The 60,178-nt window shown below is 50.9% G+C and overlaps 1 protein-coding gene and 1 long non-coding RNA gene across 3 annotated transcripts; both read right to left on the bottom strand.

Annotated features, from left to right (window-relative positions):
* Positions 1 to 13,016: 13,016 nt before the first annotated feature.
* Positions 13,017 to 17,513, bottom strand: LOC123358508. 2 transcript variants are annotated; one of them, XR_006575741.1, is made up of 3 exons: positions 17,484 to 17,513; positions 13,441 to 13,557; positions 13,017 to 13,077 (listed from the first exon to the last, which is right to left on the bottom strand). It is a non-coding gene; the product is annotated as an uncharacterized LOC123358508 (long non-coding RNA). The 2 variants fall into 2 exon arrangements; XR_006575742.1 differs by lacking the exon at positions 17,484 to 17,513 and adding an exon at positions 14,134 to 14,159.
* A 4,191-nt stretch (positions 17,514 to 21,704) lies between these two features.
* LOC123358503 (zinc finger protein 707-like) lies at positions 21,705 to 53,273 on the bottom strand. Its single transcript, XM_045000951.1, has 4 exons — positions 53,123 to 53,273; positions 48,456 to 48,582; positions 45,697 to 45,748; positions 21,705 to 21,708 (listed from the first exon to the last, which is right to left on the bottom strand). The coding sequence occupies exons 1-4, from the start codon at positions 53,186 to 53,188 to the stop codon at positions 21,705 to 21,707; spliced, it is 249 nt and encodes an 82-aa protein (XP_044856886.1). The 5' UTR covers positions 53,189 to 53,273.
* Between the last annotated feature and the right edge of the window lie 6,905 nt (positions 53,274 to 60,178).

Raw genomic sequence — 60,178 nt, 5'->3', positions numbered from 1 at the left:
GAAAAGAGACAAATTCATATTACAACTAAGGCACAAAGATTCAACAGCGAGGATGATTGACCACAGGAACAAACTACCAAGGAAAGTGGTGGATTCTCCATCTCCTGATGTCATTTCATGAAGACTAGATGCCTTTCTGGAATGTGTTAGCTTCACAAAGTAGCTCTTGTGTCCTACAGGGGGCCTGTGATATGCAGGGGGTCAGATTAGATGCTCTAATGGTCTCTTCTGGCCATAAAGTCGACTCATTTCTGAAAAACCGAGTGTAGCATTGGGAGCAGCGTCTGATGTTTCCCTGTCTAGCCGGCTTGCTGCATAGAACGAACGCTCCTTGAGTGGGGTGATCCACAGGGAGTAGCTCAAACCTGCAAAGTGCCTGGCCAGGGGCAGGACATTAGCCCAGCAAGGGAGGGGCGTGGCAGTGACATCACAAAGGCCTTTTGCAGGACCTCAGCCTATTGGTCCAAGGTGGTGGGGAGGTGGTGACCTCACAGAGAGATGCTGACATCAGCCAGGCAGGACAGGGGCGAGGGGCCAGGGAAACCTCAGAGACCCCTGTGGCTTTGCTTCAGCAAGTCTCCTTCTCCAGGTCTCTCTCTGAGGACTGAGGGAGTATTCGGGTTCACGGACGTGAGCGCCAGGAGGAACCTCTTCCGAGTTTTCTCCTTCCCTTTCAGTGATTTTACTAGAAAACAGCCGTCCCTGTTTAGAAGGTAAGAGCCTCCTGGAGGTTTGAAACCTGTTCAGTCTGATCCATCTGGTGACAGTTGAATTCTGGGCATGGAAAACTCGAGCTTAAGGAGGCAGAATTTTATTGCACACCTAGGATTCTGTCCCTTAGAATCACTGGGGACATTGGGGTTTGTCCTTTGTGTTTAACTTTTCCTCCATCCATCCCTCCCTCCTTTCTCTTCGTCTCTTGCTTCTTTTGTCCTTTCTCCTGTTCCCCTCCCACTACCACCTGTGTGTGTGTGTGTGTGTTGCGGGGGAGTGCTCTGCAGCTCCCACTGTGGGAGGTCCACACAAAAATGTGGGGTTGAAATAGTGCTCGGGCAGTGATCCCCACTAGTGACCTGGGCCATCCTTTGGGCTCTCTGGTGAGAACCCTCAGCCTCCCGTCCTCAGTCTCTACCCTGATTGGCTGAGCAGGGGGTTATTGACAGGGAGGAGACTCAGGTCCTTGTTGGTCTCTTTTAAGACCAAGGAAATAAGTCAGAACCAGTTCTATGTTTGATGAATTTTGCTGCTTCTCGGCATTAATGGTCTCTGAGCAGTTCATGATTCTCTCTAACATTGCAGTTCTCCTCAAATACTTGCTGAATAATTACTGTCACTGTTGTTGGTCTGGAGCTCATCTGAGAGCATTTTATTCAGGTCATTCAGTGTATGGAATTCAAGATCCGAAGGTTAGTTTGAAAATCAGGGCTCTTGGGTCCTATTCCCAACTCTGCCACTGACTGGCTGTGTGACCTCAGACAAGTCAATTCTCCTTTCTCAGCCTCAGCTTCTCCCTCTTTCAAGTAGGGATAATAATGATCTGCTCCTACCTAGCTCAACACACTCACTCTTCCCCAGCACACACACTGTCTCTCCCCCCACACAAAGAGTCTCTACCCTTCCACGCACACTGCAGTTGAAAAGCAGCTGGTAATCTAGTAAGATGCCCATGGAACGGTGGGATAGAGAAACTGCATTATGTGATGCTGTACCAGCCCGTGAGGCATTGCAAACCCTTCCCAAAACACCCTGCAGCTAGTTGCACAGTGGGATAGTTACCCACAGTGCACTGCTCTCTCTTGCCATCCAAGAACTGCTAGCATGGATGTGCTCTGGTGACACAAGGGGCATAGGGAGGACATTCAATAGCTGTTTAGTTAAAACACTTTAACTAAAGCAGCAATGCCAGGGGGTTGGTGGCTCCTTTCTTTCCTCACCCTGGAGTAAACTCATCTTTTTATTCCCTTCTTGATGTTTCATGGAATAACAACAGACGACCGAAGAAAGACATGGACAGGGTGGGTCTCAGGGGAGGGGCAGAGAGGTGGGGGTGGTGGGCAGGGTGGGTTGCAGGGACGGGTCAGAGAGGTGGCGGTGGCAGTTGGTGGGCAGACCTTGTGGTAGGGGGTGTAGAGGCACGAGCAGGAGGCAGGAAGGCCTTGGGGGAGGAGAGGAGCGAGCGAAAGGTGGCTCAGCTGTCCTCAGCCAAAGAGGAAGAGCGGGGGGTGGGAAGTGGCCAAACAGAAGCATGGGGGGAGCACAGGTGGGGCCTCAGAGAGAGGAGAAGGGTGGGGGGCAGTGCCATGGTCTGGGCACCAATGGGCCCCCCACTTCTAGGGAGCTTCCAGAGCTCACACCCAGCCTCCCCAAATGAGCCCACGTCAGATGGTCCAGGCCAGCCATGCTGCCATCTTTATCCCAGGAGAGATGGACTCTAAGGGTACGTCTCCATTGCAATGTCAGCCCAGGGGTGGCACGCTGTGCTCAAAGCAGCACCCTGGAAGCCCCATATTCACCACTCCCCTATAATGATGATACGGTTTGTACAAAGTCTGCCTGGTGAGGTATCATTTCAAAAGTCTTGGTCTGTTGAACATTAATATTGTGTTGGATTGTGTGTGTAGCATTGGCTGGGAAGTTTTGCTCTGTGTGTGTGACTGAGATGAGGTTGGGAAATGCCCACCACCAGCCTTTCAGGTGTGACAATGGAGGAGCCAGACTCGCTGCTGGCCCATTAAAGGGATCCCAAGGACTATCCCAGGCAGGAACCGTGTACAATGCAGACTTCTCCGAGATAGCACAGCGACAATGGACACTGCTTGCTCACATCCTAGCAAAGGGACTTCCTAGCCAGTTGGAAGAAACTATGACAGGTGGGGTAGAGACATTATAAATTGGCCTCTCTCCCCCACAACTCAACAGCTGGAAATACACCTGGATGACAAAACTGATTCAGAAATCAGAAGAGAATAATAATAATACATTCAAACCAAAGTCCCCAAACAGACTAGTAGTGGTTTCTCAGCAGAAAATTTTCAGTTTGGGGAATTTTGTTTTCCCAGTCAGACTTTGCCAAGGGAAGCAGAGAGAAAATGGTTGAGTTGTCTCCTTCAGAACAGCTTGGCCTAGACACTGGCTTTGGTTCACTGTTGTGGCCTTGCTCAGGTTGGGGGTATTTTAATTATTTGGGGAGGTCCCAGGGTGTTTGGGGGAGATTATGAGGCTGTTCCCTTTGAGATAAAAACTAAGAAATGCAGGACTAGAGAATTTTTCTAGAAATCTGGGATTTAGACATTTTATTTGAAGCAAGGGGGGGAGGCAGCTGAGATTCTGAGAAGGTTTTTGTTTGCAAGAAACCTCATTGTTTGATCTGTCATTATACCAAGTGGGGAGATGGTTGTCTATAAAGGAGAGTGAAGACTAAATGCAGCCCATGAGGATGGGATTTGCACCCTGCACGCAGAGCACAATGGATTAACAGCATCACCTTAACCACTCGGCCACCTCATCTGAGCTGCTAAGATAAGGACAGGAGGAAAAATCTAAGGCCGGCAGAGATAGGGCCACTAAGGAGTTTTTAAATACTAAGCGTAAGCAGGAGCTGAATGAGCTCCCCCCTCACAGCTAGTGAGGAGCTGGGGGAAGGCTTCAGGAACAGGCCGTGTTTGCATAGACACCCCTACTCTGCCTAGCTATGCAGCATGATGGGGCCGCTTCCCCAAAATGACCAGTTTGGGATGGTGGTGGGTAACAAATCACTTTAGGATTGAGTGGAATGAAATGTTATTCTCCTTCCTGTACGAGTGAAGGGAGCGGAACGTACCTAGGCCGTCCTGACGTAGGGGTGGGTGGGGGAGGAATCGCTTTCATTGGACGGCAGAGAAGTGATTGAGGACGTCACCCTGACCCAGTGGTCCCCAAACATTTCACACTGCGCCCTCGTATCCATGGCTGTGGCCCCTCGGAAGCCGCGGTCGAGAACCAGGGCTGGGAGTGGGGCCATTGCTTGCTGGGGAGAGGGGTGCGGACAGGGGCAAGGGGGTCGAGGCCGGGCTGGGAGCCAGGGGCCCAGGCTGAGGGTGGGGTTGGGGAAGAGCTGGGACAGAGTGGGGCTGAGTGGGGCTCCCTCCCTGCCCTCCATGGGGGCTGGCTCAGGCCCTGAGGTGCCCCCATCAATCTTCCTCTGTGTCCCCCTAGGAGTCACGCCCCACATTTTGGGGACCACTGACCCCTACTCGCTCAGCAGGGGCTAGTGATGCCAAAGCCCAGGGAAAGGGAGAACAAGTGCGGGGGCCCCAGCACCGGAACCATGACCCCCCCCACACACTTCTGTGTGTGGCTCCGCCCCCTTCCACACCTTCCACCCACGGCCCCACCCACTGTCACCTCTGTTCCACCCCTTCCCCCACTGGCCCCACCCTGTCACTCCTTTACCCCGGCCCCGCTGCGGCCCCGAGACCAGAGAAGCTCTGTGCCCCTGCTGCAGCCCCCGGGCCGTAGCAGGGAGTGGGAGCTCCTCCACTGGGGACACCGTGGGGCAGATTTTTCCAGGGGGGCCTAATTTGGCCAGGGCCCCTAGTCATGGGCCCCACTGTCCCCTTGGCAACGCAAGGTTTGGGGAGGCTGAGCCCCCCCGAGCCTCCATTACGAGCCGCCCAGGCTACCTCTGGCTCAGTGGGTGGCCAGTCTCCCTTTGTCTCTGCTGCTCGTGCTGGGGAGCCTGGCCGGCTTTAGGGGTGGGGCCCCCGGCAGCCGCCCAGGGCTCCAGGGGGTCAAAGGGCACCATGTGGCTGTGCAAAGGTGCTCACTGCTCTCCCCTGCCCCAATGCTCCTCCGTGGCCCCACAGAGGGTGGGGGGAGCGAGGAACAACACTATGTGCTCCCTGCGTCCTGGTCACTGTCCCCACCTGGGCTGGGCTGTGAGGGGAGCATCAGAAGCTGCTCCTTTCTGCCCTCCCCTGATGCAGCCCGGCTGAGGAAAGTGACCTGGATGCAGAGAGCTCGGATAATGTCCCTTCTCCCCCCCTCCCGTCCCCCAGCCCCTAGGGGTGCCCGGAGGAGCAACGTCCCAGGGAGGAGCAATGCCACCTGCTCCATGCACACAGGTCAGTGTCCCCACGTGGTGCAGGAGGGTGCACAGGGGTTAGGGGTGAAGGGGGTGCAGGAGAGGCGCAGTTCCTGGTGGCACAGGAGGGGGCGCAGGGGTTAGGGTGAAGGGGGGCAGGAGAGGGGCAGTGGCTGGTGGCACAGGAGGGGGCGCAGGGGTTAGGGGTGAAGGGGGTGCCGGAGAGGTGCAGTGGCTGGTGGCAGAGGAGGGGGCGCAGGGGTTAGGGGTGAAGGGGGTGCCGGAGAGGTGCAGTGGCTAGGGGCACAGGAGGGGGCGCAGGGTTTAGGGGTGAAGGGGGTGCAGGAGAGGGGCAGTGGCTGGGGGCACAGGAGGGGGTGCAGGGGGTAGGGGTGAAGGGGGTGCAGGAGAGGGGCAATGGCTGGTGGCACAGGAGGGGGTGCAGGGTTTGGGGTGAAGGGGGTCCAGGAGAGGGGCAGTGGCTGGTGGCACAGGAGGGGGCGCAGGGGTTAGGGTGAAGGGGGTGCAGGAGAGGGGCAGTGGCTGGGGGCTCAGGAGGGGGTGCAGGGGTTGGGGTGAAGGGGGGCAGGAGAGGGGCAGAGGCTTGTGGCACAGGAGGGGGTGCAGGGGTTAGGGGTGAAGGGGGGCAGGAGAGGGGCAGTGGCTGGGGGCACAGGAGGGGGCGCAGGGGTTAGGGGTGAAGGGGGTGCAGGAGAGGGGCAGTGGCTGGTGGCACAGGAGGGGGTGCAGGGGTTGGGGTGAAGGGGGTGCAGGAGAGGGGCAGTGGCTGGTGGCACAGGAGAGGGTGCAAGGGTTGGGTTGAAGGGGGTGCAGGAGAGGGGCAGTGGCTGGTGGCACAGGAGGGGGTGCAGGGGTTGGGGTGAAGGGGGTGCAGGAGAGGGGCAGTGGCTGGGGGCACAGGAGGGGGTGCAGGGGTTGGGGTGAAGGGGGGGTCAGGAGAATGGCAGTGGCTGGTGGCACAGGAGGGGGCGCAGGGGTTAGGGGTGAAGGGGGTGAAGGAGAGGGGCAGTGGCTGGTGGCACAGGAGGGGGTGCAGGGGTTAGGGGTGAAGGGGGTGCAGGAGAGGGGCAGTGGCTGGGGGCACAGGAGGGGCGCAGGGTTTAGGGTGAAGGGGGGTCAGGAGAATGGCAGTGGCTGGTGGCACAGGAGGGTGTGCAGGGGTTGGGGTGAAGGCGGTGCAGGAGGGGGCAGTGGCTGGGGGCACAGGAGAGGGCGCAAGGGTTGGGGGTGAAGGGGTTGCAGGAGAGGGGCAGTGGCTGGTGGCACAGGAGGGGGTGCAGGGGTTGGGGTGAAGGCGGTGCAGGAGGGGGCAGTGGCTGGGGGCACAGGAGAGGGCGCAGGGGTTAGGGGTGAAGGGGGTGCAGGAGAGGGGCAGTGGCTGGTGGCACAGGAGGGGGTGCAGGGGTTGGGGTGAAGGGGGTGCAGGAGAGGGGCAGTGGCTGGTGGCACAGGAGAGGGTGCAAGGGTTGGGGTGAAGGGGGTGCAGGAGAGGGGCAGTGGCTGGTGGCACAGGAGGGGGTGCAGGGGTTGGGGTGAAGGGGGTGCAGGAGAGGGGCAGTGGCTGGGGGCACAGGAGGGGGTGCAGGGGTTAGGGGTGAAGGGGGTGAAGGAGAGGGGCAGTGGCTGGTGGCACAGGAGGGGGTGCAGGGGTTAGGGGTGAAGGGGGTGCAGGAGAGGGGCAGTGGCTGGGGGCACAGGAGGGACGCAGGGTTTAGGGTGAAGGGGGGTCAGGAGAATGGCAGTGGCTGGTGGCACAGGAGGGGGCGCAGGGGTTAGGGGTGAAGGGGGTGAAGGAGAGGGGCAGTGGCTGGTGGCACAGGAGGGGGTGCAGGGGTTAGGGGTGAAGGGGGTGCAGGAGAGGGGCAGTGGCTGGGGGCACAGGAGGGGCGCAGGGTTTAGGGTGAAGGGGGGTCAGGAGAATGGCAGTGGCTGGTGGCACAGGAGGGTGTGCAGGGGTTGGGGTGAAGGCGGTGCAGGAGGGGGCAGTGGCTGGGGGCACAGGAGGGGGTGCAGGGGTTAGGGGGTGAAGGGGGTGCAGGAGAGGGGCAGTGGCTGGTGGCACAGGAGGGGGCGCAGGGGTTAGGGGGTTAGGGGGGTGCAGGAGAGGGGCAGTGGCTGGGGGCACAGGAGGGAGTGCAGGAGTTAAGGGCAAAGGGGACACAGCGCAGGGGTTAGGGCACAGAAGGGGGCAGAGTTAGGGGTGGGGGAGGTGCAAGGGTCGGGAGTGCAGGAGCTGGGGGGTAAAGGGGGAGAGGGATCGTCCAGGGGCGATGGGGAAGTGCCAAAGTACAAGGTTTACCCAGGGCACCATTTCCCCTCACGCGGGTCCCTGGTAACATTTCTTGCTGGGAGGGGGAGGGGAGAGAAGAGGCGTTTTCTCTCTGTTTCTTTCCTCTCTGTTTTCTGCTCCTTCCTTCAATTCCAGAAACCTCCCTTGTGTGTCAGACGGTGCAGTGACGCCCTCCCCACCCCAGGCCTCTGGAGCAGGAAGATCCCAGGAGCTGAGGATGGATCCAGGGGTGAGTAGCTGGCAGGAAGGAGTCGTAGCAGCTCTTCTGGGAGCGCAGGGGAGGAATGACTCCCCCTTCTCTAGCTTCTCCCCGTGGGGCTCTGGGGAGCAGGGAGGGTTGTGTGATAAATTCCATCCAACTCCCCCTTTGATACAAGCCAAGGGGTGTCTCACCCTCCACAATCCCCTTGGCAGGGCCAAACAAGGGATGTTTTCCACTGCCCAGGAGACCCAGCTGGAGATATAGACAGGAAACGAACCATCTACAGCAACATCATTAACCACAAACACACTCTAGCCCTGCTCCAGCCAGTAGGGAAATGGGCAGGAACTCTGGCTGTTCAGCCATGGCCACACGTCCAGAGCTGCACAGCAGTGAGTGCGCTGGGGAAGCTGGTCCGAGTGAACAATTGGAAATGACCCTTCAGTGAGAACAGAACCAGAGTGTAAAAAGGCCCCTGTGTTAAGTGGTTGTGGCTGAGGCCTTAGGAGCTGGGTTAAAAGCCACAGGGTGTTTCTGTGGAGGTTTGATTCTTGCCAGCTAGGCAAGGCTGGTGTGTGGTGTCTCCATGGCTGCACTTTCAATGATGCAGGTTTCTCTCCCCTATTGTTCCCTGGGCATCCTACTAGATTGCCAGCTGCTTTTCAACTGCAGAGTGGAGACTGTGTGTGTGTGGGGAGCGACAGTGTGTGTGTTGGGGAAGAGTGAGTGTGTTGAGCTAGGTAGGAGCGGATCATTATTATCCCTACTTGAAAGAGGGAGAAGCTTAGGCTGAGAAAGGAGAATTGACTTGTCTTAGGTCACACAGCCAGTCAGTGGCAGAGTTGGGAATAGGACCCAAGACCTCTGATTTTCAAACTAACCATCAGATCTTGAATTTCAGACATTGAATGACCTGAATAAAGTGCTCTCAGATGAGCTCCAGACCAACAACAGTGCACAGGAATTATTCAGCAAGTATTTGAGGAGAACTGCAATGTTAGAGACAATCATGAGCTGCTCAGAGACTATTAATGTAGAGAAGCAGCAAAATTCATCAAACATAGAACTGGTTCTGACTTATTTCCTTGGTCTTAAAAGAGAACAACAAGGACCTGAGTCTCCTCCCTGTCAATAATCCCCTGCTCAGCCAATCAGGGTAGAGACTGAGGACGGGAGGCTGAGGGTTCTCACCAGAGAGCCCAAAGGATGGCCCAGGTCACTGGTGGGGATCACTGCCCGTGCACTATTTCAGCCCCACATTTTTGGGTGGACCTCCCACAGTGGGACCTGCAGAGCACTGCCCCGCCACACAACCACACACACCTCCCTCCCTCCCGGTGTTGTGAGCGGAACAGGAGAAAGGACAAAAGAAGCAAGAGATGAAGAGAAAGGAGGGAGGGATGGAGGAAAAGGTGAAAGAAAAAGGACAAATCCTAATGTCCCCAGTGATTCTAAGAGACAAAATCTCAGGTGCGCAATAAAATTCTGCCTTCTTAAGCTCCTGTTTTCCATGCCTAGAATTCAACTGTCACCAGATGGATCAGACTGAACAGGTTTCAAACCTCGAACAGGCTCTTACCTTCTAAACAGGGACGGCTGTTTTCTAGTAAAATCACTACAAGGGAAGGAGAAAACTCGAAAGAGGTTCCTCCTGGCGCTCACGTCCGTGAACCCGAATACTCTCCCAGTCCTGAGAGAGAGACCTGGAGAAGGAGACTTGCTGCAGCAAAGCCACAGGGGTCTCTGAGGTTTCCCTGGTCCCTCGCCCCTGTCCTGCCTGGCTGATGTCAGCATCTCTCTGTGAGGTCACCACCTCCCCACCACCTTGGACCAATAGTCTGAGGTCCTGCAAAAGGCCTTTGTGATGTCACTGCCAGACCCCTCCCTTGCTGGGCCAATGTCCTGCCCCTGGCCAGGCCCTTTGGAGGTTTGAGCTACTCCCTGTGGATCACCCCACTCAAGGAGCGTTCGTTCTAGGCAGCAAGCCGGCTAGACAGGGAAACATCAGACGCTGCTCCCAAAGCTACACTCAGTTTTTCAGATATTAGTCGACTTTATGGCCAGAAGAGACCATTAGAGCATCTAATCTGACCCCCTGCGTATCACAGGCCTCCTGTATGACACAATAGCAGGTGAGGGAGGGGGGCTGATGAGGCGAGGGGGCGGGTGAGCTGGCGGCACGGAAGCGGGGGCTGAGGAGGCGAGTGGGGGGGGCTGGTGAGCCGGCAGCAGGGGACTGAGGAGACGAGCTATGAGTCGGTGGCTGACCTGTTCTGCTGATCTGGTCTGGCTCCCAGCCCCTCTCCAAGGGTTGCAGCTGTCTGGAGGTGCTGCCTTCCACACCTTCCTCAGTCCCACCTCATTCACTCAACAGGGCGACTGATTACCAAGTGAGGGGAAGATCTTATTCTACTTCTAGCAAAAATACATTTTCCTTTTACCTTAATTATACTACCTTAGGGGCCCGCTATAATATATTACCAAGGTTCAATGCCACCGTTTTGGTGGGGCAGTGCTGGGGAGGGTTTGTTTCCATGGAGTGGGTGGCGCTTCGGGGGGATTGTTTCAGGGAGGGGCTCAGTGGTGCTGGTGTTCAGTGAGGCCGGGGGGGTTTCATCCCTCAGCTGTTTTCTTTGGAGTAATATTGCCCTCGCTGCTTTACGAGTTGTGCAGGCCTAGACTAAACCACAGACTCTGGACTCAGCATTCAAGTATCCTGCAGTCTGAACTTCGCATCTGATACATTCAGTGGTGAGCTGGAGCCGGTTCGCACCGGTTCGCGCGATCCAGTTGTTAAATTTAGCAGCCATTTTAGAACCGGTTGTTCCAGGACAACCAGTTCTATAAGGGCTGCTAAATTTCACAAAAGCTCCGGCCCAAGCTCTCCTGCTCCGCCCCCTTTCTCCTCCCCCTGCCCTGCTTCCCGCGAATCAGATGTTCGCGGGAAGCCTGAACAAGCAGCAGGCAGGCAGGTAACCTGGGGAGGCGAGGCTCCTGCCCCGGGCTCCGCGGCGGGGGCTCCTGCCGCCCTGGGGTCCGGGCGGCGCGGGCTCCTGCCACCGGTCCGGGGTCCAGGTGGCGGGGGCTCCTGCCGCCGGTCCGGGGGGCGCGGCGGAGCGCGGGCTCCTGCCACCGGTCCGGGGTCCGGGCGGCGCGGGCTCCTGCCGCCGGTCCGGGGGGCGCGGCGGGAGCTCCTGCTGCCGGTCCGGGTGGCGCGGCGGGGGCTCCTGCCAGTCTGGGGTATGGGCGGCGCGGCGGGGGCTCCTGCCGGTCCGGGCGGCGCGCGGCGGGGGCTCCTGCCGGTCCGGGCGGAGGGGGCTCATGGTGGGGCGCAGCGGGGGCTCAGCTCCTGCCCCGGCGTCCGGGCCCCAGCCGCAGTTTAAAAAAAAAAAGGGAGGGGGGTCGTCAAGGAACGGGGGGGGGGGGGGGGGCAACCGGTTCCCTCCTCAGAGGAGGGAACCGGTTATGATTTTGGCAGCTCATCACTGGATACATTCCCTCATTGGCTACCATTGTTTGGCCAGCAGGGAAGTGCTTCTTGTCCAACAAGGCAGCCAGATTGGGATCCGCAGGCATGGAATGGCTCTGAAGGAATCAGCTGTTTCTCTCTGTGCTTCATCTAACTTTGGATCCAAATGGTAAAAGACAGTTGTGCCCAATTTAATCATGGCGTCCTTCAGGAGTGTGACCAATGCCACTTAACTAGAGAGCAGCATTCTAAAAATAGTTTACCTGGGCCACAGGTCACCACAGCTTCCATCTCAGGGGTGAAAATCAACCACTAGTACCTGCAATTTCTACCTGAGCTCTTGTCAAATCTTTGACCTTACTTGGAGTAATTTTACACTTCTCTGGCGTAGAAGACCAACCGCACAACAGATCAGTAGCGACAGTGAGGTACAACTCCCCCTACTGTGCCCTGACTAAATTCAGGTGCGGTTTAGAATCCCTGTAAGACACCAAATGTCAGGTCTCTATTAAAAATAGGTATCTTTCTGCAGCTATAGCACATTCAACACGGATTTCATTTTCTACACATTTCCAGCATCTCCCAGGGGTGAGCTGAAGAGAAAAGTCACTTCCATGTTTCCCATCTCTACCTAGGTAGGGATTGTATTTGCCAAATAATAGGCAACATGCAGCTAATGGGGAAGGAGATCTCTTCAGGAGCCACTCCCTGCAGGGCCTGGGCCACAACGGCTTTCGGAGCCCAATGCACGGGCACTTTGTTTAGTTACAAGTTATTTACGAGGGAATCCTCTTCCCAGCCCTTTAGAAAAAATACTGACCTAACCAAATGCACAACAGGGGGACTGGGATGGTGATGGGGTAAATCAGAGGGCTTCCCTTATTCCCCATCTTATTCTGTTGTTACAGAGGGTGAAATGACATTTTCCCCATCCCTGCCCTGTTCCTGCTCTCTTATAGTTCAATATATTTTAAATGAGAAAAATGGGAGTATAAATATCTGCTCTGCAGCACAACCTGAACCAACATCAGAGCAACTGGGAATGAAACAACTTCTTCCCCAAGAGTGAACTCGATGACTAACAATTGCTGTGAAATGGGGAACAGTATAACCGTGATGCTCAGGGTTTGTTAAGACTAGGAACAGTGATGGAGTTTAGGTCAGGTCAAGGGGAAAGCTAATGCCAACCACTGCACCTGGGCTGCATCTGCTCTACAACTATAATTGTCTTGTTACACCAAGATCACTAACTTGAGCACCGAATTCCATGTACAGTCCTAGTGGATGTCAGGCACAGGTAACTTTTGCCTCAGGGTAGCTTGTTGGCATCAACCCTCTCTCCTGCACCTGGAGCTGACGAACATTCCTGGCTGGAGGGGGACAAACTCCTTCGACTCAAAAGGAAAAGAGATGATAGAAAAGATCACAGGACTGACCCCAAAGAAGGGTGAGCTGCAAAAGGCAGAAGCAGGCAACTGATCTGGTGGAGCTGAGACACCACGGTGAAGATGGTGCAAAAATCACTATGTGGGAATTAGCAAATGTGATTAAAAAGAAAAAAGCTTTCTCCAGCCCTAGTCAAGGGATTTATTACAGTTCTCTCTCATGTGGACTCTCTGATGTCTGATAAGGGCAGAGCGTTGATTGAAGCTTTTCCCCGCACTCAGAGCATGTGTAGGGCGTCTCCCCTGTGTGGATTCTCCGATGTCTGATAAGGGTTGAGCTCTGTCTGAAGCTTTTCCCGCACTCATGGCACATGTAGCGTCTCTCTTCCAAGTTGATTCTGTTGCGTGGAATAAGGTCTGAGTGGCTACTGTAGTTTTCCTCTGGCCTCTGCTGAGTCTCACAGGCTTTTGTGTTTTCTGGGAGTGCACAACTCCTGGAAACATTCCCTTTGGATCTTCCTGATAACATCCAATGTGGATCTACTTGCACAGTGTCTTCCTGCTGGGGTTTCTCCTCCTCCTTCTCACTCACCATCCCCTCGCCGGATGGGAGACAGAGAGAATCCAGACATAGGTCACTCCCTGTGCCTGAGAAAAAGGGAATGTCAGAGAGAGGAGTGGAAAAAGGGATGAACAAACCAAAATATATGTGGGAGAGATCAAACCTATCAGGAGATCATTTTCCCCAAACCCTTCCACAGAAAAGAGAGGAAGGCATCAGTTCTGGATCCTCATTGCACCATAACTCTCAGGGGAAAGTGAGATCGGGGAGGGACCTGCTGCCAGTTGTCAGTCAGGGTAGGAGGGAAGCCATGAGTGACATCTGCCATAATGATTCCACATCTGCAGGGAACAATCCTGAACTTGGAGAGCTCACAAGGTCTTTGTAGGGCATCCCAAATGTTTCCTGCATTCCTAAGCAGTTGTTGAGTTGTTTAACTGATTCCTCACCTGCGAAGGCAGCTCTTGGGAGCACTTCTTTCTCAGAGCGTTGGAGGTCCGGGACCCACGGCTCTTCCCCTCGTTCCAGCTGCGAGATCACATCAGGTTTGGAAATTGGATACCCTACTGCAGGGAAAGAAAACAAGGGAGGTCAGTGGAATTGGTGGGATACTTGTCACAAAGAATAGTCCATAGTTTTAACCCCCATCTCATTTTTAGGCAGTAACATCTGTAGCCCTCAGGATTCATCTGCTTGCCTGCATCAATATCTCTTTTCTTATAAGTACAGTATTGTGATAGGTTTATTAATTCCTATTACAAATACGTTTGGCTGTAATGCAAGAAACCTACAGGCCAAAAACCTGCATTTTAAGCTAAAGCAAAGTTAGCATAGCTACATCCTGTGCCCTTTTACCCAGAAAAGGAACTGTTTTTCCTATACCCAAATAAAGTGCCTACGCTTAGGTCTAAGACCCTTTACCTAGACCAACAGACAATGAAGAATAGCAAAGGGGATTTTTCAAAGTTGTACTCACAGACTTAACAAGTACCCCACAAGTGCGCAGATACCTGCCATCCACACGCACACACATAGTAGCCTATGGAGTAAGCATACCCTAACATTTCTATGGGGGAAGACTGAAATTTGGGCATAAGAGGAAGGATTTCCAGCATTTATTTCTATAAAAAGAGGTAACCTACCTCACTATGGTATCCCCGCCCCCACCTTGACCTCCTCCTTCTTCACTACACTTCACCATCTTCACTGGTGAGGCCTCATTTGGAGTACTGTGTCCAGTTTTGGGCCCCACACTACAAGAAGGATGTGGATAAATTGGAGAGAGTCCAGCGGAGGGCAACAAAAATGATTAGGGGGTTGAAGCACATGACTTATGAGGAGAGGCTGAGGGAACTGGGATTGTTTAGTCTGTAGAAGAGAAGAATGAGGGGGGATTTGATAGCTACTTTCAACTACCTGAAAGGGGGTTCCAAGGAGGATGGATCTAGACTGTTCTCAGTGGTTGAAGATGACAGAACAAGGAGTAATGGTCTCAAGTTGCAGAGGGGGAGGTTTAGGTTGGACATTAGGATAAACTTTTTCACTAGTAGGGTGGTGAAGAACTGGAATGGGTTACCTAGGGAGGTAGTGGAATCTCCTTCCTTAGAGGTTTTTACGGTCAGGCTTGACAAAGCCCTGGCTGGGATGATTTAGTTGGGTTTGGTCCTGCTTTGAGCAGGGGGTTGGACTAGATGACCTCCTGAGGTCCCTTCCAACCCTGAGATTCTATGATTCTATGAACTACGTATTCATGCTATCCATCTACAACAGCTATTAACCAGTAATAGACTGCACTTATTTTCTTTTCAAACTTTAAGTTCAAAAGGGACTCGGCTAAGCTTGGTCTCTCTAAATGTTATTTTAGTTTGTGTATCAGATTATTTAGTTGAGCTAAAAAATAAATTCTAAAGTAGCTTTGACAGCTCTTTGCATTAGTTTCCTCTGCAAGGGGTGTGAAACCGGAACCGCCAGAGGTGAGGCCAACACCAATTTATCAAAACGGGGTGAATATTAACCAAAGTTTGCAGCACATAATATTGTATCATCATATGTATCTCTTGTAAAACAGGTAGAATTACAGAGTTACAATTGTATTACTGTTATTCAATTTACTCACTATTTCATTGAGTTTAATAAAAAGTCGTTATGACTATATCTGTCTCCGTGTGAGCTTCCTGTCATACCCCGAAAGGTCCCTTTATCAATTCTGTGGAACCCGATTCGAAACACGAACTTTTATCTTCTGATCAAACAAATTGGAGACCCTAAACCCATATTAATTAATATAAATGATTAAGTATTATTAATTAATTAATATAACTACAAAACAAATTAAAGTTGATTAATCAAATCAACATTACTCACACACACCAAATAAGACTACGCATCCCAAGGCCATCTTCCTTGGCTCAAAGTGGCCGGAGAGTTACTATTATAACAAATCATATTCACTACCTTAGTGCCTAACGACCAACTAACAGTGGGTCCCCATTGTGCTAGGCAAAGTGCAAACAGAGAACTGTAGATGGCCCATGCTCTGAAGAATTTACCATCTAAATCAGGGGTAGGCAACCTGCGGCAGCGAGCTGATTTTCAGTGGCACTCACACTGCCTGGGTCCTGGCCCCTGGTCCAAGGGGGGGGGCTCTGCATTTTAATTTAATTTTAAATTAAGCTTCTTAAACATTTTAAAAACCTTATTTACTTTACTTACAACAATAGTTTAGTTCTATATTATAGACTTATAGAAAGAGACAGTCTAAAAACATTAAAATGTGTTACTGGCACACGGAACCTTAAATTAGAGTGAATAAATGAAGACTCAGCACAACACTGCTGAAAGGTTGCCGACCCCTGATCTAAATAGACAAGACAGACACAGAATGGGGGAAGGGCTAGAACCCACTGTTAGAATAGAGATATTCAGGCCTGCCTGTAAAGCCTAGACTTTAAGAATGTAGGGGTATTTTTATCACTTTGTCTAGCTAAGAATCAAAATCACAGTCTGCCTGTGAATGGGCCTTCTCTCACTAGGATAGTCTGAGGCCTTGTTCTTAGGCTAAGGCCTTTGGCTCAGCACCAGGGGCAGCCATAAGCTGTGAAGCGAAGGGTCACATCCTGACATCCCAAACCAGTCACACTGAAATAAGGTGCTATTGGGCTGTTAGGAAGACGATCCTGTCCCGATAGCGCCCATCAGCACCAGATAAAGAAACAGATCTTAAGGTGGTTAAAGAAAACTTAGTCTGACAGCAGCCTGTCTGGCAATAAATCCCTTCTCAATGGTTGTGGTTGTGAAACCCTCATTTCTGTATTGTTCTATCTTTATGGCCACCACTTTTACCTTGTTAATCAGTCTGGTTCTCTAATTGTTTCTGTCTGCTGCATAATTAATTTTTCTAGGTGTAAGTTCATTAGGGCAGTGGAATATGCTTGCTTGGAAATAACCCCAATAAACATCGCATTATCTGTGCTTCAGACTTCTGGTCTTTCGCTGCTTGCTGTCTGCGTGACAAGAACCAGGGAAGTGGGAGGGTGAAGGGAAAACCCTCTAACAAATGGACATGACCTGATAACCAAGAGGTGAGCCTTTAAGGAAGGTTTTAATACACTTTGGAACGGATCAGGGATTCCCATGAGGACTGAGAGGGAGCGATGGTAAACACACATTTAGATCCTTTTCTTGTTTTATATCTTTTCCCCATAAGGTTGAACCTCTGGCACACTGTCATGGATCCATAGGATCTGTGCAATGCCCTGGCTTTTAAACAGTCCTTGGGAGGTGCCTCTTGAGTGCACTAGACCCCCAAGGGCTCCCACTCTTCCACAAGGACAGGCCACTTAGCTTCAACACCTGAGGCTGAGCCACTTCCTCGGTGCCCTTCCTGCACACTCCTCTCCACTTCTTCCCATTACTCTCAGCCAGCACCACCTGCCGGCACCTTGGGAGAGTCTTGTGTTCCCTCCTCGTCTCTCACTACCTCATCCCTCCCTGCTGCTTCTTAGCTCTAATCCTGCACACACCCTCCCCATGTCCTGACACCCCAGAATTATCTACTCCCCCCTTCTCCTCCCCTCCCACAGCTCTGTTCTCCCTTCACCCGTGGGGTCCTGAATGGCAACATTATACGCTCTCCTATCGAAAGAGGAGCTCATCTGACTGTCACACAAGCCATGCATGAGTCATACACCTATTTACTCAATTTAGAATTCTACAGGAGGTATATTTTCCTCTTAAAATGAGGGAAAGGCATGAAAGCTACAGTTATTCATGTAGCCAATAAGGACACATTAAATGCAATTTTAAAATGACTGACGGCACCAAAAAGGCACATGTCCAAAAATGATTCTAGTGGGTGGGAGATAAGGCAAATAAAGGGGGGGCAAGGAAACTTGTCAAAACTTGGATGATGAATAAAGGTATAAAGTTATTACTGCTCAGGTTCTTCAGAGACCCCACAGCTTCTAATAACCCAGGGGACAGGACTCCTTACCCAGCGAGGTCACCGTCTCATAGTTCTCCTGCATGACATCCCTGTAGAGGGCTCTCTGAGTGGGGTCCAGCAGAGCCCCCTCACCCCTGGTGAAATACACAGCCACCTCCTCGAAGGTCACCAGCCCCTGAAAGAGCAAGAGTCCAACACTCAGGACCTGCTGCCCCACCCACAACCCCACTATTCAGGGAACAGCAGCACCAGGGAAATGGAAGCTCCGGGAGGCACATGTTAACAGAGTCCCACCCCACCTTGCCTAGAACAGCCAGGCGGCATCAGAGGGTAGAAAAAGAGAACCTTTGTGTCTCCCAGCTGACAGACGGAGGCAGCGTCTTCACATTTATCACATACCTACTAGCCAGAGCTTAATATAGGAGATGAGGTTGTCTCTGGACCCTGCTGGTGGCTCCCTGGTAGGAATCCCAACACTCTCCAAATAAAATATATGGAAGAAAGGGGAAGTCAATAGTAAAGAATAGAAGGTCAGAATTGTAGAAAGTTGGCAAGGGAAGCTATCAGAGATCAATGACCAATTTATGAAAATAAGAAGGAAGTTTTTAAAAAGTATATTAAGTACAAAATTAATCCTAACAATGGAAGTGGCAAATTACTAGATGGAAATGGCAGAATTATCAAAAATAATGTAGAAGAGGTAAAAGTGTTCAATAAATATTTCTCTCCTGGATTTGGAGAAAAACGGATGATGTAAGTCATATAAGACGTTGAGGATGACAGTCTTTCCATTCCAACAATAACTCACGAGGATGTTGAACAGCAGCTATTACAGTTAGACATGTTTAAATAAGTAGGTCCAGATAACTTGTATCCAAGAGTTTTGAAAGCCCTGGTGGAGGAGTGTGATGGACTTTTAATGGTGATTATAATTAGGACTTAGAACACTGGGGAAATTCCAGAAGACTGGAATAAAGCTAATGCTGTGCCAATATTTTAAAAGTGTAAAAGAGATGACCCAGCTAATTACAAGAGTGTTAGTCTGATACTGGTCAAGATAATGGAGCAGCGAATATGGATTTAATTAATAAAGAATGAAAGGAGGGTAATGTAATTAGTACCAATTAACAAAGGTTCAGAGACAACAGATCCAATCAAACTAACTGGATATCCTTATTGGATGAGATTAAAAAGTTTGGTTGCAACTAATAGTATTGATGTAATATACCTAGACTTCTGTAAGGCGTATGACTTGGTTCAGCACAACATTTTGACTAGAAAACTAGAAAGATACAAAATGAACACAACATACATTAAATAGATTAAAAACTATGATTGTAAATGGGGAACCATGGTGGAGTAGATTTCTTTCTAGGGGGTTCCCACAAGGATTGGTTCTTGGCCCTGTGTTATTTAACATTCTTATCAATGACCTAGAAGAGAATATAAAATCATCACTGATAAAGTTTGCAGTTGCCACAAAGATCGGGGTTGGTGGTAACTAATGAAGTGTCAGTAGGTTCAGGGTTCAGCACTGGGAGTCTGGGAAGTTTTCACAGCCATGGCTGGAGGGTTATTTCCTGTTCCACAAAGAGGGGAAGTTCCATTCCCAACACCTTTGCCTTGAAATTAGGGCCTGACACTACACCCCACATGCAGCATAGTGGTATGATTATCAAATGATTAGGACATAATTATGATGCATTTTGTGCAAGATGCATCATGTTCAGTGTCATTGAAAAAGTTATGATTTGCTGAAAATGATTGTCCTATTTGTGTGCACGTATCATGTTCGTATCTGAAGTTATGGATATTGACTCTGTATCTGTATTTCAAATGTGCTTACTCTGGGTAACAGCCACAATGAGCCTTTCAGGTACAACAAAGAAGCCAGACAGTGTTCATGGCTCATCAACAAAGACAATGGACCATGGAAGAGCTGAGCCTTCTTGTGAATGTTTCAGCCAGCCTATGAGTCACTGCTACTATGACTCAGCAGGACATGCTAGTGCATGTGACCAGACCATTTGACACTAAACTCCATTTTGGTACCTGTATTTTTCCACAAACTGGACTGGGAACTGAGTTTGGAACAAAGGGTTCCCGCCATATGGAAAAGCTACATAAGGTGGGTGTGACATCATCTCTTGGCTTCATTCCCCACACACAAGAGAACTCCTGGCAGCACCTGAGGAACAAAGACTGAACTGGGGGATGTGCTGGTCCCAGGGTAAAGAGATTTCTAGCTTGTGTATGGAAACTTGGGGGACTGCTTCTATCATCAGTCAGGGTGAGAAATTGCTAATTCAAATTCTATCCATCTAGTATGTTAGGCTTTTTTGAGTTTTTGGTCATTTGGTAAGTCATCTGCTTTTGATAAGCTAAAACTTGTCACTGGGAAATTGGCTGTTGTCTTCTCTCTCTCCTTGAGTGGCTCAGGTAAAGCACTCAGGTAGCTTAGTTGGGCGTATGGCGCCACCTGCTGTCGTGTTGGGTGATAACAGGGCCTGAAGAGGCTGGCTGAATCTCCAGCAAAGCAGTGTGAGAAGGTGTGATGGAGTAGGGGCTGTCTGTGTGGGGGATGGGAGAGCCGGGCCGGATTACTTTAGGTGAGAGACAAGTGCTCAGCCTGTAACCTGAGCCAGGGAGCAGGGAGGGGTGTCAACACCTTTGCCCGGGAAGGTGGACAAAGGAAGGGGACAGCTGGAGGGAGGGGAGTTTAGTTTCGGTTTTGGGCTGGGTGGTTGGAATTTAGGGGACAAAGCTTCCTGGACCCCAGAGGGGCTTGATTGAGGGGTCCTGGCTGTGCCTCCAAGCTCTGTTTTACTGGCTGGCTGAGAGTCACTGAGAGTCCCAGGCAGAGGGGTGCAGGACCAGACTCCCCCACACTCCGTGACAGAAGGGCCAGCCCAGCTTGAGGGTTAGAGGGCACAGCGGTTCCCAGAAGCCCCCCAGACTGCGCACCGGGGTGACAACCCATCTCACCCTAGAGTACACAAGTCTCAGCAGGTTTGTCACATCCTGTCCCCTCCCATTCCGCACCCTAGATAGTTCCTGCCTCCCACCCTCCTATACATTTACTGCTCCTCTCCCTCCAAGCAGAACCCACCACCAGCTCCCTGAGAATCCCTTACCTGAGCCAGCTCCATTGCAGCCATTCCCTTCCCGCTGGAAGGAGGGGATGATTTGGGGCGAAATGTGGACGTTATTGTGTAGCCTGCCAGGGCGAGAAGGGCAATGTGAGAGAATTCAGACAGGGTTTCTGTCCTTTCCTCATGTCGATTCCCCCCAGCATTGTTCCCTGCTAATGGACATTCCAGGTTCTGCCACACTGTGAAGCAGAGAGTGACCTTATCCCAGTACAGGCCTAGCCCCCTCCCACCAGGGTGTAACCCTCTGACACATGGTGAAACCCTCCCAGCAGCAGAGTCTCTCTGTTACACTTACCAAGTTTGTGGATGATACCAAGCTGGGAGGGGTTGCAAGTGCTTTGGAAGACAGAATTAAAATTCAAAATGATCTGGACAAACTGGAGAAATGGTCTGAAGTAAACAGGATGAAATTCAATAAGGACAAATGCAAAGTACTCCACTTAGGAAGGAACAATCACTTACACACATGCAAGATAGGAAATGACTGCCCAGGAAGAAGCACTGCAGAATCGGATCTGGGAGTCACAGTGGATCACAAGCTAAACATGAGTCAACAATGTTACACTGTTGCAAAAAAAGCAAGTATAATTCTAAGATGTATTAGCAGCAGTATTGTAAGCAAGACACAAGAAGTAATTCTTCCGCTCTACTCCGCGCTGATTAGGCCTCAACTGGAATAGTGGGTCCAGTTCTGGGTGCCACATTTCAAGAAAGATGTGGAAAGATTGGAGAAAGTCCAGAGAAGAGCAACAAAAATGATTAAAGGTCTAGAGAACATGACCTATGAGGGAAGAATGAAAAAATTGCGTTTGTTTAGTCTGGAGAAGAGAAGACTGAGAGGGGACATGATCAGCTTTCAAGTACATAAAAGGTCATTTCAAGGAGGAAGGAGAAAAATTGTTCTTCTTAACCTCTGCAGACAGGATAAAAAGCAATGGGCTTAAATTGCAGCAAGGAAGGTTTAGGTTGGACATTAGGAAAAACTCCCTAACTGCCAGGGTGGTTAAGCACTAGAATAAATTGCCTAGGGAGGTTGCGGAATCTCCGTCACTGGGGATTCAGAAAGAAAAAGGTTGAGAACCCCTGGAGTAAGGGATCATCTGTCACGAAGGTGAGCTCACCTGCGTGGTGAGATATATGGGATCACCCAAGGAGACTGTCTGTGATTCCATGTTAATGCTGTTACAGAGCCTGAAGTGTTTACACTGGATACTTGGTTGGTGAAATCTCCATACAGACCTCACACCCAGTTTGGGGTTTGTTCCCTGCTTCTTACCAGTCTGCCTGAGGCTGGTGCTCGTGCTCTCGAGTCACTGAAGACAGCGTTACAGAGAGAGGGGCTGTGACTTCCACATGGTCAGTAAACAGGTCTGTGACAGAGCCAGGAACAGACCCTGTTAATGCCAGAGCCCCGTCACCCGCAGCTTGGAAAGCCCCCAGAGCACACTGTATTAGGCTGGAGGAAGAGGTATGCAGGGACTGCAGCGGAGCTGCCCTGCCAAGACAGCCTGTGCATCCATGGACAAACCACCTCGCTGGGGGGTGTCCCCTGGGTCAGGAGAAGTCAGTGTCCAGCCCTGTGGGGCTGTGCTCCTGGCTCATACCTCCAGCACTCACTGCTGCCCCTCCCTTACCAGCTGCACTGTTCAGCCAGACCCAGGCCTCTGTGAGGTCACTTCCCCCTGCCCCCACCTCAAACCTTCAAACTGGGACATGGTGCACCAGTGCCAATCAGAGTGCACTAGTGTAAATTCTGTCTGTACTAAGGGTTTGCACCAGTGCCTAAAACACCTTCAGAAACAGCAGTACGGTGGCACTAGAAACTATTTCTAGCTCGGTCACAGACAGCCTGGGTGACCTTGGACATGTCAATGTTTCTCCTCCCAACTTCAGTCTCTTTACCCAGCTGCCACTCACTGGGGTCTCCTCTCTCTCCAGAGCTTCTCACCACTACAATCTGTGTGGGTGTCCCCAGAGCTAAGGCAGGTCAACTCGGGAATAGTCTTACAAGGGGGGCTGGGGAGTCTCTGTCCATGGAAGTTTTTAAGAACAGGTAGGACAAAGCTCTGTCAGAGATAATCTACATATACTTGGTCCTGCCTCGGCAGAGAGAGCTGGACTTGATGACATCTTGAGGTCCTATCACGCCCTACATTTCTAGGATGTGATGCGATATATACGTATAAAAACCCAACATACAGAATAAAACCCACCACAACATAATGTCAGGCAATTCAGGGGGGAAAAAAACACAACCTACACTCCACAGCATAAAATGACAATACAAAGGAGAAGAAAGCAACAGATGCAAACAACGACATCCTAGGACAAAAGTACACAATGGAAAATAGCTCAACTCAAACCAACACAGCACAGGCACCAAACAAGCTGAGGCAAAACAACGCACCACAAAACTGCTACAAAACATGGTGCGATCACAGTTCCAAATGGCCCCATGCAAAACAGCTCAGCGTAGAACAGGACACAGCACAAAAGAGAATTATTTCAGTGTAGGCCTGGAAGGGATCTTGAGAGGGCCCAGCCCCCTGTGATGAGGCAGGACCAAGTATCCCTAGACATTCCCAGACTGGTGCATCTCTAACCTGGTCTTAAAAACCTACAATGAAGGAAATTCCACAGCCTCCCTTGGAAGCCAATGCAAGGCAAACACAGACCAAAACAACGCTGCACACACACACGCTGGGCTTGGGGTTAAGGGGAGAGGCAAGAATTCAAACAATCTGGGTTCAGTTCCCAGTTTTGCCCCAAATTCTCCATGCAAACTTGTTAGACACCAGTGGCTGGCCCGTGCCCACTGACTTGGGCTCACACGGCTCAGGCTGTGGGGCTGTTTAATTGTGGTGTCCATGTTCCGGCTGGGGCTGCAGCCCAAGGTCTGGCACCCTCCCACCTCGCAGGGTCCTACAGCCTGGCTCCAGCCCGAGCCTAAACATCTACACTGCAATTAAACAGCCCCTTCGCCTGAGCCCTGTGAGCCTGAGTCACCTGGCATGGGCCAGCTGGGGGGTTTTAGTGGCAGGGTAGAGATACCCTTGGTGTCTGTGCAGCACCTGTCACAATGGGGACCCTGATCTCGGTGTCTATGCAGAGCCCTGCACAACAGGGACCTGACCTCAGTCAGGGACTCTGCTACTCCCGGCATTACACGATCCCGGATTTTGTTTAGGGCCCCTGCAGCATCTGGCAAAATGTGGGGGCAGGATCTCTGTCAGGGTCTGTGCAGTGCCCAGTACAGTGGGGGATGTGATCTGGGTCGCGGTCAGTGCAGGGCCAGACCCAACGGAGACACAGGTCTCAGTCGAGGTCTCTGTAGTGCCCAGCACAATGGAGGCAGCGGTTTGGGTCACAGTCACGCGCTGCCTGGCACAAGGGAGGGGCCCATGATCTCGGTCCAGGTCTGTTTTACCTGGCACAACAGTGGGGTCTGATCTCACCTGGGTCTCTTCAGTGCCTGGCAGAACAGGGCCCAGATCTCAGTTGGGGTCTCTGCAGCAGCTGTCAGAACAGGAACACGCTCAGTACGATAAGAGCCCTGATCTCAGTCACACACCTGGAGAGAAAAGTGGGAAGATTTTCGAGAATTCGATATCAGTATTTCAGAACTGAGGAGAAAATGGGGCACAAACTAAATATTTGCTAATGTAAGAAAGAAGAACCAACATCTGGGGAGATTTTATGTCACCATTTAACAGTGCAAGACAAAAGATGGGAAACTGGAGATGATTTTACAGGGTTATTCAATCAACAACAGACTGGGACAGATTCTTCTTGTCACATAGTCACATGGCCAGCAGAGTCCTCGGTGATGTGGCTTTCACAGGGGACAGGAGTGGGAACGTGACTAGCAGGTGGGGTGAGGGGGGGCTGCTGGGTTGGGCAGGGGGGGGGGGAGGGGAAGGAGCTGGGAGGGGAAACCTGGGGCTGGGCCGTCTCCATGGGGGTCACTTGCTCCTCCCTCCCCTTCCTGGCCCTTCCCAGGCCCTGTTGCCAGCAGAGAGTGGCCCCCCCAGCCCAGCCCAGAGGTGTCCCTGTCTCAGGGCCCCCCCAGCCTCTGCCCATTCACCCTCTGCCCAGCTCAGGAATCACTGGGGGGAACCATTTCCCACCCGCACAAGGACAAATCCCTGCAGGTGGAAATGGGGGAAACCCCCCAAACCTGAGACCTGAACTGGGCACTGGCGAAGGGGAGAGAAAACGGGGCACAATCGGGGGGGGGGGGACACAGGGAACTTCTCAGGGGTTGGGGGAGGGGGGGGGTCACCCTGGGCGCTGCTCGCGGCTCTCTAGGGAGAAAGGGGGCAGGACGGGGGAGGAGGGGGGTCCCCACGGGAGGGGGCAGCGGTAAATCCGAGGGGATCTCAGCCCCCCCCTTTCTCTCCCCGCTCCTCGGGGGGGTCACCTGCTCCTCCCCCCCGGCCACGGTTAAGGAAGGGCTCTCCCGCCGCGATCTGCGCATGCCCAGAGCTCCAACGGCACCAACCCTTCTCCGGCCCGGGAGAGGCTCCAACGGCCCCGCGCGAGCCAGGCAGAGCCACAGCGCCCAACGCTCCTTCGCAGCCCGGCCCCGGATCCGGTTCCCCCGCCAACGTCGCTTCCGGTCCAGGGAGAGTCAGGAACTACAGCTCCCAGCCTGCCCCGGGGCCGCTTCCGCTCTCTCCAGCCCAGGGAAGGGAGGGTTCCAGCCGCTGTTACTGCGCATGCTCCGTGCGAGCCCCGCTGGGGGCGGGAGAACAAAGCTGCTGCTGCTGCCTCCGCGTGAACCGGACCTGGGCTGAGCCGCTGCTGCTCCCCGCGGGGGGGGGCCCGGCCGGGGGGGGGGTTTCTCCAGCTGGGCCCCGCCCCCTGGGCAGCCCCGGGCTCTGCCCGCCCCAGCCCCGCCCGGAGCCCCCGGGGGGTGAGAGACCCCGGGGGGGGGAGGGCGCTGGGGGGGCGGGCACGTGACTCTGCCCCGGGGAACCCGGGAGAAGCCTCGGAGCCGCCTCGGCCCCAGCGGAGCCGCAGCAGGATCCGCCCCGCCCCCCCCCCCCGCTGGGAGGGGGGCGGGGCCCGGCTGGGGGGGGCGGAGCTTTCTCCAGCTGGGCCCCGCCCCGGGCTCTGCTGAGGCTCCCGGTGACCGAGCCCGGGGGGCGGGGCAGGTCCCGGGCTCTGCGCGGTGCCCCCCCCCATCGCTGCCCCCCCCGGGGGCCCGGAGCTGCTGCAGCGCTGAGGCCGGGCGGATCCTTCCCGCAGCGAGTCTGAGCCGCCCCCCCCCCCCCGGCTCTGCTGTGCCCGGTAACGGGGGGGGGTGAAGCGGGTCCCCCCGCCCGGTGCCCCCTTCCCCGCACGGGCGGAGCGGGGCAGACGCGGGGAGAGAGCCCCCGGGAACGGGGTGGTGACACCGGCTCCCAGCCCGGGGCAGGGCTCTAGGGGAGGGGACGGGAGAGGGGGGGAGGGGAAATTAGAGGGGAGGGCAGGTTCCCAGATCTCTGCCCCCCCCCCCCCCCCCCCCCCCCCCGGCACCTTCACTGCAGCCTCCCTGCCCAGGGTCACTTCCCTGTGACCGAGGTGAGGAGCAGAGAGAGGAGGAACCAGCCCCGGACTCTCCCTGTTCCCCCTGCGGCAGGAGTGCGCTGCCCTGGGGGCAGGGGCAGGGGGACCCCCCCCCAAGGGGCTCCTTTGGGTCTGGCCTGGTCCAGGGTTTGGTTCACACCCTGTGGCTGGGAGGGCTTCAAAATGTCTTGGTTTGTTGCTGCTGCTGGGGGGAGCACAAGGGGGAAAGGAGGGGCCAGGGGCCAGGTCTGTGCTGCACTGTGGGGACTGAGCATGTTCCCAGCCTGGCAGAATCTACAATCTCTGTCTGCAGGGAAAGGGCCTGGGGGAATCGTGATGTGAAATGAACTGAAGCCTGTTCTGAAACCTCCACAACTGCCCTTCTCGCCCTGCCAGGCTGCAGAATGACGCCCACCTCTTGCTCCAGCTCATCCCAGCCTCCCATGGGACAGGAGAAATGGCTGTAGTGGAGCCAGCTCAGGTAGGGGTTATTGGGGGGTTGCTGGTGGGGTCCTGCTGGAGGGGGAGGGGCAGGAAATACTGAAGAGGTGGCAACTTCTGGGGAGTTAGGGCTGGAGGGGGCAGGGAATACCCTGGGTGAGGAAAGGGAGTGGGACAGTGTGTGACAAACCTGCTGGGACTTATCCTAGGACCAATCCTATTCAATTTATTCATAAATGATCTGGAGAAAGGGGTAAACAGTGAGGTGGCAAAGTTTGCAGATGATACTAAACTGCTCAAGATAGTTAAGACCAAAGCAGATTGTGAAGAACTTCAAAAAGATCTCACAAAACTAAGTGATTGGGCAACAAAATGGCAAATGAAATTTAATGTGGATAAATGTAAAGTAATGCATATTGGGAAAAAATAACCCCAACTATACATACAACATGATGGGGGCTAATTTAGCTACAACGAGTCAGGAAAAAGATCTCGGAGTCATCGTGGGTAGTTCTCTGAAGACGTCCACGCAGTGTGCAGAGGCAGTCAAAAAAGCAAACAGGATGTTAGGAATCATTAAAAAGGGGATAGAAAATAAGACTGAGAATATATTATTGCCCTTATGTAAATCCATGGTACACCCACATCTCGAATACTGTATACAGATGTGGTCTCCTCACCTCAAAAAAGATATTCTAGCACTAGAAAAGGTTCAGAAAAGGGCAACTAAAATGATTAGGGGGTTGGAGAGGGTCCCATATGGGGAAAGAGTAAAGAGGCTAGGACTCTTCAGCTTGGAAAAGAGAAGACTAAGGGGGGATATGATAGAGGTATATAACATTATGAGTGCTATTGAGAAAGTGGATAAGGAAAAGTTATTTACTTATTCCCATAATACAAGAACTAGGGGTCACCAAATGAAATTAATAGGCAGCAGTTTTAAAACAAATAAAAGGAAGTTCTTCTTCACGCAGCGCACAGTCAACTTGTGGAACTCCTTACCTGAGGAGGTTGTGAAGGCTAGGACTATAACAGGGTTTAAAAGAAAACTGGATACATTCATGGAGGTTAAGTCCATTAATGGCTATTAGCCAGGATGGGTAAGGAATGGTGTCCCTAGCCTCTGTTTGTCAGAGGATGGAGATGGATGGCAGGAGAGAGATCACTTGATCATTGCCTGTTAGGTTCACTCCCTCTGGGGCACCTGGCATTGGCCACTGTTGGTAGACAGATACTGGGCTAGATGGACCTTTGGTCTGACCCGGTACGACCGTTCTTATGTTAACATGGGCCTAGATCCTCAGAACAAACACTTGGGTGTTGGGGGAGAAAATTCCCTAATTTGTGAAACAGGAAACAGACAAAGCAACTCCCTGGGCGGGACTGGGAAAACTGACCAGATTTCCAGGGCTGAACCCTCAGCCTGCTAGCCAGGGGCTGGTGTGACATGGAAAGGGAGGTGTAGGGAAGACGTCCCGGCCCCTCACATCCAGCTGCTGGCAGTGGGGAGGGTGTTGGGTTCCCTCCCATGGGGTTGTGCCTGGACCCTACTGGGGGCTCCATCTCCTGTATCAGCCTCTGGCTAGTAGGTCTGTGGTGGATCTGCTGGGAGAGACAAGGGGCTCTCACTTCGTCCCCTCACCCAGATGTCTCCTGGCTGCTCTCAGCAGTGTGGGGATAGGACTCTGCTGACTGTCTCAGAGCTTCCATTTGATTGGCTCCTTTCCTCCATGAATAGTGGGAATGTGAGTGGAGCAGCAGGTACCGAGTGTTGGACTCTTGCTCTTTCAGGGGCTGGTGACCTTCGAGGAGGTGGCTGTGCATTTCACCAGGGAAGAGGGGGCTCTGCTGGACCCCACTCAGAGAGCCCTCTGCAGAGCCATCATGCAGGAGAACTGTGAGAATGTGACCTCGCTGGGTAAGGATTCCTGTTCCCTTGGTTTTTAGAAGGAGAAATGCAGAGTTAAGGTTCATGCCACTCCCCCAATGCCACCTCTGCTCTGCCCTGTTTCAGCATCACCCTGACATGCCAGAGACACCCACACTAGCCCTCTCCCCTCCCCTGTTACAGAGCGCTCTGGGAACAGAACAGTGCATCAGAATGTCTAACATGTTCTTCTCTTTGCTAAGATAATATTCGGGTTCAACTCCATCATAGCAAACAGAAGCTTCCTCCCCCTGGCCTGCTCTCCAGTACTGAACCTCCTGCACACAGGCCAGCTGAGACTTGCACAGTGTTACTACCCCCTCGCCCTCAACCTGAGTTTTCCTTTTGAGTCGCTGCCTTCACTTACCCCTCACTAAGCCCCACAGGTCACTCGAACATACGCCACCAGGGTGCTGACAACCCCCATGGCAAGAACATACCCTTGGGCACCTTTGCTGATCAAGCTTGCAACACTCAGCACGGAAATGAGGCAGAATTGCCCCCCAAGTTTCACATGCACCTCTCTGCATAGCACAGGCACAGCTCTGCCCAGCTGCTCCAACCCATCCCTCCATCAGCCAGTCACAGCTACAGCTGGCCCAGGGCACACAGCTGGAGGACATGCGGATAAATGCTGGGATTCCCACCTGTGAGCACAGCACAGACAATGTCTTAGTCTTTCCTCGGATCGATTATAGGTTCATAGCTTTGAAGGCCAGATGTGACTATTAAGTCATCTACTCTGACGTCCTTTATACCACAGACCATAGAATTCATCCCGTTACTGCTGCATTGAGCTGAATACCTGAGTCCCTGTGGCAGTTGGTTAACCTTTGCACGGCCCAGACAGAACCATTCTCACTGGTTCTGGCCAGCTACAGGGTTAAGGGTTGGGGGAAAGTTTACATTAACTTTTCACTTCCTGGTCTGCAGAGGTTTAAGTTTACTCACCGTCCATATGGTGCAAGGCAGGAGACAGCACTGGGCAACCTTAACTCTGCATTAATGTAGCTTATGAGCATTTAGTTTCCTGTTTTAAAGAATGGAGGCTTTTGCCGCTATAGCTGTGTCTGTAATTGAGCTTTGGCCAGCAGAGCCATGTTGGATGGGGTGCGTGTGTGCGCATGCGTGTGGGCACTTCTTCACAGCCTTAAACAATAGAGCTGGACTGGCAAAGCTTTTAAGAGCTACCTAAGACCTACCTAACTAGTTCCTCGACAGACACCTGACACGCCCCCTTTAGGTGAACGAATATGCGTGTACCTGGTCTGTGGGATCCCAGTAAAACATTAGGCACCCTGTGCCCTCTGACAGGTGGCATCAAGAGGTCCATGATGAGTCACATCCTTCTCCTCCTCCAGTCGCTGCATTAGAGTGTCTTTAGAATGAGCCAACTGACCCCCGTTCCAGCCTTCTGTTTGGATTCCACGGGGCTCTGTCCTTGGTCGTCTTCTTTTCTTCCTTTGCATCTTATTTCTGGGGAATCTCATCTGCACACACACACTCAACTACCATCTCTGTGCTCCTAACTCACGGTTCTGCCTCTCTGCTCCTGGCCTGTCTCCTGTCGCAACTGAAATCTCAGCCCCTCTCTCTCATCTCCTCACTGATGTCCAGCCATCAGCTACAGATCAACAGCTGAAGCAAAGCTCTTAATATTTCCCCCAAGCCCTCCCCCCACCTTCTTTCTCTACCGCCGCAGACAGCACCATTGTGCTGCCTGTCACTCAGGCCCATAACTGTGCAATACCTTTGTCACGGAGCTCCCTCTGGGGCTTCCTATCCAGGCTGTGCCTACACCTGGCATTTTCTTTTTGCATAACATCCTGAACAATTGGCCTTTCCTATCCATCCGCGCAGCTAGAGCTCTTAGTCATCCTCTCCTGTCTCAGTTACTCCAACATCCTTTTCTCTGACCTCACCTTGTGCGTCTCCATTCAGAAGGAAAAAGCGCCCTCCTGGTCCTCGAACATGACTTATGAGGGAAGGTTGAAAGAACTGGGCATGTTTAATTTTGAGAAAAGAGTGAGTGGGGAACTGAGAACAGTCTTCAAATATGTCAAGGGTTGTTATAAGGGAGCAGTGATTAATTGTTCATCACGTCCACTGAAGGTAGGAGGAGAAGTAATTGGCTTGATCTGCTGCAAGGGAAGTTGAGGGTGGGTAATACAAAAACCTTTCCAGCGATAAGGATAGGGAAGTGCTGGAATGGATTACAAAGAGAGGTTGTGGAATTCTTGTCCCAGGAGGGTTTTAAGAACAGGTCAGACAAACTTCTGGCATATTTACACCTGATCCTGCCGCAGGGCAATGGGAATGGAGTAGATGACTTCTTGAGGTCCCTTCCAGCCTATATTAGAAGATTTTAGGATTCATTGCCTTAGCCCTTTGCTTTGATCACGTCTCCTGGTGATGAATTCGGACCTCTTTTGTGGATCGGCTGCAGGTACAAATTTTGTTCCTAGAACCCTGAAAATCTGCAGATATCCATGGGCCATTTTTGCGGATCGCAGATCGGATGTGGATATAAATTTTGTATCCATGCAGGGCTCTACCTGTCTTACTTCTGTCTATACCTACAACTTAAATCTATTTCGTACAAAGTGACTACATCTGAAATAACATATGAGATCACCATAACAATGATCAATGAATGATAAAACGAACTAATTGGCTCCATGAACCACGGAGACTCTTCCTTTTCCATCCCCACCTGCAAGAGCCGCCGTCTCTCTTCTCTGCATGTTCTTTGGATCTTCAAATTTGTCCCTCCTGAAGTCACGTGGCCTGATTCTTATTTTTCACATTCTCCTTTGGCAGAAGAATTGGTCTGTGGCTCTTGAACTACACCATCTAATTTGCCAGCTTTCTCCACACACAGTGTTTTTTATGCTCCCTCCCTTTATACCTGACTCGCTAGGTTCCCTAATGCCGCAGGATGTGCTTTCCTGACATCTAATGCTGCTGAGATCCTGCCTTCAGTGATATCCCTGCCCTTCCTGGTCCTTACTCCACTGAAACCCCCAGCCCATGCTTCCTGTTCCCAGCTTCCCCTGGACTCTCTCTTTGGCTCTGGACCTGTCTGTCGGCAAGAAGCAGTGCCAGGGACACTTGCCGTCTGTCTGGAGTCTTCACTTTCTGGGAAATGCAGTTCCAGTCTCTGTTTTTTAGGAGCCTCTTTGATAATGAGTGTCTGGCTGTGTGTGTTCCCAGCAAAGATGGGGATAGTTAAACCCCTCCTAAGCAGAGTGTTCTGCACCTTTGAGCACCTGGGGAGCTGGCCCTGCGATTTTATTGTCTAAAATGGACTGGGGTTAAACTAATAGAATGTTTTTTATGATGATAAATGGCCTATGAATTCCCCTGATCTCCTTTGTTTTCTTTCCCTTGAGCAGAGTTTCCAGTTTCCCAACCCTCTGTGATCTTCCAGCTGGAAGGAGGGGGAGAGCCGTGGGTCCTGGATCTCCCTGGTTCAGTGGAAAGCGAGATCCTGGGAAGTCCCTGGACAGGTGAGGAACCATCAAACCAACCCAGCAACTGTAAGTGCCTGAGAGAACCGGCTGGGATTCCCCACACAGACTCTGTGAGCTCAGGACAGTCCCCAGCAGATCTCACTCCTGGCTTCCTACAGATGATGACTGACACCTTGGCTGGAGCTCCCTCCCTTCCTACTGAGTGTTTGGATGGGATGTGGGCAGGGCCGGCCTCGGGGAAATGGCACCTGGGGCGAACTTGCATTTTGGTGCCCCTGGCTCCCTTGGGCTCCCTAGGCAACCCACGTTCCCTTCCCCCCAACCTGTGCACTGTGTCCCTTTGCCCCAAATGCCTGCTCCCCCTCCTGCACCCCTAATCCCTACACCCCTTCATTCCTAACCTCTGCCCCCCTCGTGCACCCCAACATCTGCCCCCTCCTGAGCCCCTAACCCCTGCACTGTGCCCCCTTCACCCCAGCCCTTGCACTCCACTCCTGTGCCGCAATCATTAATGATCTGGAGGATGGCGTGGACTGCACTCTCAGCAAGTTTGCAGATGACACTAAACTGGGAGGAGTGGTAGATACACTGGAGGGTAGGGATAGGATACAGAGGGACCTAGACAAATTAGAGGATTGGGCCAAAAGAAACCTGATGAGGTTCAACAAGGACAAGTGCAGAGTCCAGCACTTAGAACAGAAGAATCCCATTCACTGTTACAGACTAGGGACCGAATGGCTAGGAAGCAGTTCTGCAGAAAAGGACCTAGGGGTTACGGTGGACGAAAAGCTGAATATGAGTCAACAGTGTGCCCTTGTTGCCAAGAAGGCTAATGGCATTTTAGGTTGTGTAAGTAGGGGCATTTCCAGCAGATCGAGGGATGTGATCATTCCCCTCTACTCAGCACTGGTGAGGCCTCATCTGGAGTACTGTGTCCAGTTTTGGGCCCCACACTACAAGAAGGATGTGGAAAAATTGGAGAGAGTCCAGCAGAAGGCAACGAAAAATGATTAGTGGGCTGGAGCACATGACTTATGAGGAGAGGCTGAGGGAACTGGGATTGTTTAGTCTGCAGAAGAGAAGACTGAGGGGGGATTTGATCGCTGCTTTCAACTGCTGAAGGAGGGTTCCAAAGAAGATGGATCTAGACTGTCCTCAGTGGTAGCAGATGACAGAACAAGGAGTAATGACCTCAAGTTACAGTGGGGGAGGACTAAGTTTTTCCTAATATCCAACCATTTCACTAGGAGGGTGGTGAAGCACTGGAATGGGTTCCCTAGGGAGGTGGAGTCTCCTTCCTTAGAGGTTTTTAAGGCCCGGCTTGACAAAGCCCTGGCTGGGATGATTTAGTTGGGAATTGGTCCTACTTTGAGCAGGAGGGTGGACTAGATACATCCTGAGGTCCCTTGCAACCCTGATATTTTATGATTCTATGCACCCCTTCACTGCTACCCCCTGCACCACTCTCCTGTGCCCTCAACCCCTGCACTGTGCCCCCTTTGCCTGTAACCCCGGCACCCCCCTCCTGCACCCAAGTGGGGAACCTGACCTGGATGCACAAAGCAGCTGGCATTGCTGCTCGCTCCCCCACTGGACTGCTGCTCCCCCGCCCCACACAGCCCTGGGGGGCTGGGAGAGGGGAGCAAGGAGTGAGGTCAGGGCTTCCTGCACCCAGGTCACTTTCCCTGCAGGCTGTGTAAGGGGAGGGCAGGAGAGCAGCTGCTCCTGATGTCTCAGCACCGCCCAGGTGGGGAAGTGACCTGGATGCAGGGAGCCCTGGTGTGTGTGTTGGGGGGAGTGCGTGTGTGTGTGTGTGTGTGAAGGTAGTATGTGCCTGAGTGAGTGAGCGCGCTGTCTCTTTAAGAAAGCTCTCAGGGTCAGGAGCCTGAACTAGGCTTGTTCAGACACAAGCAGCTGCCGGCAGCTCCGGCCCCAGAGAGGCAGCAGCACACGCAGATTCCCCCTGTCCCGTCACCCCAGCTCAGTGGAAATCAGGTACCTGGGTTGGGGGGAGGGGATCACCCCGCCATCAATCAGCACCTCCCCACTTCAGAGCAGTCAGGAGGATGCTCCCAGTCGGGGGTGGACGGGGCGACTCCCGGGGTGAACGGAGGGTGGGGGGGTGGGTGGACAGGAACAGCAGCAGCTGCACACATGGAGCAGAGCGGAGGAGGGTCCCCTCTGCTCCGGAGCAGTCACCTGGCTCTGACGGCTGGTCGTCCAGCTGCCCCCTGCAGCTCGGGTCTCTCCCACTCCCCCACGCTGCTGATCATCTGCTCCCTGTGCCGCTTTCATCAGCCCAGCGAGCCTCTCGGCAGCAGGTCAGGTGGGAATCCAAACCCTGCGCCCGGCACCCCCTTGGGTGGGGCACCCGTACGGCCCCCCCCTAAAGGCCGGTCCTGGGTGGGGAGCAGAATTGATCCCCTCCACTGTCCCCTGTGGGGAAGAGTTTGGGGGAGTTCAGTCCCTGGTTTTTATTTTGTCTCTCTTCAGCACTTACTTGGGTTTGCTCTCTGCCTTTCCATCCCCAATTCTGAGATTTCTCCTCTCTTCTAGCAGGTGATGGGGTGGTGAGGGAGAGCGAGGAGCCGAATCCTCACCAGGAAGATGCTGAGCTCGCCGAAGCGCATGGGGAATTACTGCGAAGAGCCAAAGGGAGCGTGTCCAGCCCCCGTGAGCAGGGAAAAGCTGGTGAAAGTTACCCCAGACCAGAGAGAGAGCAGGGAAACCACTCAGAGGAGAGAGTGGATGAACCCATCGATTGTCAGGGAACTCACAGGGACCTCAAGGAAACTACATCCCAGGAGAAAATCCTCACGGAAAAGCGAGAGAATACATGTAGTGAGTGTGGGAAAAACTTCCATTACCGCTCAGCCCTTATTCGACATGAGATAATCCACACGAAAGAGACACCCTATGAATGCTGTGAGTGTGGGAAAAGCTTCAATCGTACCTCAGCCCTTAGTAGGCATCAGCGAATACACAGAGGAGACAAACCCTATGAATGCCGTGAGTGCGGGAAAAGCTTCACTCAAAGATATACCCTTAACTCTCATCAGAGAATCCACACAGAAGAGCGACCCTACGAATGCTGCAAGTGCGGGAAAAGCTTCACTCAGAGATCAGCCCTTATCTCTCATCAGACAACGCACACGGGAGAGCGACCCTACGAATGCTGTGAGTGCGGGAAAAACTTCACCCGAAGCTCAAACCTTACTATGCATCAGAGGATCCACACAGGAGAGAGACCTTATGAATGCCCTGAGTGCGGGAAAAGTTTCACTCACCTCTTCTCTCTTATCTCTCACCAGAGAGTCCACACGGGAGAGAAACCGTATCAATGCAGTGAGTGCGGGAAAAGCTTCTCTCGGAGCTCAACCCTTGTTACACATTACAGAGTCCACACCGGACAGAGACCCTATGAATGCTGCAAGTGTGGGAAAAGCTTCACTCATAGCTCAGGCCTTTCTAAACATCAGAGAATCCGTAAAGGAGATAAACTTCATAAAAGCCTTCTCTAGAGCTGTCAGAAGATTTTTTTCTTTAATTCTTTTGACAGTTCCCAGGCAGTGAGTGTTAAGGCTGTTTGCATCTTTTGCACACTGTAGTTCCTCAGCTCCCACACATGAGTTGCCCAATTTTGAAGCTCGCCCATCTTTGGGGTGGATCCTGTGGTCCTTTGAGTCAACTCCATTGTCCTGCGAGTCATGGGAGTGTGTGTCCTTTCTACCAGGAATGTCCATCATCCCAGGTGGGGGAGATGTGGGGTGTCTTCAACCAGCTACGTTGAGATAAAATCTACCTGGGTCTCATCACTGTGGTTGCCATAGAGTTAGCTAGCTTGAGTTCACTTTCCTGATGTAATAAGACAGCTATTCTTGCAGTAAAGACATGGGCTATGGATAGTCAGTGGGGTTATCTAGCACATTTCCTCCTGATCTGACCTAATCACCGTCACATTTCCTTGTCTAAACAAACCTGGAGATTCACATTTGTACTCCTCCTGCCAGTGCAAAGTTACTGTTAGAGACGTCAAGTTCCTCTTTGAGGAGAGATTGTCTCATTCCCAGTTGTTCTCAATTACCCTGGATTGTGCAGAACAGCAGTTATTTTGTTGACTTTTTTTTCTCATTTAAAATATATTTAAATATGAAGAAGAGCTGAAGCAGTGTCAGGGAAATAAGAGTCATTTTAGGCTGTGTGACACTGGAAGGAGATGGGGCAACTCAGACATTCCATCCTTCCCCATCACCCCAGAACTGATACCTTGTGCCTGAGCCATGCAGAGTTCACCCCTTCATATTCCTTCGCTTCCCAACGTGTCTGGTGGGGTCATGTTCTTGGCTGTCCATGCTTGGGAATGGTGCTTGTACACGTCTTTGATCCTAAATCAGAGTCAGTCTGGCAGGAGATGAATGTCAGACTTGGAAGGGGATTTCAAATGGATCCCAAGCACCGTTCAAATCCCTTTTTCCCTCAATGGCAAAGCTGCTTCTGGGAAGGTCGGCTGTTTTTTCTCCCGTTATGAAGGTGCTAAAACTCCTGTAAATAACACTAATGAGAAAGGTATCAGAGGGGGAGCCGTGTTAGTCTGGATCTGTGAAAGCAGCAAAGAATCCTGTGACACCTTATAGACTATCAGACTTTTGGAGCATGAGCTTTCGTGGGTGAATACCCACTTCCTCGGATGCATGAGAAAGCGCTGGGTGAAGCAGGTTTCAGTGGATCATGGGAGAATCTCTCATCCTGATTCTGAGACATCAGATGTAACCTAGTCTGGAATTTCACTTTTAAATTAAAATGAAAGTGTCTTCTACCTCTCTGTGTTATGGGTTTTCTATCTTTCATGAAGGCTCCTTGGTCATAACTGCATGTTAGTTTTGTTTGACAGAATGTAGCTCGGATATTTTGGGAAATTTCAGACAAATTACCATTTTTACTTCAGGTTTGTTTTTCCCCCTATCCCTGCATGATGACACGGAGAAAATTCAAATACAGTTCAGTCAACAGGAGAGAATACTCCAAGCTGCTGGACATATTATCAAAGAAACAGTCATATGTTTAAATCTCCACTCTGAAAAGGTGAACAGCAGCAGACCCCAAATGGGTGCAACTGACCGAAGTAAGTGCACATGGTCACAGGGTAGTTCAGTTGTTTAAGTCAATATTGTCTCAGACGATCCAGGGATAGAATTCCACAGCAAGTGATTCGGAACTAGGAAAACGCCCAGGTATTTGGTTCCCAAGGTGTTTGTGACCCAGTCCCTACAGGAGGTTACTCCTGAAGAGATCTCCTAGCTAATCCCAACACTTGGGAAATGCTGTCTGTGATGAGGTGTATCAACCCTGCACTGGCACTGCTAGGGTTAACTGTGCCATGTGGGGTGAAGAGGCCACACCCCCTCACCCTCTCTGGGCATGCTCCGACTGGAGACGGAGTATAAACGGGAGCAGCTCAGCCTGGGCGGTCTGGGGAGAACAAACCTATGTTGTTGGCACGGGGTGTGGGGGGAGAGCCCAGGGCTGGGGTGGCAGGGGGCTGTGGGGGTGGCTCTTACCTTCTAAACAGGGACGGCTGTTTTCTAGTAAAATCACTAAAAGGGAAGGAGGAAACTCGAAAGAGGTTCCTCCTGGCGCTCACGTCTGTGAACCCGAATACTCCCTCAGTCCTCAAAGAGAGACCTGGAGAAGGAGACTTGCTGAAGCAAAGCCACAGGAGTCTCTGAGGTTTCCCTGGCCCCTCGCCCCTGTCCTGCCTGGCTGATGTCAGCATCTCTCTGTGAGGTCACCACCTCCCCACCACCTTTGACCAATAGGCTGAGGTCCTGCCAAAGGCCTTTGTGATGTCACTGCCACACCCCTCCCTTGTTGTGCCAATGTCCTGCCCCTGGCCAGGCACTTTGGAGGTTTGAGCTACTCCCTGTGGATCACCCCACTCAAGGAGCGTTCTGGAATACATTCTTAAACACTCAGTTTGTCAGCAGCACCTACAGGATAATTTGATTCTTAGGACAAGTGAGCATGGATTTGTCAAAAACAAATCATTCCAAACCAATCCTCTTTCCTTCTTTGGCAGGGTTCCGGGCCTAGTGGATGTGGGTAAACAGTATGAATGATGATTTGGAAAATGGAGTGGAGAGTATCGTTCTAAAATGTGCAAATGACACCAAGCACTTTGGAGCTCAGGATTGGAATTCAAAACGCTCTTAACAAATTGGAGACTTGGTCTTCTTGAGCCAAACCCCATGGCTGGGCCCCTCTCTCTAGACTGGGCTGAAGTGAAACCCCAGAGCCAAAAACTCCTCCTCCTGGGCCGTGCGCTCCAACCTTGAATGGTCAGATGCTGCTTAGCGCTGTCAGAGCAGCTGTGGCTGGGGGATTCTCCCAGCACTTTCCAATAGCAGGAAGGTACGAAATCCCCATTTGCCTGCTGGGGACAGAGCCCTAGAGGGGGGAGAAACTTGCCCAGAGTCCCCCAGGAAAAGGAAAACAACCAGCAGTGGAACCGATAGGAAACCCAGCAATGGAACTCAGGAGTCCTGGGGGTGTGCTAGGGTGACCAGCTGTCCCAATTTTATAGGGACAGTCCCAATTTTGAGGTCTTTTTCTTATCGAGGATCCTATTACCCCCCACTCCCTGTTCCGATTTTTCACACTTGCTGTTAAGACCAAAGCAGATTGTGAAGAACTTCAAAAAGATCTCACAAAACTAAGTGATTGGGCAACAAAATGGCAAATGAAATTTAATGTGGATAAATGTAAAGTAATGCACATTGGAAAAAATAACCCCAACTATACATACAACATGATGGGGGATAATTTAGCTACAACGAGTCAGGAAAAAGATCTTGGCGTCATCGTGGATAGTTCTCTAAAGATGTCCACGCAGTGTGCAGAGGCGGTCAAAAAAGCAAACAGGATGTTAGGAATCATTAAAAAGCGGATAGAGAATAAGACTGAGAATATATTATTGCCCTTATATAAATCCATGGTACGCCCACATCTCAAATACTGTGTACAGATGTGGTCTCCTCACCTCAAAAAAGATATTCTAGCACTAGAAAAGGTTCAGAAAAGGGCAACTAAAATGATTAGGGGTTTAGAGAGGGTCCCATACGAGGAAAGATTAAAGAGGCTAGGACTCTTCAGCTTGGAAAAGAGAAGACTAAGGGGGGACATGATAGAGGTATATAAAATCATGAGTGATGTTGAGAAAGTGGATAAGGAAAAGTTATTTACTTATTCCCATAATACAAGAACTAGGGGTCACCAAATGAAATTAATAGGCAGCAGGTTTAAAACAAATAAAAGGAAGTTCTTCACGCAGCCCACAGTCAACTTGTGGAACTCCTTACCTGAGGAGGTTGTGAAGGCTAGGACTATAACAATGTTTAAAAGGGGACTGGATAAATTCATGGTGGCTAAGTCCATAAATGGCTGTTAGCCAGGATGGGTAAGAATGGTGTCCCTAGTCTCTGTTCGTCAGAGGATGGAGATGGATGGCAGGAGAGAGATGACTTGATCATTGCCTGTTAGGTTCACTCCCTCTGGGGTACCTGGCATTGGCCACTGTCGGTAGACAGATACTGGGCTAGATGGACTTTTGGTCTGACCCGGTACGGCCTTTCTTATGTTCTTATGGTCACCCTCGGGTGTGCACAGGTGTGGGTCCCAGCTGCTCCCTGCCCCCCTCATTGAAGCAGGTGTGCTGGGTTACTGCCCTGGGAACTGCAGGGCACCAGTGGCCATGGGACTGGCTGGAGACAGGGCAGGGCAAGGGGTGCCGGGCTGGCTGGAGACAGGGGCTGGCTGGAGGCAGGGCAGGGGGGTGCAGCAGGGGTTGGCTGGAGCCGGGGCGTGCGGGGCTGGCTGGACACAGGGGCTGGCTGCAGGGAGGGCAGGGGGTGGAGGGCTCGCAGAAAATGTCCTGAGAGGTATTTTAAGGTGATGATAACACCATGGTTACCAGGTGACTGGCACATCCTGGGTTAAAGAAAGGAAGGGACCTGGAGTTAATAGTCTGAAGTATTTGTGTTATCAACCCTGTCAGTGTCTGACCCCCCTTCAGTGCGGAGCAGGTGTGTACGTTGCTGCGTGGAACGCACAGACTCCTGGAGAGCAGGGGCAGCTGTTTCCATGGCAGAGAGCCTGGCACTTAGGAGACTTTCTTGACTTGCTGTTTTGAAGCAATTCAGTAAAATAACGGTGGAGCTACAATGTCCGGTCCAAAATTTCAGCCCCCCTGGTGCAAAAACGCTATTTTAGGATCTAAACAGGAGGCTTCCAGCGCTAGGACACCTGACCAGAGAGCTCAGTGGGGGCGTACCAGCTGCTGACTCTGAGGGTCCTGGGGTAAATCCACTTGCAGGTGGAGGCGTTTTGATTTATTTGATCAATAATGAGGAAGGCGAAGATTTAATCACGGTTATTTTTAGTAAATGTCATGGACAGATCACGGGCAAAACCCAAAAGCTCATTGCCCATGACCCGGCCATGACTTATACCATAAATACCCCTCATTGAATCTTGGGGAGGGAGGCCCAGGGGGTCCGTGGCACCAGCTGTGGGCGCAGGGAGTCCAGGGGGCCCGTGGCAACATGTACTGGGGGAGAAGCCCCGGGGACCCACGGCCACTCCAGATGCAGCCAGGTGAGGAGAGCCCCAGAGGCCAGCCCTGCTCCGGCCACCTCGGGGCAGGTGCCAGGAGCCACTGAGCTGTGGCTGCTGCTGCCACCCTTGGAACCACTGCTCAAGCTGCCCCCAGGCCAGCTGCTGGGGCAGCCACGGAGTCAGCCACAGTGGCCACTGCAGAAGTCACAGAATCTATGACTTTTGCAGCCTCCGTGACACAGAGGGATCCCTAATAAAGAGACAAACCCCTCCCTGCTGTGACTGCAGTTCCTGGAAGGAAAGAGAAGAACAGAATGTGAAGAGAGAAGGAAAGAGAGAGATTCCCTGTCACCTCTCTCCCTGCTGCCTCCCCCCTTGTATTCTGTAACCCCATCTCACTGGGTTCCCTGTGCTGGTGCCATGGGGGTGACACTAGAGTTCTGGGGCTTTGGTGGGAGGGGAAGGGGGCTCTTCACTTCTCAGCATTTCACACAAATTTGTCTTTGGGCTGAAGTTTCTCCTGTGGGGCCTCTCAGTCAGAGCTGTACCCCACCCCCTTCAGTGGGTGTGTGTGTAAATTGCAGAGCAGGCAGAGAAGTCGCCCATAAAGGGTCATATTGATCTGGTGACTGGTTCTGACCTTGGTCACACGTCCTCTGACACAGGATCATGTGCAGAACATGGGAGCTCTGGCTTGTCCTAAATGCTGTAGAGTGTGAGTTCCTGGAAAGGGCAGGGGAGTGGGAGCAAGAGGAGAAAGGCAGAGACATTGGAGACGAGGAATTGGGGGGCGAACAAGGAGAGAACAGAGAGACAATAAATGATTGAAGCAGAACAGGTGTCCCAACTCCATCTTGCTCATCACAGGTGTTCACAGAGCTGGGTAGTTGCAGGTTTTCCAGTGTCAAGTCTGAACTTTGATTCTAACAATGTGCGTTGAAATATCAAGGGGATCTCCACATACCTGATCTCTTCCCCCCTCCCCTGTTTTAGTATTAATTTTTATTTTGAAGTCTTTGGCTTAACTGTGATCTTCTCTTTCCCCACCTGTATTGTACTTTGGAGTTTATTTTTATTTTGCCGTTCTTTTGTTCATGTCATTATAATTGTAACAGCAAAGGAATCTGCAGGAGCAAAAACTGACTCAAAACTTCATTTCCCCACCATGCAGGAACATCATACAAACAGCTCACGCAGCTGGAATCATAACACGCAAGGCCAGGGGATGGGAAATGCAGGTTTCTAAGTGTTCTGTCCTTCTCAGATGACACATTCCAGCCCCTTGTGTGTCTCCATCCTGTATGACCTGCTGGACTTTGACACATTTATTGTTTCATTCTATAGATAATGTGTTTGTAACACAATGTGACTGAAATTGTACCACTTCCAGATGAGGAAACAACAGAAGAGAAAAGCCATTATTGCATTGACTGGGAATCAAACCCAGATGAATTGCTTAGAAAGCACCTATGCACACCACTATACCACCACTGCAGCTGGCAGGAGTAGCTTTTCTGCAAGCTGTGAGTGCTGGCAGAGGGGGTGACACATGACCACAGAGTTAGTGAGCAGGGTGGATGGGCTGGAAGCTGCCTGACAGCTGGGAGCAGAGTTAGGATCCCAGAGTGACTGAAAGGGGGCAAAGGTGAAAACAGATCTCACTGGGAGCTGGCCCCACACCCGCCCCACCCCTAGGAGAGGGGAACTGAAGCTCAACTTCAATCACAGAAAACTCTTCCCTGAGAAGGAAGGGGACAGCTTGTTTTAAAGACCAGGTTTGTGTTTGTTCCTGCTACACATGGAGGGGATTGGTAGTGCTGATTCCACCCCCAGACTCTGGGAGGATAAGGAACAAATTCAGGCAGCCAGTGACCTGCAGGAGGGAGATGATCTTTTGACAGTGACGAACTCCTCGTCCTAAAGGCCTTTGTCTGCCCCCTTCCAGTGACTGTTTGGTACAGGAATGCAGCCCCCACTCCTGGGTCTCTCCTGGGGAAATAATGTTTCTGTGCAAAACACCAAAGCTTTTAACAGAAAGGAAGAAAAGGAAATGGCCACACGATAGGACTAGGACATAAGGAATGAAACACAAGATGCTTCTCCCCTGTGCATTGACTTTTAACCTTGTTTGTGGTGGTGGTGTATCCATGTTGGTCCCAGGGGTCCTCTGGGGTGCCGGGCATTGGCCACTTTCGGGAGAGTGGGCTAGATGAACTGGTCTGACTCAGTGTGGCTGTTCTTATGTTCTAACTGCTCGTTATGGAAGAGACGACCTTCCAGGCTACACAGAACTGAAGAAGTGTGTGGGGTTAGCTTCAAAGCTTGTCTCTTTCACCAACAGAGGTTGGTCCTCTTACCCTCACCACCTTGTCTCTCTTGGATTCTGAAAAGTGTTTTCTCTCCACTCCCCTTGCAGAGAAGTTAAGTTTCCCTTTGGGCAACTATCAGGCTGAAGCAATTGTATTGACTGTGACACTAGAATTGAAGATTTAATATTATAAATAAATGAGTCTAAACCTGAGGTTCTGGTTTTCACATTGGTTTTTCTAACTCCGTTCCCAATTCTCTTCTAGAAAGGCCTCCAGGCTGCCTGCCCAGTCCAGCAAAAGTGGCCAGGAGGAAGCCCACACTGCTGCTCTTTCAGGTAGTTGAAGGCTGCTATCAAACCCCCCCTCACTCAGTCAGTCCCCAGTCTGTGGCAGTGCATAGGATTCTTCCGTCCTAAGTGCAGAACTCTGCACTTCTCCTTGTTGAACCTCCTCAGATTTCTTTTGGCCCAATCCTCCAATTTGTCTAGGTCACTCTGGACCCAAACCCTGTCCTCCAGCACTTGGATTCTTTACATGCTTTTTCACAGAGCAAAGAGCACATGTTCCATGATTTCATAGGGCAGAGTTTTGTGCTATCGGGAGCTTTCCCTGTGTGAATTTGACAGGTGGATCAACATAGAGACACACTGTGACCCTTCTCAGGGTGCTGAAGACTGTGAGTCTCCTTGTTGCCACCTGCCACAAGGAAGAGGGAGTTTTGCATTTGGCAGCTGGATGTTAGTGACCAAACTCACCAGCCTGCTGGAACTCAAGGATCCTCCTCTGAGCTACAGCAGCCACCTTAACCCCTGAGTTCCTTCAATGTGTCCCCCTCTGGGGTCCAGCCCAGATCACCAGATACTCGGTGAAATCCCAGATCCTCTCTTCCCCAAGTATCCCAGGTTACTAGTTTTACTGTGGACCATTGCTACTGTATCTCACACAACACCTGAGTACAGTTATGGAACAAGCAAAACATTTATTTAACAATGGATAGAGATTTAAACAAACAAACGTGAGTGATGGAAACCAACTGTGACCAACTAAACAAAGGCAGAAAATGATAGAATAGAAAGGCCAGCACAAAAAACAGAGAGAGGAACAATAAGATACTAAAAGGACAATGGTTGGAACTCTCCATTTCTCTCAGTCTTTGGATTGAGGGGTAGTAGAGCTGTAGCAACAGTTGAGGAACCAGGGTAAATTAAATCTAAGGTTTGAGCTGCTAGTGAAGCATTTCCCACACTCACGGCATTCATAGGGCCTCTCTCCTCGTGGATTGTTTGATGCCTAATAAGGTGCGAACTGCGATTGAAGGTTTTCCCGCACTCAGTGCATTCATAGGGCCTGTCCCCTGTGTGGATTCTCTGATGTCTAGAAAGGTCTGAGCTGCTAGTGAAGCATTTCCCACACTCACGGCATTCAAAGGGCCTCTCCCCTGTGTGGATTCTCTGATGAACAGAAAGGGCTGATCTTTGAATGAAGCTTTTCCCACACTCACGGCATTCATAGGGCCTGTCCCCAGTGTGGATCCTCTGATGTCTAGAAAGGGTTGATCTTTGAGTGAAGCTTTTCCCACACTCACGGCATTCAAAGGGCCTTTCCCCCGTGTGGATTCTCTGATGTTGAGAAAGGTTTGAGCTGCTAGTGAAGCATTTCCCACACTCACGGCATTCATAGGGCCTCTCTCCTCTGTGGATTGTTTGATGCCTAATAAGGTCCGAACTGCGATTGAAGGTTTTCCCACACTCACGGCATTCAAAGGGCCTCTCCCCTGTGTGGATTCTCTGATGTTGAGAAAGGTCTGAGCTGCTAGTGAAGCTTTTCCCACACTCACTGCATTCAAAGCGCCTCTCCCCTGTGTGGATTCTCTGATGTTGAGAAAGGTTTGAGCTCCTAGTGAAGCATTTCCCACACTCACGGCATTCATAGGGCCTCTCTCCTCTGTGGATTGTTTGATGACTAATAACGTGCGAACTGTGATTGAAGGTTTTCCCACACTCAGTGCATTCATAGGGCCTGTCCCCTGTGTGGATTCTCTGATGTACAGAAAGGGTTGAGCTGTGAGAGAAGGTTTTTCCACACTCCCTGCATGTATTTTTTCTCTTTCGCCTGAGGATATCCTGCTGTGTTGTGGTTTCCATGAGGACCTTCTGAGTTCCCCAACAGGAAATAAATTTATCCACTTTCTTCCCTGGCTGGTTTCCTTGATCTGTTTTTGGTCTGTGCTGAATCTCCCAGGAGTTTCCCTGCTCAGGACTCCTGGACACATTCCTTTTCGATCTTTGAGATAATGCTCTGTTTTTACCCACTGGCTCAACATTTTCAGGCTGAGAATTCTGCTCCTCTTTCTCACATGCCATTGCATCACCTGCTGTGACAGAGACAGAAACCTCAGACAGGGATGGAAAGGAGAAGACCAAACCAAAACAAGTGCTGAAGACAGGTCAAATAAAAATCAGGAGCTGAACTCCTCCAAACTCTTCCCCCAAATAGGAGCGAGGAGTGGGATGAATTCAGCCTTCACATCCCATCCAAATAGGCAGGGGGAAGGGAGGAAGCTACTGTCTGGTGTCTGCTAGGATCTATAGGAAGCCATGAACTATATTTACCCTGAGGATATGACCCCTGTAAGGGACAATAATGAACTGAGAGATCTCCCCAAGGGCTTTGTAGGGCATCCCAGATGTTTCCTTCAGGCACTTACAGATTCTGAGGTGGTTTAATGTTTCCTCACCTGTGCAGGGAGATCTCAGGATCTCTCTTTCCTCTGAACCCTGGAGGTCTGGGACCCATGGCTCTTCCCCTTGTTCCAGCTGGGAGATCACATCAAGTTGGAAAACTAGAAACCCTGCTCAGATGAAAGAAAACAAAGGAGTTCAGTTGATTTCATAAGACTTGGTCATAAAAAAAACATTCTATTAATTTAACTTCAGTGCTTAGTGTGACCTGGTGGGCCAGGGGCAGTTCTCACTGAAAATGCCAAAGTTAGGGCAGGCTGAAAAAGGGAGAGCAGATGCTCCCAAAACTGCTGGTTAACATTGAAGTTAAATTCACCGACTAGTCACCAACTGTGCTTCTGATCCCCCACACGGGTTATCGAGAAGCTGAAAAAAGAAATCACATGGCCCCCTTTATTGCATCCCTGTTCTCTGACTCCCAATCAGCAACTAGGTCCAGTACAGTGAGAGGTTATTTAAAAACTCTGCTCACATAAACAAAGTGTTCCTCTGACCCCAAAGGGTCAGCCACATCACCAGGTCAGTATAGGTTTGGATATTACCCAAAATTCCATCCTTCCAGCCAATCCTTTAGCGTCTAAACAAAAGGTTTAAAGAAAAGAAATACAGAAAGAAGTTAAATGGGAAAGCAGTCAGATACATTCCAAAATGGATATATCAGGTTCTTAGCAGTATTGGTGAATTGCTGGCTTGAAAGTCCGTCTGGAACGCATCCACAGCTTGGATGGGTCATTCAGTCCTTTGTTCCAGGGTTCAGTTTGTAGAGAAGTTGCTCCAGAAGTAGGAAGGGGGATTGAAGACAAAATGGAGATGATGCAGCTGCCCTTTATATTTCTTTTGCCATGTGGCCTGTACTTCCTGTGTCCCAAACACAAGATTCACAGCACGTGGCATGGAAAAGCCTTGAAGTTCTCAGTAGACAGGCATACCCCAGCATGTCTTGCTGACTCAATAGGCATATTCCCTTGGTCCTTTCAATGGGCTCATTGTACAGCTGATGACCCTCAATGGGCCATCAAACAGGCTAGGCAGTGTTGATATCAATATGTCTGGGGGTGTCACCCAGAAACACTGCACAAGTCTGGAAATACAGATATACCCTACATATCTATAACTCACAATACAAAGGTGATACAAACATAGAAACAAAATGATCATACTTGGCAAATCATAACATTTCCCTGACACCTTACATGGCATATCTAGCACAATTCATTGCAATTTTATCAGATTATATTATTATTTTATTATTAATATCAAAGTGTCTCACAATTCCATACAGTGTCACACTTGGTAAACCAATGAATTCCCAGGACTAGTTCCTCAGGTCCTTGAAGATGCCGAACACTGTGCTTATGAGGGAGTGAAATACCCACATATCTGCTGGGAACACACACACACAGACACTGTGTCTGTCTATACCCTTGTGTTCACTCTTCTAGAAAATTATGATCAATTTTGTACGCAGTATGGCTTGTGAGGTATCATTTGAAAACGCATAACTTACTGAATATTATCCTCCTGTTAAAATATGTAGTAACACTGTATGTAAAGTTATGAGATTTTACTATATGATATTACTGAAAAAGTTACAATTCTGGGGAACACCCACAGAGCAGTTCCTCAGAGACAGCAAGGCAAACAGCTGGTCAAAGAGCCATTCTCCTGCAGGGGGAAGGTGTGAAGAAGACATTTACATTCCATCACAGGGACCTCTTGAAGCTGTTGTGGAAAATGACCACACGATTGATTTTGAATCAGCTCAGCCTGAGGCTCTTTTCTTGGTTAAAAGTGCGCAGGGGGCGACAGCTATTGGAATGCTGTCCCCTTGAGCTAAAAATCACACAAGCCTTTTAAAGCTTAAAACCCCAAACAATGACACATACGTTGCACGTTAATTTCCTTATTTGGAATATATTGCAAAATATGATGCAGGTCAAAAGCGAGCTGAACAATCAGTTTTCCATATTCAGCCTTTCCTGTTATTGTTATTACACCTAGTGATATGGGAGCAAGACTCTGCATGTCTCAAGAAATGTCACTACCAACCTAGGCCATTTTCACATGCTGGGTGCAATCCAGAGCAGTGAGGAGTTGTGTCATCTGTAATCCTGGGTGAGATTCAGTGTTCTGCTGCTGGAGCTCCCCTGTCTGGAAACTCCCAGCCAGCATTCAAGGACGCACCGAGTGTCTGTGTGATAAGTAACCCTGGACCGGCAGCTCTGACTCCAGTCGCCTGCTTGTTACACCCCAAGCACATTCTGGTTTGGGTAGAGAAGGCTCAGGGTTTGAGAGAAGGCCGGGGGTAGGAAGCTTCTCTTCGTTATGCTGGACCTAGCCCCCAGTTTTACTTGAGCAAACAGGAGATATTTGACACTGCGATACGGCTCCTGTGCTCTGTTCCCAAAGTGTTCTGCAGCAGGGGAGGGTCTCTGGTAGTGTGTGTGTCACTGGCATATTGGGGTGGCCGGCTCTAACAGTTTTGCCACCCCAAGCAAAAAAAAAATGCCGCCCCGCCCCCGCGAGCGCCGCCCGACCCCTCCCTGAGCGTCGCACCGCCCAAGTCCCCACCCCCCCAGCGCCGCGTCGCACCGCCCAAGTCCCCGCCACCCCCCAGCGCCACCTGGCCAAACCAAAAACAACCCCCGATCACCGCCCCCTCCCAAGGTGCCGCCCCAATCATGTGCTTGGTAGGCTGGTGCCTGGAGCCGGCCCTGGATGCTGCAACAAGACAGAGTAGAGGTAGCATTGTGGGGGTGGCATGAACCTTCATTCTTCATTTCCCCTTCCAAGAACAGAGGGGACAGGACTCCTTACCCAGCGAGGTCACATTCTCATAGTTCTGCTGCATGACACCCCTGTAGAGGACTCTCTGAGTGGGGTCAAGCAGAGCCCACTCTTCCCTGGTGAAATACACAGCCACCTCCTCGAAGGTCACCGGCCCCTGAAAGAGCGAGAGTCCAACACTCAGTACCTGCTGCCCCACTCACAACCCCACTATTCACGGAAAAGAAGCACCAGGTAAATGGAAGCTCTGGGAGGCACATGTTAACAGAGTCCCACCCCACCTTACCTAGAACAGCCAGGCGGCATCAGAGGGTAGAAAGAGAGAACCTTTGTGTCTCCCAGCTGACAGACGGAGGCAGGGTCTTCACATTTATCACATACCTACTAGCCAGAGCTTGATATAGGAGATGGGTCTGTCTCTGGACCCTACTGGTGTCTCCCTGGTAGGAATCCCAACACTCTCCAAATAAAATATATGGAAGAAAGGAGAAGTCAATAGTAAAGAATCTAAGTTAGAAAGTTAGAATTGTAGAAAATTGGTCAAGAAAGCTATCAGAAATCAATGACCAATCAATGACAATAAGAAGGAAGTTTTTAAAAGTATATTAAGTGCAAACTTTACTAGATAGAAATGGCGGAATTATCAAAAATAATGCAGAAGAGGTAAAAGTCCTCTATAAATATTTCTCTCCTGGATTTGGAGAAAAACAGATGATGTACTCGTATCATAAGATGTTGACAACGACACTCTTTCCATGCCAACAAGAAGTCATGAGGACATTAAACAGCAGCTATTAAAAATCAGACATGTTTAAATCAGCGGGTCCGGATAACCTGTATCCAAGACTTTCTAAAAGACCTGAAGTCTGACATCTATACTCATCAAGAGAATGGAGCAGCCAATACTGGATTTCATTCATTAATAAAGAATCAAAGAAGGGTAATATGATTAGTGCCAATTAACAAAGGTTTAAAGAAAATAGATCCTATCAAACTAACGGGATATCCTTATTGGATGAGATCAAAAGTTTGGATGCAGCTAATAGTATTGATGTAATATACCTAAACTTCTGTAAGAGATATGACTTGATCAGCACAATATTTTTACTAAAAAAATTAGAATGATACAAAATAAATACAGGATACATTAAATAGATTAAAAACTGTGATAGTAAATGGGGAACCGTGGTCAAGTGGATTTATTTCTAGCAGATTCCTGCAGGGACTGGTTCTTGGCCCTGTGCTATTTAACATTCTTATCCATGAGCTAGAAGAGAGTATAAAATCATCACTGATAAAGTTTGCAGTTGCCACAAAGATTGGGGGTGGCGGTAACTAATGAAGTGCCAGTAGATTCAGGCTCCATCACTGGGAGTCTGGGAAGTTGTCCCAGCCCTGGCTGGAGGGTTATTTCCTGTTCCACAAAGAGGGGAAGTTCCATTCCCAACTCCTGTGCCTTGAAATTAGGCCCTACTTGACACTACACCCCCATATTCATCATAGTGGTATGGTTATAATATTATTAGGACATAATTATGATGTATTTTGTATAAGATGCATAATGTGTGGTGTCACTGGAAAAGTTATGATTTGCTGAATATGATTATCCTATTTGTGTGCACATATCACGTTCGTATCTGAAGTTATGGATACTGACTTTGTATCTGTATTTCAAATGTGCTTACTCTGGGTAACACCCACAACGAGCCTTTCAGGTACAACAATGAAGAAGCCAGACAGTGCTGATGGCTCATCAACAAAGACAATGGACCGTGGAAGAGCTTAGCCTTCCTCTGAATGTTTCAGCCAGCCTATGAGTCATGGCTACTATGACGCAGCAGGGCCTGTGACCAGACCACATGACACTAAACTCCATTTTAGTACCTGTATTTTCCCACAAACTGGACTGGGAACTGAGTTTGGAACAAAGGGTTCCCACCATATGGAAAAGCTACATAAGGTGGGGTGTGACATCATCTCTTGGTCTCATTCCCCACACAAGAGAACTCCTGGAAACACCTGAGAAACAAAAACTGAAGTGGGGGAAGTGCTGCTCCCAGGATAAAGGGATTTCTAGCTTGTGTATGGAAACTTGGTGGACTGCTTGTATCATCAGTCAGGGTGAGAAACTGCTAATTCAAATTCTATCCAGCTAGTATGTTAGGCTTAGTTTGAGTTTTGGTTATTTGCTAAGTAATCTGCTTTGATCTGTTTGTTATCACTTATAATCAATTAATCTATCTTTCTGCAGTTAATAAACTTGTTTTATGCTTTATCTTAACCAGCGTATTTTGAGTGAAGTGTCTGGGGAAAATCTCAGCTTGGTTAGCACAAGCTTGTTGTGAATATCTGTCCCATATCGAGGGAAAGGCGAACTATATTAATGAGCTTACATTATAGAGATCCCTGTGCACTATAAGATGGTATAATTCTGAATGTATCCTACAGCAAGTGTGCAAGGTTGGGGAGCTGGGAAATTGTCTGTTTTCTCTCTCTCCTTGAGTGGCTTAGGTAAAGCAGCAGAGGGGTAGCCGTGTTAGTCTGGTTTTGTAGAAGCAGCAAAGAATCCTGTGGCACCTTATAGACTAACAGACGTTTTGCAGCATGAGCTTTCGTGGGTGAATACCCACTTCTTCGGATGCAAGTAGTGGAAATTTCCAGGGGCAGGTGTATATATAAGCAAGCAAGAAGCAAGCTAGAGATAACGAGGTTAGATCAATCAGGGAGGATGAGGCCCTGTTCCAGCAGCTGAGGTGTGAAAACCAAGGGAGGAGAAACTGGTTCTGTAATTGGCAAGCCATTCACAGTCTTTGTTTAGTCCTGAACTGATGGTGTTAAATTTGCAGATGAACTGGAGCTCAGCAGTTTCTCTTTGAAGTCTGGTCCTAAAGTTTTTTTGCTGCAGGATGGCCACCTTAAGATCTGCTATTGTGTGGCCAGGGAGGTTGAAGTGTTCTCCTACAGGTTTTTGTATATTGCCATTCCTAATGTTTGATTTGTGTCCATTTATCCTTTTCCTTAGAGACTGTCCAGTTTGGCCAATGTACATAGCAGAGGGGCATTGCTGGCATATGATGGCGTATATTACATTGGTGGACGTGCAGGTGACTGAACCGGTGATGGTGTGGTTGATCTGGTTAGGTCCTGTGATGGTGTTGCTGGTGTAGATATGTGGGCAGAGTTGGCATCGAGGTTTGTTGCATGGGTTGGTTCCTGAGCTAGAGTTACTATGGTGCGGTGTGCAGTTGCTGGTGAGAATATGCTTCAGGTTGGCAGGTTGTCTGTGGGCGAGGACTGGCCTGCCACCCAAGGCCTGTGAAAGTGTGGGATCATTGTCCAGGATGGGTTGTAGATCCCTGATGATGCGTCGGAGGGGTTTGAGCTGGGGACTGTATGTGATGGCCAGTGGAGTCCTGTTGGTTTCTTTCTTGGGTTTATCTTGCAGTAGGAGGCTTCTGGGTACACATCTGGCTCTGTTGATCTGTTTCCTTATTTCCTCGTGTGGGTACTGTAGTTTTGAGAATGCTTGGTGGAGATTTTCTAGGTGTTGGTCTCTGTCTGCGGGGTTAGAGCAGATACGGTTGTACCTCAGTGCTTGGCTGTAGACAATGGATCTTGTGGTGTGCCCGGGATGGAAGCTGGAGGCATGAAGGTAGGCATAGCGGTCGGTAGGTTTTCGGTATAGGGTGGTGTTAATGTGACCACCACTTATTTGCACCGTGGTGTCTAGGAAGTGGACCTCCTGTGTAGATAGGTCCAGGCTGAGGTTGATGGAGGGGTGGAAGCTGTTGAAATCGTGGTGGAATTTTTCCAGAGTCTCCTTCCCATGGGTCCAGATGATGAAGATGTCATCAATGTAGCGTAGGTAGAGAAGGAGCGTGAGTGGACGGGAGCTGAGGAAGCGTTGTTCCAGGTCGGCCATAAAAATATTGGCATATTGTGGGGCCATGCGGGTGCCCATAGCGGTGCCACTGATCTGGAGATATATATTGTCATTAAATTTGAAATAGTTGTGTGTGAGGATAAAGGCACAGAGCTCAGCAACCAGTTGTGCTGTGGCATCATCAGGGATACTGTTCCTGACAACTTGTATTCCATCAGTGTGTGGGATGTTTGTGTAGAGAGCCTCTACATCCATGGTGGCTAGGATGGTGTTTTCTGGAAGGTCACCAATGCATTGTAGTTTCCTCAGGAAATCAGTGGTGTCATGGAGATAGCTGGGAGTGCTGGTAACATAGGGTCTGAGTAGAGAGTCCACATATCCAGACAGTCCTTCAGTGAGAGTTCCAATGCCAGAGATGATGGGGCGTCCAGGATTTCCGGGTTTGTGGATCTTGGAAAGCACTCAGGTAGCTTAGATGGGTGTATGGCGCCACCTGCTGTTGTGTTGGGTGATAACAGGGCCTGGAGAGGCTGGCTGAATCTCCAGCAAAACAGTGTGAAAAGGGCCAGCCCAGCTTGAGGGTTAGAGGGCACAGCGGTTCCCAGAAGCCCCCCAGACTGCACCCCGGGGTAACAACTCATCACACCCTAGAGTACACTAGTGTCAGCAGGTTTGTCACATCCTGTCCTCTCCCTTTCTCCACCCGAGATATTTCCTGCCTCCTACCACCTCTAGCAATTCCCACCCGCCTATATATTTACTGCTCCTCTCCCTCCAAGCAGAACCCACCACCAGCTCCCTGATAATCCCTTACCTGAGCCAGCTCCATTGCAGCCATTTCCTTCCCCCAGGGAGGACGGGATGCTCTGGAGCAAACCATGGATGTTATTCTGTAGCCTGTAGGGTGAAAAGGGCAAGGTGTAAGAATTCAGATGGGGCTTTTGTCCATTCCACAAGTCGATTCCCCCCAGGTTTTCCCCTGCTAATGGACATTCTAGGTTCTGCCACACTGTGAAGCACAGAGTGACCTTATCCCAGTACAGGCCTAGCCCCCTCCCACCAGGGTGTAGCCCTCTGACACATGGTGAAACCCTCCCAGCAGCAGAGTCTCTCTCTTAGGGCTTGGCTACACTTACAAGTTGCAGTGCTGGGAGTTACAGCGCTGGTCATGCAGCTGTGTAGGGCCAGCGCTGGAGTGTGGCCACACTGACAGCTACCAGCGCTGCAGTGTGGCCACACTTGCAGCACTTTCCAGCGCTGTATTGAGAGGTGCATTGTGGGCAGCTATCCCACAGAGCACCTCATCCCATTTTGGCGCTGAGTATTGTGGGAAGGGGAAGGAAGTGTGTGGGTCATTCCGCTTCCTGTGCCAACGCCCCGTGGTGCATCGCTTCACATCCCAGCATTCAGTCTTTCCGGCAACGTTTGGCGCCATTGTGAGTGTCTTTCTGTTTTACTCTCTGTGTGAATCGCGATTTCTGTGGGAAATGGAGCCCAAGCTGCTGAGGACTGTGCTGATGAGTGTCGCCAGCACAACACGTTTGGCAGTCGAGCTATTCCTTCAGCTCCAAAGTGACAGTGAGGAGTCCGACGATGATATCGATATGGATTTGCCTGCCACATGTGACACTACAGTGCTTGTGGCATTCACGGAAATGCTCAGCACTGTTGAACACCGCTTTTGGGCTCGGGAAACAAGCACTGACTGGTGGGATCACATCGTCATGGAAGTCTAGGATGACGAGCAGTGGCTGCAGAACTTTCGTATGAGAAAAGCCACTTTCATGGGACTGTGTGCTGAGCTCGCCCCCACTCTGCGGCGCAAGGACACAAGATTGAGAGGTGCCCTGACGGTGGAAAAGCGGGTGGCTATTGCAATCTGGAAGCTGGCAACTCCAGACAGCTACCGGTCGGTCGGGAACCAGTTTGGAGTGGGAAAGTCGACCGTTGGAATCGTGTTGATGCAAGTTTGCAAGGCAATTAATTGCCTCCTGCTAAGAAAGACCGTGACTCTGGGGAACGTGCAGGACATTGTGGATGGCTTTGCACAAATGGGTTTCCCTAATTGTGGAGGGGCGATAGATGGGACGCATATTCCTATTCTGCCCCCCCCCACCTGGCATCAGAGTATGTTAATCGGAAGGGGTATTTTTCTATGGTTCTCCAGGCGCTTGTGGATCACCGTGGGCGTTTCATTGACATTTACACAGGCTGGCCTGGAAAGGTGCATGATGCACGCGTCTTTCGGAACAGTGGCCTGTTCAGGAAGATGCAGGCAGGGACTTTTTTCCCAGACAGGAAGATCACAGTAGGGGACGTCGAAATGCCCATTGTGATCCTTGGAGACCCCGCTTACCCGTTACTGCCTTGGCTCATGAAACCCTATACAGGGAAGCTTGACAGGAGCAAGGACCGGTTCAACTACAGGCTGAGCCGGTGCCGAATGACTGTGGAGTGTGCTTTTGGCCGTTTAAAAGCGCGCTGGAAATCCTTGTATGGGAAGCTAGACTTGGGGGAAAGCAGCATTCCCGCGGTTATATCCACTTGCTGTACCCTCCATAATATTTGTGAAGGGAAGGGTAAAACATTCAGTCAGGCATGGACCACCGAGGTTCAAGTCCTGGAGGCTGAATATGCACAGCCAGAGAGCAGGGCTAATAGAGAGGCCCAGCACAGGGCTTCAAGGATTAGGGATGCCTTGAGGGAAGAATTTGAGGCTGAAAGCCAACAGTAATGTTTGCTGCCTTGCATGGGAGTGAAGTGCACTGTTTACACTGTTATTGTATTATCCCTAAAATGATTTGCAGTGCCTGTTTCTTTACTGGGCTAAGGTCTTCACTATCTGCTATAATAAAGACTGTTTTCAAAGCCAAGAATTGTTTTATTGAAAAGAAAAAAACTTCCTTGACAGACAGACAGACACACACAACATTTCATGAACACAAGAGGGCAGGGGTGTGGGTTGGTGAACTGCACAGTCACAAGTTTGCATACGTCCTGTCTGGAGTGCTGTGCAATGAATCCTGCACTTCAGGGTGCATAAACTGCATGGTGATGGGGGTTGAGTGCAGAGGGTAAGGGTTGTAGTTATCAGGGCTGGTTGGTGAACGTACAGTGTTGGAGGCAGCTGGTGGTGGTAAGAACCTGGATGCTGGGGAAGGGGGGTTTGAACTGACATTGGTGCACAAGGCAAAAAGCTTTGGGACGGGGGGGTGGGGGAGTAGCACGGTAGTGCTCTGCTTGCATGGCAACGAGTGACTCGATAGAGTCCGCTTGGCGCGACAGGATGCTTAGCAGCTGCTCTGTGCTTTTCCTCTTGGCCACTGCATTTCTCTGCCGGGTCCTGCTTTCCCTCTGGCGGATCCTGCTTTCCTTTTCTCTCCACTCCTGCAAGTTTTTACTCTCTCTAGCAGAGTGAGCAATAACAGTTTTCAGCATGTCCTCCTTGCTTTTTCGGGGATTTTCCCTCAAATTCTGCAGTTTCTGTGCTGTGGTACATCTGGTCAGTCCAGCAGTCAAGGTCACTTTAGAAAGGCAGAAATGACAACATTTAACAGGGTAGCATTGTTTTCACTATCTCCAGACAGTAATTCCCACACACAGAAGGAGTTCTTAGTCCTCACTTTAGCATTCTTTTACCACACACATAACACAACAGAAGACACGAAATGGTGAGTGAGGGGTGCTGCATAGAGGGAGAAGTGGGGCTTGAGTGATAGAGGGGTGCTGGTTGCTTCGGGGAAGTGCACCGAACAGCTGCAGTGATAGAGGGGTTGAGTGAAGATGCAGCTGCAGGGGTGATCTTCACTATCTCCCTAGCTCTATCACTATCTTCACTAAAGAGTCTCCCAACATTTTTCACAGGAGTTAATCCTGGAAGATATCTCCCTGCTGCGGGTCACTAGGGACGCGCGGGAGGCTCTTCTACAGCAATGTGGATTCTGCCCTGGACCGTATGCAGCTTGCCTGTGTTCAGCAATGGTCCCCCCACCCCTCGCGGCACAGTGGCGCGGACGCGTTAGCCTGACTGGGACAAGGACCACGGTGGCTCTCCCTATAAACCTGCGCAGGCATATTGCCCACGCTCTGGCTGAAACTTTTGAAGAGATTACTGCACCCGATTACCGCGACGTGATAGACCACATCAATGGGCTATTCCACATCTAGGCTGGCATGCATGCAGCCTTAACCCCCCTTCCTCTCCAGAAACATTTCCACCCAGAAAATAAAAGCCGCTTACCGGTAACCTGCAGCTCTGCTTGTCCTTCTGCAACTGCTGGCTGCTGCGATTGGGTACTTTCCTCCTGGCTTGAGAAGAGCTCCTGGCTGCATGCCTCCAGGGACTCTGAGGTGTCTTCCCCCATCCCAGTAGCTTCACTCGCGTTTTCCCCCCCCCCCGCCTCCGCCTCCTCCTCCTCCTGTCCCCCACCCTGCTCAGAAGTGTCCATCGTGGTCCTGGGATTGGCAGTGGGGTCACCCCCAAGTATCGCGTCCATCTCCCTGTAAAAACAGCAGGTCGTGGGGGCAGCTCCGGATCGGCGATTGCCCTCGCGGGCTTTGTAATAGGCACTCCGCAGCTCTTTAACTTTAACCCTGCATTGTAGTGCGTCCCGATCATGGCCCCTATCCAGCATGGACCTTGATATCTGCTCAAAGATATCGTAATTCCTACGGCTGGAGCGCAGCTGGGACTGCACAGCTTCCTCCCCCCAAACACTAATGAGGTCCTGCAATTCGCCAGTGCTCCATGCTGGGGCTCGTTTGCCGCGTGGAGGCATGGTCACCTGTAAAGATTAACTGATTGCACTCCACACACACCTGGCTGCAGCAAACAGGAAGGAGATTTTTAAATTTCCCGGGCATTTAAAGGGCGGGTCACCTGAGGCAAGAGCAGTAGAGTGCAAACTGATGAGCAGAGTGGCTGAACAGGAATTCTGGAATTCTGGAATAAGAATAACTCCTTATTCCCTGGAGGACAATTACAGCGCTGGTGAGTGTCCACACCTGATGAGCAGCGCTGGATCACCAGCACTGCACTCCTTATACCCCAACCCGGATGGGTTTTTAGCCAGCGCTGCAACCAGGGAGTTGCAGCGCTGGTTGTGCCCTGCAAGTGTGGACGGGGTGTAATTGCAGCGCTGGAAAGCCTCCACCAGCGCTGCAACTTGTAAGTGTAGCCAAGCCCTTACACTTATCAAGTTTGCGGACAATACCAAGCTGGGAGGGGTTGTAAGTACTTTGGAGGATTGGATTAAAATTCAAAATGATCTGGACAAACTGAAGAAATAATCTGAAGTAAATAGGATGAAATTCAGTAGGGACAAGTGCAAAGTACTCTACTTTGGAAGGACCAATCAGAGGCCAGAGACGAGCAGAATCCAAGGAGTCACTTTGGGGGATTCTCCCTGTCATTGTCCCCAAGGCAGCTCTCTCAGGTTTACAAAGTTGTTTGATGTTCCGGCCTTTATACAGTCTCTCCTGGGAGTGCCCCTTTCATCTGCTGGGCCTAGTTTGAGTTTTCGTAGTTAACAATCTTGGTTTATTGTTTATCTAACCAGTGTGTTTGGATTAAAGTGTGCTGGAAACTCCGTTTGGGATAACAAGCTGGTGCATGTCATTTTCCACTGATGAAATGACAGACTTCATATGAGCTTGCATTGTTCAGTAGCGTGCTGGACAGTGCAAGACGCACATTTCTGGGGGAAAGTTGGGCACTTGAGAATTTGCTGGTTTTCTCCTGAGGTGTAATTCATGAGTGGCTGTCTAGCAACACTCAATACTGTGTAGCTGGGAGAACGTTACATGCAGGAGACTGTGTGTTAATTGGCCAAGAGGGGCTGTTCTCGCGGGAAAACAGTGGAAAAGGCACCCCAGGTTGGAGAACTGAGGGGACACAGCTATTTAACAGTCCAGATTGTACTCTAGGTAATGTCACAGACCCTCATTATGACAGAGCCTCTTACAACACAGAGAAAGTAAATCCATGTCCCAGAAATCGAAGACTCCAGACAGAGGGCAAGTGTCCCTGGCACTGCTTCTTGCTGACAGAGAGGTTCAGAGACAGCGAGAGAGTCCTGGGGAAGCTGGGAACAGGAAGCATGGGCTGGTGGGGTTCAGTGGAGAAAGGGAACAGGAAGGGCAGGGATATCACTGAATGCAGGATTCCAGCAGTACTAGATGTCAGGATAGCACATAGTGCAGCCCATTGGAAAACATAATCCCAACTATACATACAGAATGATGGGGTCTAAATTAGCTGTTTCCACTCAAGAGACGGATCTTGGAGTCAATGTGGATTGTTCTCTGAAAACATCCACTCAATGTGCAGCAGCAGTGAAAAAAAGCGAGCAATGTTGGAAATAATTAAGAAAGGGATAGATACGACAGAATATATCATATATCATATTTGTAAAAACAGCAATTAAATCCATGATAGACCCACATCTTGAATACCGCATGCAGATGTTGTCACCCCATCTCAAAAAAAGATATATTGGAATTGGAAAAGGTTCAGAAAAGGGCAACAAAAATGATTAGGGGTATGGAACAGTTATGCCAGACCTAACCCCCAGTTTCACTTGAGCAAACAGGAGCTATTTGACACTGTGCGATATGGCTCCTGTGCTCTGTTCCCAAAGTGTCTGCAGCAGGGGAGGGTCTCTGGTAGTGTGTGTGTGTCACTGGCATATTGGGGTGATGCTGAAACAGGACAGAGTAGAGGTGGCATTGTGGGGCTGGCGTGAACCATCTCTCTTCATTTCCCCTTCCAAGATCCGAGGGGACAGGAACCCTTACCCAGCAAGACCACCGTCTCATAGTTCTCCTGCATGACATCCCAGTACAGGGCTCTCTGAGTGGGGTCCAGCAGAGCCCACTCTTCCCTGGTGAAATGCACAGCCACCTCCTCGAAGGTCACCGGCCCCTGGAAGAGCAAGAGTCCAACACTCAGGACCTCTTTCTCCACTCACAGCCCCACTATTTGTGGCAGAGAGGAGCCAATCAAATGGAAGCTCTGGGTGGCTCACAGTCAGATTCCCACCCCGACCCCGCTCAGCGTATCCGGCAAATACCAGGGTGAGGGGACGAAGAGAGAGCCCCTTGTCTCTCCCAGCAGATCCATCACACACCTACCAGCCACCGACTGATACAGGAGATGGAGCCCCTAGCAGGGTCCAGGGAGAGCTCCCTGGTAGGAAGCCCAATAACCTCCTCATTGTGAGGAGCAGGATATGAAGGGAGAGGCAGCTCCAATAAGCCTGACTCATGGGTGCCCCCTTCATATCTCACAGCAGCCGCTGGTCAGTGAGCTCAGGCTCCAGCACTGGGAGTCTGGTCAGTTTGACTAGCTCCATGTAGGTGGGCTATTTTCTTTCTTCACAAATTAGGGCATTTCCACCTCCAAACCTCCTGGGTCTGTTCCTAGAATCTAGGGCACTTATTAAATAACTCCCAGCAGGTTTGCCGCACCCTGGCCTCCTCCTTTCCCCACGCTGTGAATTTCCTGCCCCGCTCCAACCTCCAAACCAGACTGTGCAAACCTTCCCATCTCCGGTGTATTTGCTGTCCCTCTCCTCCAGCAGGAACCCACCAGCAACCCCCCGACAATCTCTACCTGAGTTGGCTCCACTGCAGCCATTTCTCTTCCCTGTCCCACGCCAGGCTGGGATGAGCTGGAGCAAAACATGGATGCCATTCTGCAGCCTGTCTGAGGGAGAAGGGCAGTTGTGGGCATTTCAGAACTGGTTTTAGTTAATTACACATCATGATTCCCCCAGGCCCTTTCCCTGCAGACAGACACCCTAGATTCTGCCATGCTGGGAAATGCTCAATCTGTTTATTACAATGTAGACCTGGCCCCTCCTGCCATGCT

Source organism: Mauremys mutica, unplaced genomic scaffold (genome assembly GCF_020497125.1).
Source record: "Mauremys mutica isolate MM-2020 ecotype Southern unplaced genomic scaffold, ASM2049712v1 Super-Scaffold_100084, whole genome shotgun sequence".
NCBI lineage: Eukaryota > Metazoa > Chordata > Testudines > Geoemydidae > Mauremys > Mauremys mutica.
Note: the sequence above shows the minus strand (reverse complement) of the source record. Positions and strands in the feature narration are given on the sequence as shown.

What these genes read in the sequence shown, in the direction of transcription:
- LOC123358503 (XM_045000951.1), bottom strand. Translation starts at nt 53,188, where the DNA reads ATGGTTTGCTCCAGAGCATCCCGTCCTCCCTGGGGGAAGGAAATGGCT. An exon ending in CTGCAATGGAGCTGGCTCAG is followed by an intron (nt 48,583 to 53,122) that starts GTAAGGGATTAT and finishes TCGCTCTTTCAG; the next exon opens with GGGCCGGTGACCTTCGAGGA. An exon ending in TGAGAATGTGACCTCGCTGG is followed by an intron (nt 45,749 to 48,455) that starts GTAAGGAGTCCT and finishes TCATCTGAGCAG; the next exon opens with GGTTTCTAGTTTTCCAACTT.